The 72089-nt window shown below is 39.9% G+C and overlaps 1 protein-coding gene across 4 annotated transcripts; it reads right to left on the bottom strand.

The window, feature by feature from the left end:
* Window positions 1-33864: 33864 nt before the first annotated feature.
* Window positions 33865-53119, bottom strand: NSH3 (inosine-uridine preferring nucleoside hydrolase family protein). Of its 4 annotated transcripts, XM_086788264.1 has the most exons (11): window positions 52825-53114; window positions 44682-44861; window positions 44426-44536; window positions 40204-40716; window positions 39821-40102; window positions 39611-39730; window positions 39184-39381; window positions 38858-39111; window positions 38569-38773; window positions 38176-38487; window positions 33865-34378 (listed from the first exon to the last, which is right to left on the bottom strand). In XM_086788264.1, the coding sequence occupies exons 1-11, from the start codon at window positions 53014-53016 to the stop codon at window positions 34091-34093; spliced, it is 2655 nt and encodes an 884-aa protein (XP_086644390.1). In that variant the 5' UTR covers window positions 53017-53114; the 3' UTR covers window positions 33865-34090. The 4 variants fall into 4 exon arrangements, with proteins under 4 accessions (XP_086644390.1, XP_086644389.1, XP_086644391.1 ...); XM_086788263.1 differs by having other exon boundaries at window positions 38858-39381; window positions 52825-53116; XM_086788265.1 differs by lacking the exon at window positions 52825-53114 and adding an exon at window positions 49404-49478 and having other exon boundaries at window positions 38858-39381.
* Between the last annotated feature and the right edge of the window lie 18970 nt (window positions 53120-72089).

Genomic DNA, 72089 nt, shown 5'->3' with positions numbered 1-72089 from the left:
AAAAATTTTGCTCAAAGTGACACACAAAGAGACATTATAGAAGGGAACATGAGTAAGAAAACTTAAACATTGTATAAGGAATCTTTGTAGTAGTGGAACATGAAGCTACACTTTTATCTCCTTGAATCTTCTTTGTTAAAATCTAAGATTGATCCTAGGCACACTCTCTTAATTAATGAGAAGATATCTTTGTGAGAAGATTGACCATATACACTTGAAATAAGGGAAAATAGTGGTGTCAGCCACCACTGCTAACCCTCTGTTGTACGAAGATAGTGAGAGTGAGGTTGCCTCACATGCTCCTTACGGTGGTAAGTAGTGGGATAGAAATTAAGTAATTTTTAATTCTACATCTCCTCAGAAACCCTTGCCTTGACCTTGATAGTTTATCATCAGCAAGTGAGGATTTCACAGAGCCTCTAATGGCTATGAATTGGCCTATCTTGATGATTTCTACTTAGCCAACACTGGTCTAGACTTATCCCCTGCATCTAGAGGAACAAACCCACTCTCAAGTGAAAAAACGGTGACCTTTAACGTAGATGTCATCCCTCCTACTCGATCAGAAGAATCTCACAGAACCTCAATGTCCATTGATGGGTGGTGTATTGGCATGCTTAAACACATGGTCAATCTAATCACACATAAAGTGAAATACTAGATGGCCACCATCAAATCTATGAGATGGTGCAACCTGAAGGGGTAAACCAAGAAAATGTAGTTAAACCTTTGAACCCTAAGGTTTGGATATTCACAAACAAGGAAGGGTGTAGAGTGTACATAGACACCTTTGGAAACATCTGCTACCCTAAGATTCTCATAGGAGAAACACCTATTGATCACACAAACGCTCACTTAGAAAGAGGGTCTCCTTCGATGTCAACAGGCGGGTTACCAAATTCTTTTGAGAAAACTCTATTAGAAAAGCTTGATTCTACCCTTGGTCGAAGATTACTCGTGTGTGGAAGCTCCAACTATTCACACCACACTACCACACTTGATTCTACCATTGGTTGAAGATTACTCGTGTGTGGAAGCTCCAACTATTCACACCATACTACCAAAGCATACAACCATTGCATCTAGTATGGGATTGCCTCAAACATCTCAACCGAATAGTTATCCTCTGGACTTCTTGAGAAAATTTGTTAAGGCTTCATCACATCAAGATCCCATTTGTAAGTACCAAAATTTTGAGATTATTGTTGGGCACTCATCCTCTGGATGGACTTAAGGGAGACCTGCAATATCGCCATCCAGAGGATGGACTTAAGAGAGACCTGCAATATCGCCATTTATGCCAAGAAGTAGCATGATTGTCCATTTCCCAAGGAGGGTTGTCATGCCTCAATCAAGGCCACCACTTGGTATGCCATTCATACCTTTGGTAGTATCGACACCTCTAGGTCCACAAGGACCATTAATGGCTCCTCTTGGGGCAGTGGTGTTATATGTACATTATGTGTGCTATGTTATATGCACATTATGTGTGCATATACTAGGAGGCTAACCCACATTAGGCTTTTGAGCATGGGAGCATGGGAATAAGCTCTAGTGGAGCATGGGTTAGGACTAATCTTAAGGGTTAAGGTTAGGGTCAGACATCCAAGGATCACACATGGGAAATGGAGAGTCAAGAGTCACTTGAGGGCCCTTAGGGACATGGGGCACAGTTAAGGGAGGCTTGGAGGCTTGGGGGCTTGGAGGCTTAGGCTATGGTCTCTTGTGTAGAGGATCATATCTACTCACCTACCATTTCACACTATAGCTACATGCTATTGGATTGGAGTTATACCTCTTGATGGTATGGGATATCAAGGTAAAGGTATGATGTATCTCATTATTATTCATGTGTGTATCCCTTGGGCGCTCAGGGATGGTCAGGTGGATGAGTTTATGTCTGATTTATGCATGTTTTTGCATAACAATTATCTAGAGAGATCTTAGGGTTTTAACAATGGTATTAGAGCAATCTCTAGTTAATTGTTGTTGATTTTTCTTTTTTATTATAATTTTTGGTATTTTTTGAAGTAAATTTTAATATTTACTAAATAAAAAATATTATTTTATTGATTTATGTTGATGATTTGCACGTGGATCGTCGATATGGCGAATGGAATGTGTGTTACTACTATTCAATGGACAAATCGACGTTGCGGGGGAATTTCGTGAGTTTAATGCTATTTTTTCCTATTTTTTATGGTTTAAAATAAGTATTAATGGAAATTTTTACAAAAATACCACATATTTTATTGTGGATATTTTTTAAAGAATGGATTTCCTAAATTTCTAGAATTTTTAGGGATTTTTTTCCTAATTTTTTGAGCATTTTTATGGTTAAAAATGTATTTTTTATACATTTTTGTGGGTTTTTCCGCAAGTATGCAATCAAATTTCTACCGATTTTCTGGTGAAATGCAGTAGGGGGCAGCATGTTGATGCATTGAATGCTCTCCCATGTGCATGGGACTCTCTTTGTCTCTCAATTCTGAATTTTTCTTCTATTTTCCTCTCGCGTGTATAAACACCTCTTAAAAAAACACATTTTTTTAAATAATGTTATCATAATTAGGATTAATTATGATTAAAGAGATATCTAATTAACAGAGAGAGAAGAGATGGGGTGGTGAGAGAGGAGTTGATTTGGAGAAGAAGGAGGGAGGAGAGTGGAGAGGGAGGCCTCCCTCCTCTCTCTCCCACACTATTGCGCACGCTTTTGGGAGGGGTCATTGGCAAGCGGTGAAAAAAATCGCCCCCTCCCCCCCAAAATTTTTTGATTATATAAGCTTTAAAGCTTATTAGTTTTTTTTAATTTTCATTAAAAAAATGAGTTTTTAAATTCCAATAAAAAAAGCTTTTGAAATCTATTCAAAGAAGCTTGGAAAAAAGCCTGAAAAAGATGAGAAAATATGAGAATTGAGGAAAAAAACTCTAGAATTTTCTGAAAATTTTTTCTTGGAATCTTTTGGCTTTTTATCTTCCGGGAAACCTTTTGGCTTTCTGCATTCTCGGGAAACCTTTTGGCTTTTTGAATTCCGGAAAACCTTTTGACCTTTCGGATTCCGGAAACTTTTGACCTTTCACATTTAGATTTTTTTTTGTTCTTTCATTTTCTCGAAACTGTTGGCTTTCCATATTCTGGGAAAACTGTTGGGATTCCAAAATTTTTTGACCGTTCGTATTCTAAATGCGTTCAGGGTTAATTAAAAATTTTAAAAAATTCTTGAAAATCAGTGAAAATTTGACAAAGGTTATTTTAAATTTTGAGAAAATGTGGGATTGGTGTTTGGCATGAGGTGTGTCTATTCGGGCACCCGTGACCATTCAAAGTCCTTTAAAAATATATTTTTTGACCCAAAAATTTAGAAAAACCATTAAAATTATAAATTTTCATTGGATTTGAGAATTGTCTGTCGGAATTGGAAATTTCATGAATGATGAGATTCTCAGAAAAAATTAGGAATTTTCTAGAAATTATTTTTAGAAATCCCTAAAAATTGATATTTTTAAAATATCAATGGTATTTTGGCAAATCTAAATTGCTAAAAAATTTCTAGAAAAATATAGGTTTGGAATGCCATAAGATAGGTTTGGTGGAATTCAAAATTATCATATTTTGAGGCCCTATAAAATTAGAGAAAATCTTTAAAAAATCATGATAATTCTTTTTCTCGAGAATTTAATATTTTTGAAGGTTATTTAATGTTGAAGTATGTTTTCTTGTGCTGACATTAGATTGATGCAGGTTATTCGTATATTATTAATACGATTGTACCTCGTATTAGTAGATATTTTTGTTTGGATTAATTCTAAATGATATTTTCATGATTTTTTTCCATTGTTTAGCCATTCTTTTTGGCCTTGTTCCATACTTTTGATGGCTATAATCTGTGTTCAAAGTGTGTCTCACCTTTGACACTTTTCCATGATAATTTATTTTGCACTTGTTTAAGTGTGGTTTGTATTTTTAATTTCTTAACCCCGAGACAAATTCTATCATGGGTTAGTTGATCGGTTTATTTTGGTGGATTTTATTGGATGTTTTCCAAGTTTTATATGGACTCATCAGGTTTTGCCTAGATCACTTGTGTTGTCTAGGGGTTTTTTATTGAGTGTTACACATATGTGTTTCACTTGCTTACTTTAGAGTTTTGCTTGAACAACACCATTTCATATACTCCGGATTGATGAGTTGGCCACCAATTTTAATGCTTCTTTTGGCATGATTAATGACCATTAGATAGCATGCATTAATTTTTATGATCAACTATGGTTTTCATGGATTTGAGGAGCTTCTATGCTTTTATCCATGGTTTTATAAGGATCTTTTTATATTTTGGATAATTTTATGTGCATTGAAGGTAGCATTTACCTTTGTTTTTTGCACGTAATTTTTGACTACCTTGTACTCTTGTACATATTCCAACTCGGATACCTAGTTGCTTATATATCTAGGTGAAATGTTATTTTTCTACCCTAACTTTATTGAGTTTATTGGGTAGTTATCATTAAAAAGGTGCCAATAATTCAAAATTCTTTTCTAATGATGTACTCGAAAATAGTTATTCCTTGATGTAGTCTCAGGTACATAGAGACAGGTTTTAGTATCTGAAAGTTTGGGATAAGGCCATCTTATTCCTTTTATACAGGATTTTATTCATATTTCCTAGACGGCATACTAGGGAGTTTCAAATTGGTAAGGTATGTATGGGTGGTATCATGGTGATATGGGACGCTAGCGATCCCTCACATATATTATCTTATGAGATAATTTTGGCTCAAGGTTGTTGCTTTGCTTACATCACTTAGCATATTGACCTCAACATTCAAAGACAATCTCATTTTTTAAATTCACTAGAAGTTATAGTGTGGGCATTCTCTAGATAAACTTCTTTTATCTATAGCCTGCATGTTTTGATGAGTGTAATCTCATCAGTATTTTCATTTGTTAGAATCTCTTTCTTTAGAGTTCAATAAGTTTATCTTGTTGTGTTCCGATTAAGGAAATTTGGATTTTTCCTTTGTTGGTATTTCTTTCTCTAGTTCCGTACTTGAGGTGATTTATATAGTCAACCTGATGGTTTACAGATGCACATATGTGACTCATCGAGACGTTGATGACTCTCTATGTTGATATGGGTAACTCGAGACACCGATAATTCCATGAGCAAATGTGCGGTACATCGAGCTGCCGATGGATACCTGGTTCCTGCTGTTATAATGCCATGTTTTCCTACTTTATTCCGAATGGTTTACAACGAGGAAATTACTTTGAGTATGAATTCTTATGATCATCCGCAATATGATGGGCAAACAGGGCATATGAATCAGATTGTAGAGGATATGCTCCAGGCATATGTCTCTCGAAAAGCATCAAATTGGGAAAAATATCTTCTAATGATGGAATTTGCCTATAATAGTTTTAAACATATGGCTATTGGTTTTAGTCCGTTCATGCTTATGTATGGATATCAACCTAGGGCACCCATTGATGTCGATCTTAAGGACATCGAGCTTGATTGATCGAGGGATTTCTTGCGTGATATGCAGGAAATGCTGACCGAAGCTCTGGATTCTATCAAGAGGAGTGCTCAGGATAGGGCACGGTTCTATACTGATAGAGGACACTCAATTCGATCTTTTGAACTAGGAGCGTTGGTTTATTTTAATGTTCCTAAATATTCTCAGACGTTGCTTGAATTTATCTCCTAGATATTGTGGTTCATTTCGATTTATACATTGGATTGGCATGGTTGCATATGAACTTAAACTACCTCCACATGTTAGAGTTCATCCAGTCTTTCATATCAATAGATTGAAAGGGAAACTGGGAGGTGAGGATAACATAGTTACTCCTCAAGAACTCATTGAAGTCAAAGAATTATCCTATGTTCCATGTGAACCTGATAAGGTGCTTGAAGTCAGGGAAAGGAAACTTTGTAGTTGACTAATCCTTGAGGTTAAAATTAGGTGAAAAGATAGGGAAATAGAGGATTCGACTTGGGAGTCGGTTGAGATTGTTCAGCGCAATTCTCCTTCTTTTCATTACAAGAGTGCAATGTTTTGAGAGAGGGGAAGTATGTTATATGTACATTATGCGTGCTATGTTATATGCACATTATGTGTGCATATACTAGGAGGCTAACCCACATTAGGCTTGTGAGCATGGGAGCATGGGAACAAGCTCTAGTGGTGCATGGGTTAGGACTAACCTTAAGGGTTAAGGTTAGGGTCAGGCATCCAAGGGTCACACATAGGAAATGGAGAGTCAAGAATCACTTGAGGGCCCTCCTATATAATAGGGGCATGGGGGCACACTCAAGGGAGGCTTAGAGGCTTGGGGGCTTGGAGGCTTATATGGTCTCTTTGTGTAGAGGATCATATCTACTCACCTACAATTTCACACTATATCTACATGCTATTGGATTGGAGTTATACCTCTTGATGGTATGGGACATCAAGGTAAAGGTATGACGTATTTCATTATTATTCATGTGTGCATCCCTTGGGCTCGGGGGTGGTCGGGTGGATGAGTTTATGCCTGATTTATGCATGTTTTTGCATAACAATTATCTAGAGAGATCTTAGGGTTTTAACAAGTGGGGATATCTCCGGAGATGTTGGGCTTTGCTGAAGCTATGGGAAGTGGGTTAAGGATGGGAATGAAACTTGTTGTTTCTAAAGAACCTCGGAAACAATTTCGATCTAAAGCCTAGAAAGTTCACAGACTCATGAATAAGTATGACGAAAAATATGATGGTACATAGGATGCTCTAGATCTTTTAGAGGTCTATGAGCAAATGTGTGAGGGAGTAGGTGTCAATGATGAGCATACTCAGCTTTTGGACTGACTCTAGATGGAGCAGTTGGATAGTGGTTATGAACCCTAGAACCTCCCTATAAGGCCACTTATGTTTCCTTAAAGAATGCTTTTAGGGTAGAGTTATCAAAGAGAGACTGGACCCAAATGGAGTCATGTACACCAGTTAAATAATGTCAAGCAACAAGAGAATGAATCAGTATTATGGGAATACATTAGATGCATTAGATATTATCATTTCTGCAGCTTAATTGATGAGAAACCAAGTCAACCAAGATTGATTTCGTTGTTTCTCAAAGGCTTGAAAGATCAGAACTTGCAGAATTACCCTTATCTACAAAGGTGGACAACCTTTAATGAGGGTTGCATTGATGCTCGCTCTACTACTTTGACGATAACATGTTTGGCACAAAAGGGTATGACAAATCTAGTACACCATCAAAATCTCCCCATAGCATAATCTCCAGTAGCAAAAAGTCAGATCAAATGAGTGTCAAGGACATGGCTACTACTGTGTTAAAGAAAATGGAGGAGAATTAGAAAGTATTTCCTAGAGATTCTGGAGCATACCCAAGGAGAGAGAGGACACATGGTGTTCTTATTGTCGAGGCAATCACACTGGTAATAATGAGTGTCCATTCAATAGGGGATGGATAGGCTCGTGGTGTGGTTATTGTAAGAGATACACTAATCACAATACCCGCAATTGTAGGTACACTCTAGTAAATCATGGTATGGCTATCCCAGCTCTTTCTACTACCACCAAACCTTTAGCACTCCCTGCGCACCACACACTGTGGGTAGTGGAAATGTAACTAATCCCTTGCCCCCTTCTGTAACTAGAGGAATTATTAAGTTGCCTAAGACACCTTCCCCTATTCTAGGACCTCAGCCTATAGCTCTCGGATGAGATACATCAAGGTAGGACCACTCATGTGATTAAGGATGTCATCGACACTTATATGCCAAAACCAAATCTTGCACAAGGACTAATGGCATACAACTCATACCAATGTCGAGTGTAGACTCTGATGTAGAGTTTGTAAGGATACCTCGCAACAATAACTTAGCTCCCATTTACAGGATGTCAACGTTTGGCACTTATGGGGCCATCGGCAACCAATGGGTTATAAGGCACGAGAGCTGAATTCTATGACCTCAGCCAACCTTTAGCTTGCTATACTTGTAGGGGTGCTCACCTCAAAAGGGAATGTCCTTATTGAGTCTCAGCAGAAGCCGCCCAAAAGCATCTCAGCACTGTCATAATGGTGCCTAACTTGCGGCATAACACATCATACATGATTGCCCCAACAAACCTCCCCCAAGAAGTGATCAAGGGCCCACAACTAAATTAAACATGCTAAATGAACTAAGAGCAAACATCTTTTCGGTGATCACTGATGTGAAGGTCCTCATAGAGACCAGGTGAAGACCACAACCCTTCATAGCTTAGAAGACAAGGAGAGTTGATACCAACATTACACATTACATGGTAAACATGTAGAGTTTCCTTCTACTCATCAATTTGAAATGATTATGAATAATAGCTTCTGAATTGGTCTTGTTTTCTTATGCAACACATTTTGTATGCTCATGGTGTATACTTCATGAATGAATATGGTTCTCTTGACATGTGGATCACCCAAGAAATGGAAAAATCTCACTACCAAGCTAGAGGAATATATTTCAAAAACACCCAACATGGAGGTGGAAAGACTCGTACAAATTACCTCAAAGAAATGTTCAATTGGTTTTACAGATATACTTTTGGGTGAAAATTATCAATGGAAAAGACCCGTACGAGTGATTTAGCAAAGGCAGCACGAAATCAAGCCAAAATAAGGAGATCATTGAAGTGGAAAGCTGGCACAACACGTCACGCGGCATGGAGATCATCAAGAAGACGAGAAGGAAGAAATTGGATTTAGTGTAACAAAATTTTGTATACAAAATTTACAACATTTTGAAGAGTGTTATAAACATTTTTGCTTAATACAGACTTTAATCGCATCATTTCATTACATAAAAGATATAACAAAATATTTACAATAAGATAATTAATTGCTCTCGAGTCTCTTCTCTACTTGCTCTTCCTCTTCACTAGGCATTTTTCCTTTAGAGTGCAAAAACTTTTGCGACTATAACCCTTGAGTGTATTTACATCTTCTAGTCTAGCACCTAGAGAATAGCTAGCATAACAAAGGAAGTATATGGTTCTGGAAGGCCAAAATCTTGTATCATATCCAAAGATATGAATACCAGCACACTTCTCTATAAGCATGACCTTATGTGTATTATAAGGAATAAAAGAATAGCCCATATATCTAGATAGTGCCTTGAGTGTGAGAAGTGGAATTTCAACATCACTAGAATATTTGTTGTGGCCCATGTATCGACCATGGCTTTTGCAAAATTTTGAAGCTCTTCTTGAAATTTTTGGTGCTCCTCTACAGTCATCGTGCTTTTGGTCATTAATTTAACCATCTTATTGAAGTCTGACCAAACCTTCGCACGTAGAACTACAAGGCTTGGATTGGTGTAGTCAAATGTTGTACATTACACAAATCCTTCCACAAGTCCCAGGACTTTGAGTTCTTTACTTTTTCTAGTCTCTCTAGAAAATGTCTTGCCTTATATCCACTCATAGGCCCCTTCATGATTTATGCCAGAGGTCTTCTTGTTAATAGTAATCTGGACATTGCCGCTATGGCATCCAATTGAGTTGAGTGGCTCCTCTACTTTTTGAAGAGCGTCATGTTGTCTTTCCTTGCCTTGCATAGTAAATGTATAATCAACGTGACACTTGAGCAAACGATCAAACACACACATGAATGTATGCAAAGTACAAAAGTGGACATTCTTGAGTTTGAATGGAATAATAGGATTCCATTCGGGGTCTCTCAAATGCATGTTTGGCTCAGCTAGCATGTTAGTAGACAAGACACCACCAACCCAGTTGTGCCAGCATCATCATCCACTATGTCATTCTCATCATCTTGATTCTCTAGCTTCCTCTTCCAACTTGCCTTCTTATGTTTCTTTTCTTTCACCATTCTTATGCACCATGGACAAGGATTTGGGGTGTTAGCACCTTTTGTGGACACCCAAGAAGGCACTTTATTATCTTTAAGTCACCTCCTAAATGCCAGTCTACTGTATAAGTGCCCTTACCCTCCACTTCTAATTTTTTCCCCTGAATCTGTGCTTTAATGACATTGGTAATCCATGGTATCCTATCAAACATCCGCACTTCATGTGTCTCCTTTGGTACTTCAAACGCCTCAAGCCACCATATCTCTCTCTAAGATTGGACACTAAAAGAGGAAATACTTGACTTGCAAACCGTCTCCCTATTGCTCGTTTGATTGTCTGGGTTTTCATTAGAACCTTCCAAAGGTAACTTAGTCTCCCCAGTCATGTTGATCTCACTATTTGCATATGCCATTGCCTCATTCATAAGTGTGATACTCATTCGTTCTAACCTCTCATCCACTTTCAACACAAAACTTACCTTGTCACCTTGCATGACAAACAAAAGTAGATAAGTTTTAGTACTTAATGGAACCTCCTATTAGCTCGCACACACAAGGAATGTAAAAAAATACTTACATTGTTTAGGCAGTTTATAGAATAAGATCATAGCTCTCTAAAGATGCTGTAGATCAACAAATATATTGTTGAACTCATTGTGGAGATACATGATCTTACCATTTGTGCCTCACTATTTTTCCCAAGCTCTGATGGTTAATGTATCATTGATGCAATAATATTCTCCAATTTTGCGTTGCACATCATCATTGCATGTCCTCTTTGCTAATCTTATCTTTCTGGAGACAAGAAAAATATTCCTTGTGATGCCTTGTTTGCGGAGTGTATCTTTTAGTAATTTGATGGAGGGCTTGATATCCTTTTGTGCTAATGTCCACCTCATCGCATGCATTCTGAACCTCCTCAATGCTTAGAAGATTGATAATGTCATCCATTATCTCATTTGTGAGTACCTAATGTATCTTCTTGTGGCATGGGTCTCGAATGATGGAAAGAATGTTATGCCACCTCACATAACTATGTAATATTTCTCCAAAATCTTGAGGACCATTATCACCACATGCTTCTTTCAAAAAGTTCCTATCACAAACCAATAAAGATTACCAAAAACACCTTAATCTATCGCTTATAACAACCACAACCACCAAAATACCTTAATCAAAATTACTTGCAACAGTAATAGATAAAGAACAAAAAACAAACCTTGCTGCATGGATTCTTCCCTTAGCACTACCACCAACTACGAGTTTTTGAATGTTATTGATTGTCCTCTTTTTCTCTCTTGCTCCCACGAGGGTGCTCTTCATGCGAGAGATTGTCTTGTAGCTTCATAACGCGAGCCTCTTTCTCTTTGTCTCTTTGTCTCTTTTCTCTAGCTCTACAATATTGTTTTGTGCATTGAGTAGTGCATGTTGCGCACTACTCAAAGTGCTTTGTAAGCTTTGGATTTGTGAGTGGAGGAATTAGACTCTCCAAGCATCACTCATGCTTAACCTTCTGTAGTACCCAAGCAGCCCATTCTCACCCTCTCTAACAAACTGAATAAATGAAGGGAGATCAGTGAAGGGTGGAGGACAATGCGAAGAAGGATCATTAGGATATAAATATCCATCAACCCAAGATCCACATTAGTCCAACCTTGTTGTCTTCTTGCATGCTTCTCTTGTGTATTCAGACATTCTTTCTTGATTGGTGCATACTCATTCAATATGCAAATATGTAAGTCCACCTTCCGCACTCTTGTTGAATTTGGAATTTCTGCCATTCAAAAAATGGAAGAAACTATTCTAAAGTGACTCAGGACTGTCCTATTATATTCACAATAGGGCTATTCTATTGTATCACAATAGGAGCTTGGGGAAGAGGGAGACAGACAGAGAAAGAGAGAGAGAGAGAGAGAGGGAGATAGATTTATTATATTCGCAATAGGAGAAGAGAGCTTGGGGGAGAGAGAGAGAGAGAGAGAGAGAGAGAGAGAGAGAGAGAGAGAGAGAGAGAGAGAGAGAATCTTATTTTACAGAGGTTGGTAGGAAACGTGATGAATAATAGTAATGATTGAAAGAAACGAAATGTGGGTTGAATTTCAAATACGACTATTAAAGTGGAGTATTTAAGATTGAAAGCGTACTTATCAGTGATCCTAGTAGGGGTTTCCATAGCTAGAAAGAGAATTTGGTACTAGGATAAGATCTTAACTGTTAGCCATTGGATTAAAATTAGGATTATTTACTGCATATGATAGAGAAGTGACCATTCTTCTTATAGAAAGAAGAATGTCTTATATGGGATTCTTTATTTTAGTTTTATAAAGATGTTGACAAAACATGGTCTCAAAATGTGAATGATGATGATGGTGAATTTGTGAACTAGGGAACCTTCCCTAGGGTAACCATTCCGATGAGATCAATATGGGAAAACCATTCCAATGTGATTTGTTTAGTGATCGGTCTAGGGCAACCGGGTATTCCCCACTCGGGGAAACCGACTCTAGAAATACTTAGAGAGGTTGGGGCAACCACCTTTGTTAGGTAACCCACCACGGTTACAAGCCTGAGCTGGAAAGGACTTCCATAGCGAGAAGAGGGTGAAGGGGACACTTCTCATTCTACTATGTGAGTGATTTTTCACCATGACGATTTTAAGATCTAGACTGTTTGACTCGATGAGCCAAGGGATTGGAGATAGATATAACTTAACATACCGAGGGTTTGAAATTAGTTCTTATGATGAATTTCTTTCTATATGTGGGAATGACGTGATTGGAAAAGAATGTATTCATTAAGGGATAAAGGAACTTGTGCACAAGAATAAATAAATGAATTATGTTGTAACTTGCATCATGAAAACAATATGCTTAGTAACTTAGGTAAACCTCATAGATGAATGGTTCTAGTCACTAGGAGAAGCACGTGGTCGGGTGGACCTGATAAGTTGGGTTTTCCTTACAAAAGTCTAGGAACGGAAATGAGATCCTTGACATATTAAGTATAACCCCCAACCCTATGGAGATCACTTATAAGTTAGATCGTTTAAAAGAGACACCAATGAGATAGCTTTCACAATGGGTTGGGATTAGAGTGAGGTGCCTCCCTATCCATGGTGATGGGATGGGCGGTATCTTATAGGTGGTATAAAAGCCAAGTTTGTGATACAGTAAGGACTCTTAAATTCATAGTTTTGACTTGACGAGTATGGCCTTATACTAGAGGTGACCACATTGGTCTAGTTTAAAGGGACCTTCGACCATTTGGTAGTCAGACCAATTGTCTAGCAAAAGGCTTGGGCAAAGTAATTCTTGGACCATTACAAACCATCATCAGTGACTAGAATGGAAATTTTATTTTCCCTATCTAATCTTTAATGCAAGTAGAAGTAGAAACCTAGATGCCAAAATATACATGCTCCGAGCTCTAGAAAAGAAATGAGGGTTTTGAAATACTTTATATTTTTGGAGTTCTCGTAGTGGATGAGACCTTAGAGGTAATTGAAAAACCAACCTAGGACTACTTTTCACGTGATGCCATTACGGGTCTATAATGCTAATCTTGGCATAGATTGGGTAGACGTAAATAATGTCAACTTCAATTATGAGACTAGTTAGAGAATCTCTTACTAGAAGATCTTACTTAAATGCCATCCACATAGGGAAATGACCATGAGATGGGACTTATTTAAGGAGTATAACCAATGGGGGCTAATGGACATATAAAATACGAGTTACTGAGTACATATAACTCAAAGAAACAAATCTGACAAATGTTGAAGCAAGGATTCATCAGGTTAAGTATATCACCTCAGGGAATTTCGACCCTATTTTGAAATAAGAAGGATGGAACCTTCTGGTTATGCATTGCCTATAGGGTCTTAATCAAATCAAAGTGAAGAGAACAAGTATCCTATTTCTAGTATTGATGAACTTCTAGACTAATTTCATAGAGCTAAAGTCTTTTCAAAGTTTGTCTTGAAGTCAGGTTATTAGCAGATCATAGTAAAGAAGAGTGATATTCCAAATATGACATTCAATTCCAGGTAGGTACTATCATGCCAATCGTGTTGACTAATGCCCCCCAGCAACTTTCAACAGGCTCATGCAAGACATATTCACAAAGAAGCCAAACAACCATGTCTTAGTGTTCTTTAATGATACTTAATCTACTATAAGGATCGGAAAGAGCATGAAGCCCAAGTTAGAGAAGTTCTAGAAATCCTAAGGAAGCACCAAAAATAATAAGTGTACCTTCTTTACAAACAAAATTGAATATCTCAGACTCATTGTATCCAAAGATGGAATCTCGATAGACCCAGCCAAGGTACAAGATATAGTGAAATGGCCTCAACTATCCAACATCAAGAAAATTCAAGGATTTCTTGGTATCACAAGGTGGTACCATATCTCTATTTAGAATTATGCAAAGATAGCCACATCTTTAACCAAGCTACTTAAAAAGAATGAAAAATTAGTTTGAGACTAAGGAGCATCAACAAAGCTTCGAATCAAGGTGGCTCTCACAACTGCACCCATCCTTCAACTACCAAAATTTGATACAAATTTTGAAGTAGCCATTGGTGCTAATGGATTGGCTATTAGCAAAGTACTTATATAAGAAGGGAAACCGATAGCTTACACCTCAAGGAAACTCAAGGATTATCAAAGAAACTATGCTACTAATGATCTAGAACTTTTGGTTATAATTCATGCTCTTAAGCTATGGCAGCACTACTTACTAGGTAGAAACTTCATGCTTATTATAGACCATAAGAGCTTAAAGTGAATTTTTACCCAGCCAGATCTCAACATGAGACAAAGGAAATGGATAGAGGTCTTGTCAAAATTTGATTTTGAAATCAAATATAGAAAGGTCAAAGATAATGTAGTTGCATATGCATTAAGTAGGAACTCCTTTGTGGCTGCAATCTCTATGTTAGGTAACCCTTTTCTTATGGATGTGAAGGACAAAATAGCCTTAGATGAGTTATTGAGCATATTTTTCAACTCATGGCCTATTTTTCAATTCATGGCCCAAACAACTCACTCTGAGAAAGAGAGGAGGATAATAAAAAATTGTACTCTTAGTGATGGATGCTTATAGTGGTCCTCAACATGGAGAAAGGCTTCTTAAACAAAGAAGCAAATTCAAAGGCAAGGTAGTGAAGTGCACCTATTTTATAGAAATCTGGCCATACTGAAGATAAGTGCTTCAAGAAAGAGGCCAAGAAACAAGAAAAGCACCATACAAACCTAGTGGAAGGAGAAAAAGCTTCAGATGCAGATTCAGAGGAGGAAGAACCAGAGAAGTCAGAGACTTCTACAGCAGTACCTAATAAAACCTGAACTGTTGAATCCTCCAACTTTTTTGCTTGATTATCATCTCCCAATTTCCTTTTTAGTCTACTGACATGAAAAATTGGATGAACTTTAGAGCTTTCTAGTAAAGCTAACTTATAAGAAAAACTACCTACTTTTTAAAGTATTATGAATGGACCATAATACCTTAGAGATAGCTTCAGACTTCTCTCCGTTTTCAAATATTCGGAGTGTTCGGGAACCTTTAAAAACACTTTGTCACCTTCTTCAAAGTGATCTTTCTACGATCTTTGTCTGCATAATGTTTAGCACAGTCTTGTGTTCTCTTAACATTATCTTTCGTGATTTTTGTCATCTCCTGGAGATCTTGAAGAAAATCTTTAACCTTTTGTATCTTTTCTTTCTCGAGTCCAACGGCCACTAGGGCTCATGATTGAAAACCATACATCAACATGAATGGACTAAATCCCGTTGTTGAATGTTTGGCACTATTATAAGCAAATTCCACTATGGGTAGATATTCTTCCTAATTAGTTTGCTTTTTGCTTACATATGCTCGTAGCATGTCTTCCAGGACTTGGTTGACTCTCTCGGTTTGACCATCGCTTTGAGGATGATGAGCCATACTCATACTTAGCATGGAGTCCAATCTCTTGAACACAGCATGCCAGAAATGACTATTAAACTTTGTATCTCTATCTAACTATATTGACAGGTAACCCATATAGTCAATAGATATTCTCAATGATCAACCGTGCTAACTCAGGCGTAGTCACTGTCATTTTTGTTGGAATAAACCAACACATTTTTGTCAACCTATCCCAACCACCCAAATCAAATCGTGGCCTCTTCTCGTTTTAGGTAATCCAACTATAAAGTCCATTGAGATACTCTCCCACTTGCCATTGGGATCTCTAGTGGACTTAGTAAACCACCTACCTTTAGGCATTCTATTTTATTGATGACCTAGCACTTTTGAAATTTTAAGATAGTCTTGGACGTCCTTACTTAAGACAGATCAATAAAATTGTCTCTTAAAACTAGTGCATATGTCTTCTGTATTCTAGGATGACCAGCACTCGGACTATCATGACATTCATATAAAATACGGTGCCTAATGTTTGAGTCCGAAGGTATACATACTCTACCTTTGTAAAGTAAGTTATCGTTATTGATGGAAAAATTCTTCCAACGATTTCTTTCATCACTTGTAAGTGACATGTCTCCTTGAGACATTTCTCGAGACTTACCGCTAGTGGAATTGCCTGTCTTGTTAAATGGGGCTATCTTTACTTATACTCAAGGGATCCCTCTTCTCTGTGACACTCCAGATGTGGGCATAATGTGGATTATCAACCCACTTCCTCTTAAGTGATTCCAAAAAATCACTCTTAGTTTGAGTAAAACTCAACTCGTTAACCATGGGCATGCGACTGAGTGAATTAGCTACCACATTGTAACATCCTTTTTTATATCTCAGTTGAAAGTCAAACTCTTGGAGCAACTCTTCCCATCAAGCTTTGTGTCCTTTCAACTCTCTTTGATTAGATATCCATTTGATACTCTCACGATCAAAGGCTATCTCAAATCTGGCACCATATAAATAATGCCTCCACTTCTTTAAGGCATGAATTATAGCATATAACTCCATTTCATAAGCTGAATAATTTTGTTGAGCTTTGTCCAACTTTTTACTTTCAAATGCAATAGGTTTCCCTCCTTGTAAGAGGATTGTGCCTACTGCATCGTTACTAGCATCTGTCTCTACCACAAAGGGTTGATTCGGATCGACAACTTGTGTAACGGGAACCGTAGCTATAGCTACCTTAATTTTTTCAAAACTTCTTTGTTGGGAATCCCTCCAAATGAAGGTATTTTCCTTTCCTTTAAGTTGATCCATCATAGGAACAACTATCTTAAAATAATCTCGAACATACTTTCTATAGAAGCTAGACAAACTAAGAAAAAATTGTGTAATTCTTATAAGTTTGTGGGATGCGGCCATTTCAATACGGCTTCAACTTTTGTTGGATCCATACGAATGCCATCTTCCAAGATTATGTGGCCCAAGTATAGGATTTAATTTATAAAGAATTCACATTTTCTCTCTTTGGCATAAAGTGAATGCTTCTTGAGTAACTCAAATACTTGCCGTAAGTCTTTGAGATGTTCTTTCTTAGTGTGGCTATAGATTAGGATATCGTCTAGAAAAACCACAAATTTTTTTCCTAAATAAGATTTCAAGACACTATCCATGAGTGTCATGAATGTGGCCGGAGCATTAGTCAAACCAAAGGGCATGACTAAATACTCATTAGTGACCAAACTTAGTTCAAAAAGCAATCTTTTGGATATCCACTTGATATCTGGATTGTAAATCGATTTTCGTAAAGTACTTTGCCCCTTGGAGTTGATCAAACAACTCATTCATTCGTGTAAAGGGTACTTATTCTTAATTGTGATTGTATTCAAACCACGGTAGACCCATCTTTTTTCTTCACCAATAGAATCGGTGAAGCCCCATGTGAAGTGCTTGGTTGAATGAATCCACTTTTAAGGTATTCCATTAACTGTCATTCTACTTCTTGTGCTTCCTTAAAACTAAGCCGATAAGGAGGCTTACTAACTGGCTTTAAGCCAGGTATTACTTCAATTGGATGCTTAACATCGCGCGGACAAGAGGTAGTCCTTCCGGTAATTTATTTGGAAACACATCTTTAAATTATTGTAACAGTTGCTTTAAGGATTCATTTACTTTTTTATTGTTAACATGCTTTGGTTGAAAAGAAGTCATGTAAACACTGTGCTCACTCAAACCACTTATGTTTTCACATGTGGAAAAAGAAATGACATCATCAAGAATCATGTAACATAAAAATATGTTTTCTACTTCATTAGCTTATACAAGGCGATTGAGTTCCATAAAGCATATGAGAGGTGACGAGGGTACATCATGTTCACCTTGCAAACGCACTTTCTTACCATCTACTTCAAACTCAAAAGAATTATGCAAAGAACTTCTAGACAAAGATGGACCAATGTTATATAACCACTCGCGACCTAGAATAACATCTACTCGAGTGATATACATAACTTGAAAATCCAAATGTATCTCATGACCTTGAATGACTAATGGGACATCATGAACTATTGTATCCCATACATCTTTATCATAATCGTTAATCAAGGAAACCACATACTTATGGTCACTTAAACTTTCTAAAAACTTTAATTTCTTGACTAAAGTATAGTTCAAGAAATTGTGTAGCACTATCATCAATCATAACCCGTACCTTGTGACCCTTAACGTGACCATACATTCGAACCAACTCATGTGGTCCAAATGTTGGCACCCACATCGATGACGTGACACAACACTCATGAGTAGAATCAGCATGGTAGGCTTGAACCTCTTTAAACTTATGAGAAGTCTCTAGAGGGAGCACTTGAATAGTGTGTACTTGCTTTTCTTTACTTTGATCACCCTGATTCTTTTCATTTTTTTTAATTTTAAGACATTGTAGTTTACTATGACTCTTTCCCATGCAGTGAAAATTTCTTTTTTAGCTCTTTCAAAATCCTCATGCTTCAGAAATATTTGTGGTCCCGTAGACTTCTTAGATTGGTCATTCTTTAGGTTAGGTCCGTTCCTCTTATTTTGACCTTGATGCTTGGAACCCTCGAACACACTAGGTGTCCATTGTGCAGTCTGCACACACGCCAATGGTGTCGTTAAGAATATGAGCAAACTTAATTTCTTCTTCTAAAGTTTTCGACTCATTTTGCTTAACTTTATTCTTATAGTCCGAGTCTAGTCCACAAATAAATTCACGAATACTTTGAAAGTCGTCCATTCCTTTCAACTTAAGAATGATTTCTCTGTAAGTGCAGATGTACTGAGTCAATGTGAGATTTCTCATCTCACAATTATCCCATGCTTCCCAATTACGATCCATCTCATTCTCATGAGAAATTCCTTTATAAACGCACTTTCAAATTCAACCGACGTAATAGGTTGAGTTCCGAACTCCAAGCTCATCCACCACTTGTATGCTTTACCTCCTAGAGTTAAGCTCATCCACCACTTGTATGTTTTACCTCTTAGAGTTAAGCTCGCTTTAAGCACGCGTATCTCCTTTGGAGTTTAGCACAATTGATGCAAATCCTGTCACTTTTGTAAAAAGGTGTTGAACGCATTCTTATTGCGTTCCTTCTCCTCCCCAATAAAAGTCAGAGGTTTCAGATCTTTTAGAATAGCAATAGTATCTCTAGGGTGAGATGTACCGACATTCATATTTTCTCCTTGGGCGGCGGGAGGTATTGGCATCCCCTCCCAGAGAGGCACTTACAGTGGTAGAAGTTTGCATATTACCCTTTAACTCCTGAAGAAAGAGAAGTATCTTATCGTACTTGGCCTCAATGTCCAAAGTATGGGACTCTAAAGCCTTAAACTATTTAGTACTTACCAAATTATCATCAAGAAGGTCATCGTTTGTCATTGTGACATCAAGATCGGCCATTGCCTTTTCTGTGTCCGACAAACGACTGGGATCTCCACTTCCAGACTCATTAGGGTTATTAGATTCCATATGGACCTATAAATGCAATGCAAGAGAATGAACACAAGAACCAACCTCAAGTCCAAGCTCTTGGAAAACGATCGCAAGTATTAGCTCGAAGTGAATTTGTTAGTGCGATGCTAGAATTTGAAAGTCGTTGAAAAGCAACTTCAAAACTTCATAAGATCCCAAAGCTTCACCGCACAAGAACAACCGCTTAGTTGCAAAGGTGTAAACCTTTGTAAACCATCTTTAAACGTTTGAAATTTTTGGAAGGATTTTAAAAAAAGAAATATAAACTCTTCCACGCGGTGTCTACAACCCGACGTCTACAACCCGGTGATGGCTGAGTGAAGCTAACGCGAACTCGTCGACTATGACGGACTGTTGGCGGCAGACTGTATTGGAGTCCGAGGCGATGATTTGACGGCTCCAGACTACTGTCGGTTGCTTCATCTATGGCACTGTAGAGATACTGGCCACAACACCAGTAATATAGCAAGGAGATACAGTGGCTCTGGTGCAAGGAGATATAGTGGCTCTGGTTGCGCTGTAAAGCACCGTTGCGCTGGCCTAGCAGCGGGCTTAATCATGGGCGTGCTGGCCGACTACTTCACAGGTTGCAGCGCTCGGATGATTAGGACTCTGTAGCACTGCATAAGATCTATTACGTGCTCTGATACCAGTATAAGGACAGCCATAGCCAGACGACCTCCATCCTAAACAAAGGGACTGAGAGCTCTCTATTTCTCCCCCCAATCATTGCCATCTACACGACTCTTCCAGCTGTCTTTAGACACCTACTTTTTTTACTATTCTAGGCTTTTGGCCAATATAAGGACAGCCATAGCCAGCAGGCAACCTAAACAAAAGGCAACTTACATCCTAAACAAAAGGACTGAGAGCTCTATTTCTCCACCCAACCATTGCCATCTACACGACTCTTCGAGTTATCTCTTGACACCTAGTTTTTTACTATTCTAGGCTTTTGGCCACACTTAGCCAACACCTCTTTAAATGTATGTGAACACTTCCTTAGTGCGCACCACCACGTGTCCTCTAGCTTGGCCATGCTGGCTCTCACTGAACCTCGCCCGTACCTTGTCCGGATGGTTGAGCTCTCTAGCCTCCCATAACTACTGTTGTCTCATGACAGCTCTCTATGGCAAAGTACTCATCCAAGTCACAAGATTTCCTTAGCCTTGTTGAAGCATGTGTCGTTTGGGTCTTGCCTTAGAGTCACAAACTATAACTTCCCTATGTGGGTGTACTAGGTCGTCTATTATGTCCTCACTTCGTTGTCACATCAGAATACTCCTATGCCAAAGGGGTGCAGGGAGAGCTCTCTATACCTAGATGGAGACAAGAAGAGATGGTCCTTTGTGAGTGATGGTTCTCTCTTACAATAAGGGAAGCTAATGCAAGAAGACAACCTACAATCAAACCCTATCTAGCATGTATCCATCAAGTACGCAAGATTATAAGCAAGCAAGAAGAAGGAAGAGGAGAGCTCATGAATAAAATACTTACTGCAAAGGAATGATTATGATTGTAAAAAATTACTTATATACAAAAGACTAGTTTTCACACTAGGTCGGCCAAACTTAAAAATGGTATGGCCTCTATTACTAGTCTTAAGCACCTATATACACGAAGTTTGTAGAATTTTTCCATTTCACAGTAAACACATGGTGAGGCTCTGGTGAGGTCACTTTATATGTTCCACTGCCGTCTTATAAAAGATAAGTGTCTGCTTGCACGAGTAAGATGGAAAACCGCCTTACGGTAGGTCGGTTGGGTGAAACCATGTTAGCCTACAGTGTGGTTAACATAACCCCCCTTCTTAATAGTGCCTACATCCTCATGTCCCATCAACTCGGTGGTGAACTTACTATTAGGGTGGAAGGTGTGCGAGGGTCTAGGACATGCCATAAAGTTGGCGGGCAGAGATTAAGTGAAATAGTTCGGGATTGATCCACCACCATTAGAAGTAAGGCAAAGTAGTGGAAAGCTTTGGGGAGCCCTGATGAAATGTAGCTTATTTAGGGGGCATGGAAAGTGATAAGTGAGGTAAAGGTTCTTTATGCCCAGCCTTTGTTGGTTATGGAATTGGTGTGGACCCCTCAACATGAGGTGGTTTGGCAGTGATTGGCCAGATGAGCATGCCAGGACCACCATGGAATGATTGGCATGGGGAGATGGAGGTCTGGATCTTCATGGTGCAACATGAGAGTGTGGCCAAATATCACAACGTGATACTGAGGGATGAGGCTTCTTTGTTGAAAATACATGAGGTTGTGGTGGTGGTCGATTGGTTGGTGAATTGGTGTCAAAGTGGAGGTTGCATGCATGAAAGCTCTTTGTAGGTACGTGTAAGGTTGAGGGTTCTCTAGGCGATGGATCTAGGTGGGTTGTACCGTGGGCCAAGCTTGTGCTCGTCATGGTCTCCATATTCAGAGATGTACTTGGAGGGTTGGCATTGACAAGTTAGTTGTAAGTGCATGTGTTTGGGTGTGCCATGAGATGCGAGAAGGAAAAAAATTGCGATTCCCATAGTGAAATATGCAAGTGAGGTACATGGGGCAATGGACAAAAGGTGTGCCCATGTGGGTGCACTTCTCCAACACTCAACTACTCTCTTCAAATCTCTTTGCTTCTTTCTTTGACATCTCTTTTCTTGGCAAGTCAAGTATTACATTGTGTGAGGTATGGTAGCGCACTTTGCGCATGGCTTTGTCCACATCTACAATGGAGCTAGGCATAGGCTTGATGGATTTGAGGACTTGGGATAGAGGTAGTGTGGATTCAATGAATGGTGTGGGTGAAGACAAGACTAGGGAAGGTTCTTACAGATTGTAGGGAGGTCTAGGCAAAATAGATTGTGCTTGTGCTTAGGCCATGGTCCCCACCATCCATAAATGTACCTAGAGGGTTATATATGTAAAGCCCGTGTATATATTGCAAATGGCATGCGTGGACATTGGTCAAAAGGTATGCTTCTGTAGAAGCTCCTTCCTATGAAAACTCTATTACTTTGCTTTCTTTGACACTTTTTATTATACTTTCTTCAATGCTTACACATGACATAAGATATTGGTTGTTGTTGATATGTAATGAGGCTAGTTGATAAGGCAGGTGGTTTTGCTATGGTAGTATCGGCTTTAGGGTTGTGTGTGCCAAGGTCACAATCTTATTATCGGGGGGCTTGTAGCTTTTGTTGGTGCTGGCAAATAGCAAAGCAGATGTGCCAATGTTGGCAGATGCGCCGGTGCCTTGAAGTTGTCAGGTTGTTGTTGTGGAAGCCAGAGGTTCTTGTTATGGGAGAGGCCAAGGTTGGCTTGGTGTGGCCAATGATGATGGCATGTGTTGATGGAGGGGTGTGACCGAGAGTTATGTTGTTGGAGAAGCCAGGTGTTGGTGGAGCTCTCAAAGGTTAGGGGACCACTCTCACTATCACACTCACATAGGCTCTCAATGTCTCTTTCAAAGCCTCTCTCACATCACATACACATACACATACACATGCATGTAGATAAAATAGGGTCAAAGGAAGAGCCTTGCACTTTGTTAAAGCATTAGAAGAAAAGAGCTCACTCTCTCTCTCTCTCTCTCTCTCTCTCTCTCTCTCTCTCTCTCTCTCTCTCTCTCTCTCTCTCTCTCAAATGCTCTCTCTTACATTCATTCTAACCCCGATGCACAAGCATAAACACCAAGGAGCCAAACTTTTAAATGTTCTAACATCAACCTACATGGTTGCTACACGTGCATACATACAAAGATAAAAATAACATCTAGCATCGATTTGTGGGGTATGTAGAGGTGCCTAAAGCACAAGGTATAGCAAGTCCTATAAATGTGTTGAATAAGCTATGTAAAAGCCATGAAGCTCTTAATCATACGTCTCTTCCTCTCACTCTCTTTCATGAAGGATTAAGTCTTGCTCTCGCTCTCTCTCTTACTCTTAAGCTCTCCGGCCCTCTTGCCTCAAGCTCTCTTTTCTCTTTGACAACCTCTCAAGATCACTCTCCCCTTCTCTCTTGCAAGTTCCCTCAAGAGCTCTCTCTCTCTCACAAGCCTTTCTACCACACCCACACACTCTTCCCCTCTTGCCACACATATGCTAGCACTCTCACTCACTCTTGCTACACCCAACTTTGAGAATCAACCTCTCCCTCTCTCAAAAATATAGAGTGCTAGACTAAATTAAAAAATTATGTAAAGAGATTTGCAGTATAATAAGTATGTACTCACGTGTCTAGGCTTACGTGTGTAGGCTCACGTGTCTATACGTATGTCATTTTGTGCAAGACTGTGTGCTTGTGTCCCCTACCCAAGAGCTAGTTTGGCCTGGTTTTTGGTATTTTTGGAGATTTTTTAAACTTGATGAAGGTATGATTAATGGTTCTAATCTTAATTAATGGTTGTGATACAAGTAATAATTATTTTTTGATGGATTTGCATCTACAAGTTCAATAGATGAAAAATCGAACAAAATTGACAATCCCACTCTAATTCATCCAAATGGAGCTCAATGCTTATGTTTTCAAAGTGGATTTCATTCCTAGTGACAATTGCTAATCTAATCCTTGGATTAAATAATTAAAATCTAGGCTTATTTTTAGCTCTAATTTCATGCAAATCACCAATGAATCATAGTTTACTCTACTAATAGTAGATAAAAATAGAATGTCCTTATGCAAGTGAACTTCAAATCAAAATCAAACACACAACTAAACACATTCAATAGCTTCAAAATGTATGATTTTTGGAGTGACCTCCTAACCAATATATGGGGAAATATTGGGTGGTCCCAATATTGCTCCATGTATTGGATGGTCCTAATATACGTCCATCCCATTAGCTTGGAATGGATAGATAAACAGAGCTAAGCCCTAAGTCCTAGGCTTATCCTAAGCAGCGGTGCAAAATATGTTCAAGGGAACTTATCTTAGCCTTGCTGAAGCATGTGTCATTGGATCTTTCCTTAGAGCCACACACTACAACTTCCCTATGTGGGTACACTAGGTTGTCTCATCACATCCGCACTCCGTTGTTGTCACACTAGAAATGCTCCTATGCCTAGATAAAGGCAAGAAGAGATGCTTGTCTCATCGCATCCGCACACTCTTGTTGTTGTCACACTAGAATGCTCCAATGCCTAGATAAAGGCAAGAAGAGATGGTCTTTCATTGTGATAGTTCTCTCTCATAATAGGCAAGAAATGAAGAAGAAGTTAATGCAAGAAGACAACTTACAATCAAACCTATCTATCATGCATCCATTAAAAGCAAGCAAGATTCGATCAAGATTCAATGGCATACAAGAAAGCAAGAAAAAGGAAGAGGAGAGCTCACAAAAACTATTGTAAGGAAATGATTATATATTTAAAAAATTACTTATATATAAATGACTAGTTTTCACACTAGGCCAGCCAAGCTTAAACTGAATGGTTCGGTCTCTATAACTAGTCTTAATAAGCAACTATATACATGAAGTCTGTAGACTTTCCTTATTTGATATTAAGCACAAGATAAGGTCACTTTATATGTTCCAACGCTATCTTACAAAATATAAGTTGGTGGAAAAGCACCTTATGTTTGGTTGGACGGGTAAAAGCATGTAAACTTATGAAGTGGTTATGAACATTACCAAACAATACTTGATTCGAAAATGCTAATGTAAGCTCCTGACTTGAACATATTTCGCATGATAGGGAAAAGCCTAGGGCTTAGCTTTGTGCTTCCATCCATTCCAAGCCGTTGGGATCACCTAATAGTACTCGGTGTTGATTAGAAGGTCATACTCCAAAAAACATATGGTTTTGGAGCTTTGGATGTGTTTAGTTTGTTGTTTTTTATTTTATTTTAAAGCTTGTTTGCATTAGGGCGTTCTAGTTGCATAGCTTGGAAGAAGAAATTTAATTAGTGTTTTTGTATCATTTTGAAGGCCACAAGGCTTAGATTTCATTGCATTGAATCAAGAAATAGCTTAGTATTTGTGATGAGGAGTGATCTTGAGCTCCATTAGATGTGGATTAGACCAGGAGTTATTTTTTGTTCATAAATTTTATATTTTTCAGGCAGTATTGAAATTTGTAGCTTAGAAGCATAAAAAATAAAAAATACTTAATAACATATAAAAACATCATTAATTCTAAAACTCCAAAAACCAAGCCAAACCACCTCTCTAGGTAGGAGACATGAGTCCACAATCACACACAAAAAATCCATGAGCCTAAGCTATAATAAACGCGAGATGTGAGCGTCAGGTATAGGACAAATGTGAGCCTGTACTATAATTCACATGAGATGTGAGTTAACCAAGATGTGAGTATGAGTCAAAGGTTCTTGAATCTAATATTGTACCAGCCAATTAAACAAAATCCTTGTCCTTTATAATTATTAAAGCATTAAGTATAATTATTGTTTAATATAATTTTTGGGCCCTACATAGTACTTAGATTATGTCTCCAATAGTGTGCCTATTTTAGAAAAGAAAAACACTTGGTGGGCCTATTTCATTAAAAAAATCCATAAGTCCACCAACTAGATGTGAGCCATAATTGTTGTGAGCCACAAGCCGTGTTAGTCCACAAAGCGTGAGTCAACCACTAGGTGTAAGAGATGAGATGTGAGCCATGACTCTAGGTCATCAGACCAGCACCACCATCAAGTATGAGACATGAGACAATGTGAGCCATGAGTCTAGCTCACCAAACTAGTGTGAGACATAAGTCATGAGTCTAGCTTACTATATCAATATGAGTCTCACGTCATGAGACGTGAGTCTAGCTTACTATATCAGCATGAGTCTCACGTCTCCACCAAGTCATCGACAGCAGACCAGAATGATACCAATAGGCATGAGATGTGAGACAATGGGAGCCATGAGTCTAGCTCACCAAACCACTGAGATGTGAGGCATGAGTCTAGCTTACTAGACCAGTGTGTTACCCCTCCCCCAGTCACATGAGACACGCGTTTAGCTTACTAGACTAACATGAGGAGCCATGTCATTAAAATCCATGAGATGTGAGCCTAGCTATTCATAAAAGACGTGAGCCCAGCTAGCCATAAAAATCCATGAGACATGAGCCCAACTAGCCATAAAAATCCATGAGACATGAGCCCAACTAGCCATAAAAATCCATGAGACGTCAACTAGGCTAGCCATAAAAATCTATGAGATGTGAGCCGTAAGCCCAAATAGCCATGAAACATGAGACATGAGACATGAGCTGTAAGCCTAGCTAACCATGAAACATAAGACATGAGTCGTAAGCCTAGCTAGCCATGAAACATGAGATGCAAGTTGTGAGTCTAGCTCACCAGACCTGAGATTTGAGATGATGTTAGTTAGACATGAGTCATTCTATACAAAAACCCATCATGTGAACCAGCTAGTCTCGTGAGACATGAGCCCACATCTTTGCATGAGCCAAGTTGCTCTAGATTCATAGGAGCCCACTAGACATTAGCCGCCGTGAGACCTGAGGGGCGTGAACCAAGCATGATGTGAATCAACCTAGCCCCCCCAAAAAAACTCAAACTAAAAAAGATTTTTTTTTTCAACTTGGGTAAAACACACACGTCTGAATACATTTCAACCTTCTTTAGGAAGCGTTAGAGACTAACCCACCTCTAATGTGAACTCGATTTGGACTAATTGTTAGAAACAATGACAATCCGGTTGTTGAAGGGTTTCTCCCCTCGAAACCCACCCAGTCTTCGGACCCATATCAAACAAGTAGCACCAATAATATTCTCTTCCCATGTTAAGAAGACAAGACTCCAATGGATTTATCTCAAATGAGGAGATCTAGGATGAGATAAGAGAATCAAACGAGGAGCTTTGGGATCTATCTGAAAAATGAGGAGGTTTGGGACGAGGCGATCTAATTAAATGCAGACATGGATAGATGCCATAATGTTTTAAACATTTAGTGTCGATCCTTAGCTTGGTTTGTCCCAAGTTGGCCATGGCCAAGTATCCCAATAACCACAAATACAATAATCAAGACATGTTTCTTTTGATTTACCATTAGGTATGAGCATTCCACAAAACGCCCAACACATACAGTGCAAGTAGGAGTCCCACCTTCTCAAGGAGCCCATTATAGAAGCTTCTTCACCCGTGGAACCTCTTAGTTTAGGCAAGGACGCTCAAACGAGGAACATGTAATATAGGAAAAGGTAAAGAGCCAATGACAAAGACTACCTCAAACCTAAGGGATCCCATAAGAGTAATCACATGATGCATATTTAGATGTAAGCCAAGCCGCAAAAGTGTCATTGGAAACAACATATCCCAACCCCATAAGGCAAGAAACACTAAACCCTAAGAAAGAGGATTTTGCACAACCATTCCCTTACATTCCACCACCACACAAAAATATGTTAATAGGGATGGAATTTGAAATGGGAAGGGGGATTGCCACAAAGATAGCACCTAGAGGCAAAACAAAGCCAATCCACATCTCAAGGAGGATGAAGACCAAATTGATGGAACTGGAGATCCTATTCAAAACCTAGAAAATTTGATCAAGTTTGCGAATCCATAGGAAGGATTGATGATACCACCAAGATTGTTGCCTTGAGGACAAAGCATGGTAGTGGTTTAGGGCACTTAATCCACTTGAAAAGGCTTGCTATGAGGTCTTAAGAAACACCTTCACTGTGGGATTCCCAGTAAGTGGAGCTAAATGGAGCCCCATAGGACAAAACCACAACCTTAAGGAAGAGAAAAGAGAGACAATGTATGACTACATAGTTGGAGTCAAGTATCTCAGTGTGAGCTCGGTGAAAGACTGGATGATATATCACTCATTTCTCGATTTATGATCGGTCTCGAGAGCAAGAGGCTTCACAATCATCTCTATAGGTCTAGACACTACATCTTAAATGAGTGTTGCCATGAGGCAATAGACCTAGTAGACAATCTACAAGATAGGGATGTAGAAGTTGTGCACCCAATCCACCACGAGATAGGAGACACATCATCTCCAAGAGATAGGGGTTTTGATAGGGATTTTGATGTAAGTCCTATCACTAACAACAAGAGTCCTAGTTCAGGGCATAATCCTGGAGGACGAGTTGGCAAACAATATGATCAATAAAATACGCTAGGCCCATGGATAAGCTCCTTCCTCAAATTGGGCACCCACACTTATTTCCATGGAGAGATATACAATTTATTATTGAAACCATACAAGCATGGAGCATCTGTTGGCTGCCAAGTCCTAGAGAGCAAACAATATTGTACTCATTGTTGCCACTGCCCACACGAGAACCATGATTTCCTTGTTGGTACCAAGGAAACCCTATAGGATGGACTAAGGTACCACAACAGATGCCTCGTGCCAAGATAACCATTAGTACCTTGCCACTTCTCAACCAGCACAAAGTTTAGTGCCTGCCTACCAAAACCCCTTACCGAGAGGTATGTATAGACCGCCCCCATTGCTATATCCAGCTCTAGTGTTTACCATCTCAACTAGTTCCTCCAAGAACCACACCAGAACAATAGTACTTAGTGACACCACCTCTAGATATAAAACCCAAGAACAAGAGGGCTATGAGTCTTACAAACAACAAGACCAATGGGTTTACCATATTAGCTTCAGCCATAGACTATACCTATGTGTTTGAGGCCATGGTTGATACCAAAAGGAGAAACCTTGCAAGGTGGACTATGGAATCATAACAGATGCTCCACGTTCCAAAGTAACCACTAGTAGCTTGCCAACCACTCCTAGCACTAGCTCTAGTGCATATATAGCAAAACCCCTTATTAGGAGGTATGTATAGACCACCATAGATACCATATCCACCTTTGGTATTTACCATTTCATTCGGTTCCTCCAAGAATCGCACTAGTATAACAATACTTGGTGACTCTGCTTGAGAGATGAAAACCCACGAACAAGAGAGCTATGTGTCTTTTGAACGACAAGACCAATTGGTATCCCAAATAAGTGCCTCTCTATTTGAAGCCATGGTGCAATAAAGAACAACAGCCTTGAGCATATCCCCTCAGACCCTATACCTAGTTCAATCTTAGAACCTATAAGGGAATCTCAAAGCATGCCAAAGGCCTTAATCAAACCTGTGATGCAGAAAGAGCCAGTTTCAGAGCTGGGACCTCTGAAACCAATTCAACGAAGCCCCACATTGCTAGATGTAGTGACGAAGGACTTAATGGGAGAGGTAAAAGTTAGTATTCCATGGACCTCATCATATTCATCACAACATTTTCTCTGAGGTGATTGGTGATGTAGCATCACCTCCTAGGGGAGGATCAATGCACATCCCTTACACATTGGCATGTATGATCCCACCTCTCAGTGGGTTCAAACTAAGTGAGTACAAATACCACTTGTGGGACATCGTAGGCCTCACAACTTTCTTGTCCTCTTAGAAGTTCGAGTCCTAATAAGTTCTCTTTTGCAAGGAAATTCTCAACTTTGGAGAGACTTATTTGACTAGATGAATTAGGATCTAAGAGCCCATATAGCAAAAATTAAAGAGCAAGAGGATAAGTCGTGCCACATTGAGCACTCTGCCTCCAATTAATACCAACTCTAATACCAAAGGATAGCCAAAAGTGCCCATGAACAAGCTGGGACACTACTTTGAAAGGATAGCCACCAAAAGTGCCCATGAACAAGTTGGGACACTACTATGAAAGCAATGAAATAAATGCCATGCTACCTTTTGTTTATAAAGGAATGATGGTCTCCACAATTTCGGATGGTGATGTTGGTCTCTTTGCAATTTTGGATGGTGATTATATTGGTGTTAGCATAATCACGGATTAGTAGGAGACCTAGGGAATCCCACCATGTGTAGCTTGCTGAGACGGGAACATAACCAAACTATTAGGTGTCCTGCAAAATACAAAAATGAAGATCTTTGAACTAAGTTTACACCACTCATTCGTGGTGATAAATTTTCAAAGAAGAGAATCATCATACACTATGATCCTCGGAAGGCCTTACATGAGAGACACAATGCTGGTTCACGATTGGGAAACCGTTCACATTTACATAAAATTGACTTGAAAATAGGCAATACACATCCCATGGGTCAAGGCATTCTCATCAATGAGTCCAACACAACGGTATAACATATAAATGTTCCAATAAGTTAGTTGGTAGTAAAGATGAGAACCAGGACTATGAGCCGGCCTAAGTACTCTGAGGATTGGATTCATGTCTTAAAAACCATGGTCACAGACTGGTGGATGGGACAAAGATAACCTCCATGTTGCAACATCCCTTTTGGGAGAAAATAGTGACTTTGAAATAGGAGTAACTAGTGAGTCCGAGCAAGCCAAGCGTTGTCAAGCGACACTAGCAAATGCAAGCTCAATAAGTCAAGGTTGAGGCAAAAAACTCAAAGACCTCACCAAGCCTTAAGAGGAAGAAATGAGGCAAGTGCTTTAATACTATAAAGTCCTACAACATTGGAAACACAATAAGAAGGCTCAAAGAAGCTTGTGTAAAGAGCATTGTGCTTCATGTGATGGCCCCATCGAGGTTAAAGCCTTGGTGAAGAACCTAAGCTAGTATTTATTACCAAAGGCCTAACCCTTGAGCAAGAAGAGAATTGGTAGCTTTGCTTTAAGAATTTTAAGATGTTTTTCCCTTAAAGTACATTGACCTAAAGAAAATTCATCCAAGCCCATCACATGAATCCCAAGTATGGACAAATGATGGTCAAAGAAGAGCAAGACAAGCACAATGACATGGGATTTGAGTGTAGTCAAACAGTCAAAAAAGAGCTAGACGAGCTCACCAACACGAGATTTGTGTATGAGACACACTGAGTAGTTACCGATGGTGAATGGAAATCTTAGAGTGTGCGTTAACTTCAAAAAGGTTTATGTTGCCATAGTTCACGATCATTATCCTTTGACTTACACAACCCACATGTTGGAAAGAGTCACCAAAGTAAAGGATTAAAACTTCTTGGATGGCTTCTCATGCTATAACTGAGTAATGATCAACCCACCTAATTAATATAAGACAGCACTTGCGGAGTGGAAAACTTATGCTTATAATCATGTCATGCCATTTGACTTGATCAATCACCCCACCACTTTCCAACACTTGATTTGTATAGCCTTCAAGGATCTTGGAAAGATCTTGGAGATATTCACTGATGTCCTTTGTGAACACTCAAAGTGGAAGTGGCATCTTACTCATCTTAGATTAGTTTTTGAGGAATGCAAACTCTATGGCATCTTATTGAGCCCACTCAAATGCAAATTCTAGGTTAAACATGATGTCATTCTTGGACACATTATCTTCAAAAATGGCATCTCCATAAACGAGAGCAAGGTCTGTGTGATCTTGGAGCTAACACCACCCGTAGGGTATTATAAAAGATGCATCTTCTTGCATGCCATATATATATATATCAGACCCTTGTATATAAGCTATTGTTTGTCACTGAATGGAAAGACGACTACCAATGGGCATACGAAAACCTAAGGCATTAGCAAGCACACCCATCTTGAGAACTCCCAATTATCCATATATATATCAATGCACATTGGGATAGCCAAGGGAACACAACATGGACTTCCCTGTGACTTTTGCTAGGTGCCAACTCAATAACACTATCAAGATTTTTGGTGAGAAGGCCTATAGAGGGAAGGAGTTGCACCACGTACGAGAGATAATGGGAGTACAAGGAGGTTGAAACAATGTGCCATTGCTACATAATATAGCAAGGGAGATGCCATTGACCATTTACTCGTCTCAATAATTTGCATCGTAGGAAGAATGCAGGTAATTTGGAACTATCCTCCTTAGAATGTTTCAAGAATGCATGCCAGCATGTGTAGAATGCAAGCCCTTAGAATGTTTCAAGAATGCATGCCAACATGTGTAGAATGCAAGCCCTTGATTTCTATGGTTTGGTAGCAGGGTTAAAAGTTAATTTTGCTAAATCAAAACTCATGTCTTTGAATGAGCGGGATTGGCATCATTTGTTGTGGCCCAAATTATTGCTCCCTCCTGATCATATCGTGCGACATTTGGGGTACCCCATTGGTTGGAATATTTCAATGGCACAAGAAAGGCGATGGGTATTGCACAAAATTTTCTATAAGATGGACTATTGGAAGCTTTCCATGTGGCCACTTCATGTTCGCTTGTGGATTGTGCAGTCCATCATTATGGCCTATGCGCAGTTTCATTTGATGTTGATCCCTTGGTCTTCTTCAGACATTGATCAATTCATGTCTAGGGCAATGGAATGTCTATGGCGTACAAAAACTGACCATAAGGCGGTTCGTCTTCTCAAATGCAATTATGTTTGTGCACCAAAGATGCATGGTGGTTTGAACATCCTTAACATTCATGTTCATCTACTTGCTCGTAAGGCTATGCTTTTGCCTACTTTCTTAGAGCAGCATCAACCTTGGGCTATATGCTTCTCTTAGAATGGATGCTTTTGGCCACTAGCTACCCAATATTCCGAATGTCATATTTGCGAGTTTTCATGGCATTATCCTAGGTTGTCCATTTTCCACCCGTCTGCTTTCAAAAAGCTTACTGTCTTCTTCTTCCACAGCCATGGATTCAAGAGCACGGTAATCACTTTTGGCATTTGGATAAGTCACTATCTTGGTGGAAAACCTGTCTTCGGTGAATTTGAAAAAGCAAGCTTCCTCTCAAGCAACGAGTCTTTCCCTAGTGGTCTAGTCGGAGTCCTCCCTCTAGCTGCCAGACACATTGCATCATCGACTTGCCCTACCTGCTCGCATTCGAGAGAGACGATCCTGCATCTTCTATGGGATTGCCCTACTACTCGTGAATTTCCAACCCGCCTGACACTGCCCGATTTTCTAGTATTTCCTTTGGCAGACATTTTTGGCTCTTTGGCAAAGATATGCCCCTACACTTAATTATGATCTCTTTTTTTCATGGTGCTGTTGTTGGGCTTTGTGGACATTATACCATGCCCGCAACACTATGTTGTTTGTGCAGACTTAGATAGATCTGTTTCTAGTTTTTTTGTAGTAGCTGTCCAATGTTGGGGCAGCTATGAACGTACATTGCACTTTTAATGAAATAGTGGTTTTCAAAAAAAAAAGTGTAGATGCAAGCAACATCATGGAGTATCGGCATATAGCAAGGAGAGAAGCTCCATTGGATCGATTTGAGGCATTGTCGTCACAAAATACTGAAATGTGGGCACTAGTTAGATATTGCCTAACATCATGTGTGCAAAGATTTTTCAGTTGAATTTATTGACATTCAGAAGCAGGACTGGTTTCCTTTGGGTAGCGTAATATTGAGGAGATCATGAATGGATGGAAAGCAATGGGTTGTGTTGGTGCGAGATTTTGCTAGTTGCATGTAGTCCAGGATCTTGCTTGGTCAGCAAAACTCGCGACGACAGCAGACTGAGAATGGCTGTTCAAAGCCTTGGCTATACTCATGGCGATGGGATGTGGGTTCACTTTGCTGCCTAAATAATGGACAGTTTTCCCCTTTCCATGGTCCACCTTGGTCCATCCATCCGTGGAAACATCACCACTTGACACTACCACCACAGGCTGTTGTTTGAAATAGCCTTGAAACTTCGGTTTCTGAACCAAGACAACGGCTGCAAGCACCTCTTCTAGGAGCTTTGCCTACATCAAAAAACACACAAAAATGAAGGTTAGTGATGTATCACATCTGCATCCTGCACCCCACCACAGATTTTTCCTATACAAACATTGCTCCTTATCAAGGATGAAAGTACCATGCAGATTATTAGTATTAATAGAAGTTAATGGCATGCATTATGACATGTTCGTGTCAGAATACGCACTGGAGATGATGACTAGATATGGGAACACAAGAGCAAAACGCAATGCAGAAAAATAACAGCACAAGAGATAGAGTGGTAGAGGCGTGTAACTCTGCTCTATATACTCAAGAAGATCCCGGGAATGATACAAAAATGACAAGGGGGCTGGGGGCCATAGCAGTCGGCCTGCTGTAGGGCAGCCGACAGGACACACAAAATCCCCACGACTGAAAATACTCAGTCGGCCAGCAGCAAAGGGAGTCGGCAAGCATGAGGGAAGTCCACGACCCATGCAAATCAGTCAGCCAATTCCAGAGACTCCACAGATGCAGTCGGCCAGGTTCAAGGTCCTCCTGCCACTACAGGACGGCCTCCCATGCCACATAAAAATAGGGAAAAATGGGGGAAAAATACGGAGAGTGGGGAAAAATGAGAAAACACCTCATAAGGGCGGGCACACCCACAACAAAGGCCCTGGTGTGTAAAAATAGATAGGAGATGACTTCTAACACCCCCTCTCAGCTCCTGGATGTGAAACCAACCACAGGGAGCTGGCCGCCTGAGCAAATCTTGAGATAGCGACTTCGTGAAGAGGTCCACCGTACTGTCCTCCGTCGAACAGAACTCTAGCAAGATGTCATCAGCAACGGTCTGTTCAGGAACAAAGTGCCTCTGGATGACCATGGGTTCCTCTAGTGGAAGCCCAAACCTGCAATGCAACCTCTGCATCCTCACCACCTCACAAGCAGCATCACAAGTAGCCCGGTACTCTGCCTCTGTCCTCGACAAGGCAAAAGATGACTGCCTCTTACTGCTCCGTAAAATTGCTCCTGGGCCTGAAGTAGATCTCCTTGTGTCCGGATCTCCTTCCCAAACTGAGTCACTCCAACCGTGGAGTCGGACTCCAATCAATCCCCCTCCTGTGTAAAAGAGTCCATGATTCTTCGCATGCCGCAGAAACCACAGGAAACGCAATCCTGCCTCCCAAAGAGTCATCTACAACCATGAGCTCAACTGCCTCACCAAGAAGCTCCCGTCCAATCTGGTGTCCATCAACCAAATCAATGAACTATTCTGCTTCTGAGCCAAAGAGGCATCACACTGCTCACAAGGATCAACACCTGTTACGGTGCAAAAACAAGTCTTGGAAACCTGTTGAAGACCACGCAAGGCCTTTGGAAACCTGTCAACCACCCCCTCTGAATCCGGAACCACAAAGCCTAGAGTATGCACCTCCTTCTACAAGTAATCAACTGCCACCTGCCTAGCTTTCCGAAAGGTCCCCGTGGAAAGAACATCCTCATCTACAAGAGGTTCTTTGTCCCGAATACTACGAGACATCAGAGCATAAGTTACCTGTTCAGTTTCCTCTAACTGACGAACACAAGAACTACCAACATCAGTACTAGAGAGTTCCTGCCAACTGCTGCCATCTACTGGCAAGCTATCCACCATCTGGTCCCGGAAAGCTTGCACCTGCAGCGTATCCACACTTAAGTGGCCATTACCAGACTGCCACTCATCACAAACCTGAGGACATGGGAGAGAGAGTGCTGAAAGTTTGTAAACTCCATTCTCCACTCCGCCTTCCCAAACTACATGGCCTGTTGCTTTGTCCCGGAGAGCAACAAAGTGCTCATCAAACTCCACCCATACGCCAGTCTTGCAAACCTGATGCACTGACAACAGATGAAAACCAAGTGACGGAACATACAACACCTGGGAGGAATGCTTCCCCCTCTGCCATCGGGAACTATCTCCATCCTACTCTCACTGTGAACTGCGATAGTGGACGTATCCCCAGTAAAAATGTGACCAGAAAACCTGCAAAGATCTTGTAAACCGGAACGGGAAGGAGTCATGTACCTGGAAGCACCACTATCTAGAATCCGCTCCCGAGTATCCGTTGCGGAGAGTCCTCCAATCTCCTCCCTACCTGAAGAAAATGAAACATCGCTGTCCCACCACCTCCAGGTGCACAAAAGCCGGAGTCTTCATGATTGCTGCTGAGGAATCTTCACCCTTCTCGGTCTTCCGCTTGGGACACTACCTCCAGTAGTGGCCTTTCTCGCCACAATCATTACAGGTCCTCTCTGTCTTTAGTTTCTCGAGATCAGTAAACGGACTTCTTCTCAGAAGACTTCTCCGACAAAGCCTTCCCTTTGTCTGTGTTACGGCCTTTCAACCGTTGGCCAGTTAAGGCCTCCGAACCTCCACCCTGAGGTTCGTGAATCGTTCCTCCTGGTCCAAGACCATGGGCCAAGCTCCTCCCACGTGATGGTACTAAGCCTGTCACACACTGGTAATCAAAGACGAGTAAAATGCTGAGTACTGAGAGGGCAAGTGTGACAGCAACGTCATGCCATGTCCTCTGACGATATCTCCTTCCCAGTCTGAAGAACTTCCTGCTGAAGAGCCTGCAGCTTGTTAATATGCTCCCACATCGTCAACGACTTTGCAGGCCTCTTCCAAGGAAATCCTCTTCATGGGCGATACCCTATTGTAAAGAGAAGCCAAATGCTGCCATATACCTTTGGCCAACGTCATATGCTTTACATGATTGATTACCTGCGGTGTGCAGTTGAGAAAGATAAACGAACGGACCCTGGCGTTGACACGATCCCACATCTGTGTCTGTGCCTCCCGGTCCTTTTGGATCGACGATAACTCCCCTTCCTCTACTTCCGGCCGTGGAACCCCAACAACGACGAAATCAGCGAGGTCGTGAGACTCCAGAACAGATTCCATCATAACCTTCCATATGCCGTAGCTGTTCCCGTCCAACTGACGGTCCACCGGGAACGTGGGGAGTGTCGGGATCTTCACATGCCTCTCGGCCATCTCAAACAGATCTGCCATTGCGGGGATGTACTCTGAAAAGGGTGGGTGGTTGGGAACAAAGAAGAACTAACACTTGCAAGTGGCTGTCCAGCAAATCAGCCCGCCGTCCTCTTGCTGCTCCTCTTCCCGAACAGTCCCGAACAGTCCACCAATCAGTAACACAACAGTCCCCCTCTTGCTCACACAAATCCCAAGAACTATCTAAAGCCTAGGCTCTGATACCATGTCAGAATACGCAGCGGAGATGATGACCAGATCTGGGAACACGAGAAAAACGCAATGCAGAAAAATAACAGCACAAGAGATAGAGTGGTAGAGGCGTGTAACTCTGCTCTATATACACAAGAAGATCCCGGGAATGATACAAAAATGACAAGGGGGCTGGGGGCCATTTTATATGGCCCCCCATCAGCAGTCGGCCTGCTTTAGGGCAGCCGACAGGACACACAAAATCCCCACGACTGAAAATACTCAGTCGGCCAGCAGCAAAGGGGGTCGGCCAGCATCAGGGAAGTCCACGACCCATGCAAATCAGTCGGCCACCTCCGGAGACTCCACAGATGCAGTCGGCCAGGTTCAAGGTCCTCCTGCCACTACAAGACTGCCTCCCATGCCATGGAAAAATAGGGAAAAATACGGAGAGTGGGGAAAAATGAGAAAACACCTCATAAGGGCGGGCACACCCACAACAAAGGCCTTGGTGTATAAAAATAGACAAGAGATGACTTCTAACAGTTCGTGATGGACGGTAGCAGGACTTATGGCATATGGCATGCATCATGACAAGCACCGTACCGTATGGGCATATGCACCGCTTTGCAGCTCGAGTTGGTGAACTGTGAGCAGCAATTTGTGCACAAACCTTGCTTCTGGGGTCTCCCTTCTGGCATCCAAGGTGTCAAGGATACTCATAACAAGGCTAGTTCCATGAAGAGCATCAAGAGGAACAAGGGATATTTTCAAGTCTGATTCAAGGGTTTTTTGGGCGGCTTGTGGATCCAAGAAGAAATTGAATTCAGACCTCATGTTTTCAGGTAAAGTAAAGATGTTGCCTAGATGTTCGGATTTATTTGAGTGACCAATAGATCCACCTGCAATAAATATTTCCTGTAGAAATCACAAAGGAAAGCTGTTAAAGAGTGTGCATGGAGTGACTTGTTTGAAGAGGACAATGTGAGTAAGCTTTACCTTAAGCAGAAATTTAAGGGTTGAGTTCGAAGTAAGAAATGTTGCTACGTTTGTAAGAGGACCGCCCGTGAGAAAAGCAACCTTTTCTTTCTTGTGATGCTGCTTCAATACATCCTCAATGACCTCTTGTGCTTTTGGCTGTCGTAGTTCTGGATGGTCCGTGTTCCTTGGTGCACCAAATTGAACTGAATTTTCAGCAGTGTATCTGAAAGAGAGGACTTGATCAGTCAAGTGCCTTATGATAAACAAGTGCTTTCTCACATTTCAAAGCAAAAAGAAGCTTTTGAACCTTCTTGGACTCCGGGGTAGTTCCCTTGCCAAACCAAACAGTGTGTCCGAATCAATGAATCCGCCTGCACCATTGGGAATCCATTGCCTATATTTGCAATCTCCTGTACTCTCTGACGGTAGATAGGCTTGGCCTACAGCAAAAAACTCCCCTAATCCAACAGGGATGTCATCGCGCCCCATCATATGGAGTATGTCATAGACAATGTCAATGGTAGCAGCATTTGACCACCCAGTTGCAGACACCGTGATCGCCTGGAAAAAAACACAAGGTAATGTCAGCAAAAACAAACAGTCACCAAGTAATACATCGATAGAAAGTCTAACCTTCAAATCTATGATTTTCCTGGGTAGCTTGAGTAGGTACAAAAGGGTAATGATGTCTCCGGGGCTTATGTCCATGTCAAAAATAACCGATTTTCCAATACTCCTATTGAGCCCTTCAGCTTTGTAAAGTACTTCCTTGTAGCATGGAAATTGTGTCTCAAAATTATACAGGGCTGCATGTTTTTTAGCATTCAATCTCTGCATCATGGATCAAAGCAGTTGAGAAGAAAAAGTCTCAATATTACTAGGGTAACCTCCAACTATATATACGTGCATGCATTCACCATACATACTCACACCTCGAGGGTTATGATTTTCCAGTTTTGACATTTTTCTGGAGGGGACATTCATACTCCTGTTTTTTTTCCATCTACATCATCTAGGCATGAGCTTTTCTGGTGGATCAGTGAAGAGTTAAAGCACTCACTTCAATAAAATTTGTTTGGAAAGAGAACTCAAGCTCTTTATGAGTATTTGAGTTTGGTTTAGCACTTGCTCCAACTTGCATCTTAGCACCTTCTGCAGAGCTCTCCATGGTATACCCATCCTGTTATAAGCCATAATTTTTATATCAACGAGAGGGCTTGCAAACTTCCCCCATCACGTTAAGGTATCATGATCCTAACAACACACATACCTCACATTTACCCTTTTTCCCTGACACTAAGCAGAATGAATCCTGCAGCCCTGTCTGGACATGCCCACTATGTATGCCGCCTTTCTGCAAATGGAACCTTGGCACAGTCCGATTATCAAAAAATGGATTGCTGCCATCTTGGGCTCCATATGGTCTATTAGAGGTTACCACAGTAACATTCCTATAGTGCAAAACACAGTACTTGTTCTTCTTGATGCTATGGTTGGTGAGAATGCCTGAAACTGCCACACCAGAGGTAAATGAGTCCCAGAGAAAGTATTCCTGTAAAATAATAACTCAATTGTATGAGGCATGCTGTCGTAACTGTCCTTGGGTACTGAGACGATTAGAAAGAAAGAACAATACTAATCCACCAAACTTACCTTATTGAAGTTGTTATTATCCCAAGTCTCTTTGGTTATCTTCAATACTAGATACACCCACTGGGCTTCATAAGTGTGCTGATTTTCTTCCAATGCAGAGAAGAACCTCTTGGATATGGGGATCGTGTTGGTGGCATCCAGCGGGACAAGTGTTATAGGGATTCCTGAATGGAAAACCTCATATGCTGCAAAGGGATCAGAAAACATGTTGAACTCTGCCCAAGGATTGGTATCAGTTGCATCAAAGAGGTTACCGCGATCACCGCATTGAGAAGGCACACAAGAAGGAGCAGATCCTTTTGGACAACACCCTGTGGGATTATGTGACTTAACCCCTCCACCCATGACATATATTCTCTCAACATTTTTTTTGACTTCTGGATGTGTCATCAAAACTGTAGCGAAGTTTGTATGAGATCCAATGAGAATGACGACAGTGGGGCCTTCTGAAAGGACTTCCAACATAACATTCTGTACTGTGGGCTGTCTCAGAGGCTCATAATGTCTTTTCCCCTGCACTCAGAGAAATATGAATCGGAGTGAAGCTTAAATCTCTCTCTCGCTCTCTCTCCACCCACACACACACACATATATATATATATGGAAATGAGGAAAGGTACTTAGATAAACTGTGTTCACGATCGATTTGGATTTAGTATTGGCCAAGGTTTCATGACGTGGTAATCATGCTTTAATCATTTCCCGTTTCAAAGCCAATAAATTTGGGGTTCCAAATAGTCAAACAAACTTAGCATGCAAATATGGATTGCAAAGGAATTTTGTCCACACTGTAAAATAAGGATATTAGAGAAAGGGAATCACCATTTCTTTATTTCATGAGGATATCATTGCTTCCTCACAGCAAAGGCACACCATCACACTTGGTGATGCTTTTAATCTATTGTTTGTGAAATTGAACTCGGTAATTTCAAAGACAGGACTGCAAACCGGCAGGTCAAGTTTATCGATTTCTATCTGGATTCCATTGTGCTCATCACTAATAGAACTAGACATCGAATAAACAGAGACAGCAAGAGTCTCAGAGAGCCACAGAAGAGTGTTACTGCATATGGCCAGCATCTACTGTATGTTATTGAATTGAATAGATTTTACAAGGAATCCTGCTTGATATGCTGAAAACTGAACTGCTCTTAGGAAGTTCTCTATGAACAAACCAAGAAAACATCCTCTAGTCCTCACTTTATAAGTTCTGGAAATGGATTGAGCTGTCTCATTTTTCAACAAAAATGCACTTGTAGAAGGACCATTTCTTATACATTACCACCGACGGTTCTGTACACAGACCAAGGTGTTTACAGAGGCACATGTCACAGCCTATTTTATTTTTCTGCGACCTCAATTATTTGAGTTGGTGTCAAGGGGTGGGGCAAAAAGGAATCAGTTTCGACAAAAGGGGATAAGCAGCTTGCCAAGGGAGATGTAGCCCAGTGGTTAGGTGCACTTACTCAAGACCGAGAGGTCCTGGTTCAAATTCCCAGCTGGTGCTCCCCACGATGGCACCCCAAATCGCCTTCAATCTACCACCCAGAAAAAAGAAGAAGGAGATAAGCAACTTGCTAATGTTTCTATTCAATAGGAGAGTTTCCGTTGGTCATATCAGGGTCCCCTTACATAGTTATGAAACGTGAGACAAAGCTTTAGGGGGTTGCCCAGTCACCAAGTGCCACTAGCATCTGCCAGCTATGGGAAATGTGGGAGATTGAGATGGAGGAGCATCATCTTGTGAAATGCTCTCACTACTATGAGATCTTGCGTAGATATTGCTTATCCCAAGAAGGTTTTGGCCCATTATCATATAGCTCATTCAGTTCTTCAATCAGAGATGCATGGGCCTCTTCCTTCTCGAGATGAAGGAGCTTTGAGAGGAATTGATGACTTCCAAAGAGACCACTCATCAGACAAAGACAGTTACGATCTCTTTCTTTGAAAACAACAAGCTAAATTTGAGAGAATGGACACATCAGGGTTTCCTAGGATATATGCCCCTTAGAGACTCTTTTCACATCAGCTCCAAAGTCACCTACGTGAGTAAGGATAGAGGATGGCACTCAAGTAAAAGTCACTAGATGCCCTACACCCAAAACCATGCATCCACCCACTCTCGCGCAAAGACAGTTACATGACCAAAGGATACCTGGTTATATCTAGGAAACATGCTACTGTGTGTATCCTTGATCCAAAGGTACTTATTGATGAGGCTCATAACCACATGCACACATTCTTTTTTTTTTTCAGAAAAGAGACTTCTATTATGTAAAATAAAGTCATACAAAGGGAGATCTCAACCAGCCCGGGGGCAATATGCTGCCATAAAAGTCCCATAGGAGTGGAGGAGAAGAAAATACCATGATTCCACTCTCAAATTTGCTGTGTTTTGTTTGCGTAGATCAAGAAGATCCTTGTATGCGGGCCTAGGTGGCCAAAAGAGAGTGAATGATGTCACTCCTTATGCTGCAAATACAGTGGGTGTCATATACCTGAATACCCTTGAAGCCTCTGATCAGATACGCTATGCCGTGATACTAGCAATAATCTCCCAGGTGGTGTCAACACTGAGCAAAGATGGTGTGTATCGAAACTGGGGGATACCCTGAAGCAAACATCTCTGAGCTATGCCCCCCTGGACAAGTATATCAAGATCTGCTCCCTTGCCCTCAAAAAGAAGATGTGGGCCAGATTGAGTTAACCATACGATGTAATATATATAGGATCACTCCTCAATCTGCCCAAGAGCCGCGGGCTATAGATACCCTGATTCTCACTCTCATAAACAATGATACATTGTCTGAGATGGAGTTTGGCATCTAGGACAATAGGGGTTCATGTCAAACCCTGATTCTCACTCTCATAAACAATGATACATTGTCTCAGATGGAGTTGGGCATCTAGGACAATAGGGGTCCATGTCAAAAATAGATCTCCACTGGTTGGTGAGCAACCCACCATCATGTAAAAACAGCCAGAAGTAGGACACATGGCTCCTCCTGTACGAGTGCTAGAATCTCTGCCTCTGAATGGGGGCTGTAATGTCATACATCTCCCTGTGAGGCCTAAGAGTGGGAACTCTTTGGGTTTGTCCAAGCATGAGCAACCTGGTGTACCTGAAGAAAGGTATGCTTCTCATGGGGTTAGTCCATTCCCACTCACCAGGGTCCCAATGTAGATATCTGCTAGGGCATCCACCATATAGCCATAGGCACCAAGAAGCATAAGTAACCATCGTTGGGGAAGGGTCAGTATACCAACACTTCCCAGAGTAAACCCACTACGCTCACTGGACTAATCACAGAGCCAGGTGTGCTCACCTATGCATCACATCTCTCCATCCGCCATCCAAACTAAATGGAATAAAAGGCAACAGCCTCTTCCTCCTCTGGTTTCGAGAATGCCATCTCCTAAAGGGGCACGCTTGTCCTAGAAAAAACCGCAAACCACAAGTGGTGATACTCATCTAAGAATGTACTAGTGATCCAGTGGTTAGGTATAGCTAAATCAATCTATGTAATCCGTCTAGATGCCTCTCTATGATCATCTAGAAGATTTTTAAAGTTCTTCTTGTCAGCCTCATCTACTGAGCTTGGGGGCCTGTGATATGAAAATATCTGCACACTACTCCAAGCCCGGATGATGGAGGAAACACATGGACACGTTCTAGTCCTATAGTGGTGCTTTGTGTGGCCATGCTTTTACCCCTCTTCGACACATTGGATTCATGAAATTTTACCCCTTGTTTAACTACTCTGAACTTTTAAGTACGCAGTTGTCAATTTTTTGGTTTTGATTTTTTGTTACATGCCATTATGAATAATGAATGTATATGGATGGAATACCATTGTCTCATGGACCCTTTGACATTAATAACATTTGCATTCTCTCTCTCAATATACTGAAGCAGGGAGCTGGTTGAGAAAATGCACTGTTAATTAAATGGAAATACTAACCAGACTGAGCTACCATGATGTAGATGAGTACATCAACAAAACCAATCAAGTAAACAATATTAGTATGAAGATGCATGACATTTTAGATTTGCAACTTTCAAGTTCATAAGAGTGAGCTTAAACCCAACTTCAACATGCTGAATATGGCATCTAGACCACCTGCTTTAGTATTCCAACTTACGTAGTTTCATCATGACTAGGACATTCATAAAGTGAAATGGAGTCCAAGGAGAACAAAGAAATATGCGTGGATTGTTTACCTGTGGAAGGAATTGCTTCCGGATGCCATACATAGTGTCAACATCTAAGAGCCCCCCTGATCCTGGGGGAATTGCTTGCCTATATCGACACCCGCCCCATGTTGAAAGCCCCTAAAACATCATAAGAGAGGAATTGAAACTGCTTAAGCATAATATTTCATGTAAATAATCTTCTTTTTAAGACATTGATTGGTTCTTGAGTCCATGCTATTTAAACCTTTTGCTGTGTAAAAGTTTCAGCAATATTGTTGCATACCTGCTCAATTAGAGGCAAATATCCTCCAACATTTGAGGAGAACTTCCCTGCATATGTAATGCCTCCTTCACCTCCTACACCGACTTGAATGTCATCTCGTCCCATCATATGAAGCAAGTCATAAACAAGGTTGACAGCATGGCCAGCATCAGACCAAGCATTTGCACTGATAGTAATGGCCTAGAGATCAGACAAGCATACAAGCATATGAAATGCAACTCCAGAAGTGTTGACAACTCAATATATAATAAGGCAAAAGACACAAAAATCTATAGCTCTTTTCTCTCTCTCTCTCTCTCTCTCTCTCTCTCTCTCTCTCTCTCTCTTCCCTTTTTTTTGCAAAAAAGAGGCCCTTCTATTACTTTTTAAGGAACCTGCCTAGAAGGCAGAATACAAAACACTGCAACAGCAGTAAAAGATACACAACAGGGGTGTTTCCTCCATGGCTGGCCACTTTCGGGATGACACTAAGTTGGTAAGCAGGTATCGCCACTCAGACCCCAATCTATAGCTCTTCTTAATGTAACAAGGTGAACAATGTGCTGCCAAGAGATCACGACAAAGATTTCTTTCTCAAAAGCAGATGGCTTTCTTGAAGAAGTATGTGGAATACTCGCTCATTGTTTTTTCTCAGTAATAATTCTAGCACCTGTTCCAGAGGATCCTTGCTAACAGGCCTCTCCCTGGTTCACCCATCCCGAACCCCATGTATGGAATTGTACCCACTCCTTGAGGTCCTCAACCAGCCCTTACTAGATCTTTCACACATCCCCAGACCTGCTACATTTTCTTTGTTCACTATCGGTGCCCAGGCAGTTATAGAGCCAGACTATAACTAACGTCTATGCCTCAGCACTCAAATCCATAGAGATCTCTTTTGCAGAAAGCCCGAGGCTGAGGACCAAAAAGCAAGCTGGTTTAAGATGTGATTGCTCCACTTTGAATCACATTTTCACTTTGAGAGCAGGCACATGCTAGGTCCATTGTTGTTTTGTCGATTTTCATACTATTTCAAAATGCTGAATGCAACTCATTCCCTTCAAGTCGCAAGCAGAACCCAGATCGTATCGTGCTCGTTTCCCCTTCAAGTAGAAAGATCTGGAGGTAACTCTTAACGCGATCAAAGGCGATTATCTTTCATACTGTAAGGGTGGGATTGAACAGGACTCCGCATATCTCCGGGTAGTTTTTTACAGTGCACGCTTCATCATGATTCATAAGCAAGGCTGGGTGGAATGTATCCTAGCTTGCACCATAGCATACATTCTTGGGCTTGGCAAAAAAAATCAGCACATGGTATGTGTGTGCTTGCCTTTGATGTTGCCAATGCTAGCCAGCCACCTCCGGCCGGTTTCAGATTTCTTCCCCGAAAAAGCTATATAGCTTTGGGTTGATGCTCTGCTCCTTAAAAAGTTCAAGCATTGAAAAGGTATGCTTCTAACTTTTAAAGTTCAAACTTATCATTTGCACATTCCCTTAACGATTTAAGATCGGATCCTTAATTGTATACAAATAGAAGATTGCCCAACTAATACACAAGAAGTGGTAACCATGGTGTGATTTAAACAAAAGTACACAACTTTGTGGGAGCAACATATCGTTTTGACTTGTTACTCTCCAACAAAACGAAGAGAGAAGTACTCTCACACTGTGTCTCCACATCAAGTATAATGGTCGTCTTTGAAAAAACACATCTTCTAAATATACTAAGATAGCCTTTAAAAAACTTTAATGAAAACAGTAGTTTTTTAGATTAACATCACAACAAAAAGAAACTAAAAATTAAATATTGGAAAACAAGGAGGTTGATTATTTTATTGAAAAAAAAAATGCATGAGCTTTAGCTAGAAAAAGTTATAAATTAAATCCCATTGCTTGGAGAGAGATAGAGAGAGAAAGAAAGAAAGAAAGAAAGATATATTAACGTCTCCTAAAGGCCAAAATGGCCCATGAGACCAAAACAAGGTACAACTGATGATGATGATGTCTCATCATAGCAAATCTGAAAGAAAGAATGAAAATAGTAACATCCTAAAAGAGCTAAGAGCTGAAAGCTGAACCGCTAAATCGTCGCAGTAAACTCCTTCGGTGGCGGGCAATGATGGCTCGAATTTGCCGATGGTGAGGAAGTCATGGGCGCGATCCTCGTGGTCGTGGGTGTCTCGCTCTAAAAATGGAGGGTGGTCGGGGAGTAGAGGCTGGTAGGGTTACAGTGCTGGCTCTGAAAAAATCTGTGAGGGCTCTCTGTCTAGGCAGCTCTGGTCCCATTGCCCTCTTGTCCCTCAATAGGCTCTCTCTGTGGCGTCTAAGCTCAAGTATGAAGAGCCCTAAGCACCTTTGGTCCTTAAAGTCCATGATCCGACGCAAAGGTTCAAAGCCTTCATGGAACCTAGCCAAAGCCCGTTAGTGCCTTGTAGAACAAGTCATATGTATACTTTGTGAAAAAGAACTACTAAGTTTGTGGTCGGTGTAGGCAGGTCCAAGATGGCTCAAACCACATGCAGAAGCACCGGGAGGCCTTCTTGAGGATCTAGTAGCATGGTCCCTTTCTTTACAGATAGTGGTGACGAGCCCACTTGGCATTAGACTACCTCTGTGGTTGTTCCTCCCTCCCCTCATTGTATGAGATAACCCTTCTACTCCTAGAGCAGCCAGTCGAAGGAGAAGAGCATCCTCCACTTTTATACATCTTGACTCTCGTCGTTTCCCATTTGGGGGCAGGTTTCTACTTAGCCATTTTGGTTGTTTTTCTTCATAACTAATAGAAAGATCTTTTTCCTGGAAAAAAAAAGAACTACCTAGTTCATCTTGTATTTCTTTGTTATTAATGCTCTTAAGGGTGTTGAAGCTATGCATTTCTTGTTACTGATTGTTTACAAATTGTAGCTTCTTGGTTTTGCATGCCATTTTGGCCTCTTTTAGATGATGATATTTCATTCTTTGTTTCTCTCCCTATATAGACCTATTAGGTCTCATTCTTTACGTTTACGAAATAATTGCCAATGTGCGTGAAACACATCTTCTTGTGAATCACTCAACAAATCTCTCTCTCTCTCTCTCTCTCTCTCTCTCTCTCTCTCTCTCTCCCAAAAAAAAAACTCATTTTCATGAGTACCACCACTTGCATACTAGGGAAACACTACAACACATTGGTGTGCAATCCACAAGCCCCTGACTTAACTTGGGTAGCTAGCTAGGCTATACAGATCCATCAATTGATCAATCATAGAGCGTCACCAAATCTGTAGGGTCCCATATCACCATGATCCATCATCCAGGTCTTGACCTAGGCCTAACGAGGTCCTAATTTTCTAAGAGTGATCCCAACTAGAGACCCCTTGATTATGAACAGTCCACTCACTTTCATAGGCATTGAGCAATCCACTCAGTAACATAGGCATTGAACTACTAGAAGCAATACACTTGGCATCAAGAAAAGCCAAATTTGCCTAACCTTAATAATGAAGCCAGCTTTTTATGGCTTTTTGAGCCCATAACTCTCTCTCTCTCTACAGACAATGCACAAAGGAGGTGCTAGGTTTATCCCACATGTAGGAGCCCAAGAGTGTCATGGCATCTCACAATGCAAGAGATGCACACATCTATATGTGAACTACAACAAGGGTTGGCATGCATAAGCAGGACCCCACTCTATATAACCAGCCCTCTCGAAATAAAAAAGCTGGGGGGAGGGTACATGTGAGATACCACATGGCTATTTATGCCATCACTCGTTGCACATGGGAGGCACATATAGGAAAAACCTAGCACCTCACCTCCTTCATACACAAGCAACCCCACTCCATTCATGCAAGAATTTCACCTCCTCCAAGATGGTTTTAGAGCTCGGTTATAGCTTCCTTGGGAAGCTCTTTCTCTACAGATAAAAGTTGTTCTTTGGAGAAATACTGGTATGTAAGTGTGTAAGACATAAATATCTAAACCAAATCAAAGGAAACGTTGCTTGGGTTAAAGACGTGACATAAGTCCAGAAATTGAAGTCGTTTAGAGTCCAAAACTCTTCCAAAGTGGAATGAACTAAAATTAGAAAGTCTAATAGCAGAGTTCAGGCTTGGAAGCAGGAATTAGCAGGCCGCAGGTGTTGCCGCAACTAGAAAGCATAATCCTATGGAAGCTGTTCCAGCTTCTGATGCAAATGCGTCCATTGAATCAAGCTCGAAATAGCAGATTGAATCTCAAGAGCTTATGCCTTCAAATCAAACGAAACGTTGCTTGGGCTAAAGACGTGACAAGAAATTGAAGTCATTTAGAGTCCAAAACTCTTTCAAAGTGGAATAAACTAAAATTAGAAGGTCTAATAGCAGAGTTCAGGCTTGGAAGCAGGAATTAGCAGCCTGCAACTTGCAGGTGTTGCCGCAACTAGAAAGCATAATCCTATGGAAGCTGTTCCAGCTTTGAATGTAAATGCGTCCATTGCATCAAGCTCGAAATAGCAGATTGAATCTCAAGAGCTTATGCCTTCAAAAATATCCAAGGTTTTAATTATTCACCGCTAAGCCACGATAAAAACAAATAGGAAAATAATCCTACTAATTCCATAAAAACTTTTTATAGCGGCCCAAGATACAAACAAATAGTTAAAAGGAAAAGCAAGTACCAAGAAGCGCTTCTAGTTAGGGTGCTGAGTAAATGATGTTCCAGTAGACTATGATATAATCTGTATTATTGACAGATTATCCGCTAATTAAGACGATTGCGTACCTTCAAGCTGAAGAGGGCGGGGTCTTTGTTTCTCTCCCTATACATACCATTTAGCTCTCATTCTTTATGTTTAGGGAATAATTACCAATGTGCGTCAAAACGATCTTCTTGTGACTCACTCAACAATATTATCTTTGGCATTTTCTTAGATTGAAATCTCTCTCTCTCCACTCTCTCTCTCCAAGATAATTGACTCCCTAGACTAGCGTTGCCTAAAGCTCTTCTTGCTCGAGCTCCGCAAACACAAGGACACTTTCTTTTGAGAAAGCTTCGGCCCTAGCCACCTTGACCCTCCCTCATCATCCAACCATCTGGACCTAGGAGGAGGACACCCATATAGTGGATCGTGTGGAACCACCTCGGGCTCCTCTAGACCCACCTCGCCCAAGAGGAGTTACCTCAGACTGGACCTCCACATTCCAGTCCAGTCCCCCGACACCACCCCCCTCCAAACATCGATCGTGATCCAATCATCATCTCCAAATCTAAGACATGCTCCATCACCATCAAGCTGCCTTTCCACATGACGAAGCTATGAGGGAGACCTCTCGGCCATACTCGTTAGCCCCATGCTTGATATTTTGGACAGTACCATCTATTGGGGGGCTGATGCTCCTCTCATGTTTCATGTTCTTGGTATTCCATGATAGATTTCCATGGACATTTTTGGTATCACTCTAGTGCGATAGTTGGTTTTATTTCTATTTCATTTTTCATTCTATGATGAGCTATGCCATGGACATTATTGTATCACTTTGGTCTCATATGCCCATTGGGTCTTTAGTAGACGTTTTAATTTCTCTCTCTCTCTCTCTCTCTCTCTCTCTCTCTCTCTCTCTCTCAATTTACATGCTCGAGGGGTGCACTACTAAAGAAAGCTATGTATCACGTGCATTTAAGGGGTATTTAAAAACCCTTTACCCAAACTGAGTGAATTTTTCATGAATAAAATGACCCCTTTTTCTTTATGGACTTACGGGTTTTTTTTTTAAAATGATTTAAAAAACCCTTCTGTAAATGTATTTCTATAAATTTACCTTAAAATTTTGAATTGAAAAACCTTCATTTGAACTCACGTGCTATACTGACATATTTTTAGGTGAACCCCCGAGTTTACGTACCACCACTTGCATACCACGTAAACACTACAACACATTGGTGTGCAATCCACAAGCCCCTCGACTTAAACTTGGGTAGATAGCTAGAGTACCACCTAGGCTATACACATGCATCAACTGATCAATCATAGAGTATCACCAAATCCCTAGGGTTGCATATAATCGTGATACATCATCCAAAAGCAAGCTAGGTCTTGACCTAAGCCTAACAAGATCCTCATTTTCTAAGAGTTATCCCAACTAGAGACCCCTTGATTATGAGCAATCCACTCACTATCATAGGCATTGAGTAATTCATTCATTGACATAGGCATTGAGTTACTAAGCACTATACTTGGCATCCAAGAAAGCCAAATTTTGGCTAACCTTAATAATAGAGCCAGCTCTTTATGGCCTTTTGAGCCTCTCTCTCTCTCTCTCTCTCTCTCTCTCTCTCTCGGGAGAGGTAATGGACAGTGCACACATAACACTTGTAAATTGAGATCGTACATGACCCCATTCTAAGGTACTAAAATGTGAGATATTGCTTGAAGGTACAAATCTCACTTGAATGGAGGGGAGTTTCTTGTGTATAAAGGAGGTGCTAGGTTTATCCCATATGCACCTCCCATGTAGGTGCTCAAGAGTGTCATGGTGTCTCACAATCCAAGAGATGCACACATCTGTACGTGAACTACAATAAGGGTTGGCATGATAAGTAGGGCCCCACTCTATCTAACCAACCCTTTCGAAATTAAAAAGCTTGGGAGGGGGGGTGTGGGGGGGCGAGTGTACATGTGAGGCACCACACGGCTATTTATGTCATTGCTTGTTCCACATGGGAGGCACATGTAGGAAAAACCTAGCACTTCCTTCATACGCAAGCAACCCCACTCTATGCATGCAAGAATTACACCTCCTTTCCAAGATGGTTTTAGAGCTTGGTTCATCTAATCTCAAGTCGCTCCTCTCCATGATCAATTGGAGAGGTGGAAGGTGCAAATCATGTGTTGGTGCCTCTCATATCTCTACTTCCCTAGAGCTAGATCTTCTGGGTGTGGAGGGCTAATCAGGCAAAGTAGAGCCTTGCTCTCCCTCTTGCAAGCTCACATATGTGTGCTTATCACTGGCCCCATGAACGGTGCTCGTGTTTCTTGACTCCTAAGTAACTCACTACAGATAAAAATCTCACAATTTAACAACTTTGTAAAAATAAAGGCTAGTGTTCAAGAAATCCATGCCATTGAGTTTCATATGAGTATACCCCAATAATTTGCAAACAATTTTCCAAAATGTTAACATTCAGCATGCAATTTTTTTTCACTAACTTAAGCTCTTTATTGGAAATTTCTCAAATTATCGTTTATTGTTGTGATTCATCCTCACACCATCTTCTTTGAAAGTTTGACATAAATTTTTACTCTTCATTCAATCATGTGCTTTACAAATGTAACTAGTTACTTTCCAGGCATGCTTACTCATAGATAAGGATTGTTAAATTCTAAATATTAACCTCAAAGGTTTCACTATGTAGAAACCATGTAAAGCAAGTACATTCAAGGGGTATTTAGAATACGTTTTTTCAATGGAATAATTTAATATTTTAAAGACAGTCTTTTCATGAATTTATTGCTAAATAAATTATCACTTGTGCATGAACTTTCCTTGCTTTTAAATAAAAGAAAACACTTTTTTTTATGTATATGCATAAATTTTGTAGCTCCATGAAAAAGTGAAACCCCTTGATTGAAGTATCATTCTATCTTACAAGTTTTCATCCTTGGTAGTGTTCATTACACATGCAAAAATTAAGTGTGTAAGACATAAATATCTAAACCAGAAGTGACGAGTCCACAAATTAAAATGATTTAGACTCCAAAACTCGTCCAAAAATCGAAAGCGGGCCAATGGGTTTACGTTCACTAAGCAGAGTTCAGGCTTGGAAGCAGGGCAAGCGAATTAGCAGGCTGCAACTTGCAGGTGTTTCCGCAACTAGAAAGCATAATCCTGTGGGAGCTGTTCCAACTTCGAATGTAAATGCGGCCATTGCATCAAGCTCGAATAGCAGATTGAATCTCAAGAGCTTATGCTTTTTAAAATTATCCTACTAATTGCAGAACGCTTTTATTATAGTAAATAAAAGCTTTGAACTCTAAGCCACGTTAAAACCAAATAGGGAATAGCAGCCCACGATACAAACAAGGGAAAACAAGTACCAAGAATTAGGGTGTTGGGTAAATGTTGCAATAACGCATCAGACTATGATATAGTCTGTATTATTCACAGATTATCCACTAATTAAGATGATTGCGGTTGGGGCGTACCTTCAAGCTGAAGAGGGCAGGGTCTTGCTTGAGGAGGTAGAGGATGGCAAACACGTCGTCTGAGTCCACGTCGGTGTCCAGCAGGATGTGTGTCGGCACTGACTCAGCGCCGCTGCAAGAGCAGCGCCAGGCCAGCATCCACACCAGCACTAAGACCAAGTTAGCTGCTACAACGCGAGCTCGAGCAAGCATTGTGTGTGTGTGTGTGTGTGTGTTACTCAGAATGAACAGAAGGGAAAGCAAGAGCAAAGTAGCCTATCATAGCGCTGGTGTGGTTGACGTGTCGTTCAGGAGAACCCCCCCTTTTAAGATCTCCCCTGGTCCCAACTCCCGACTCCGAAGCCTTAAAAGCTGCGTCGGGAAAGGCGATGCTCAAGGCTTGACCAGTGCAGGGTGGTAAAATGATACAAGTATCTTGTAAGCATCCGCCCACGTGGCAGGCCCTTGCGAAATCCCTCGATAAACTTCTCTTTTTTTCAAGCGTTCACACGAAACTGTACGATATGCCCTTGTTCTCTCTGCATTGTCCATGCTTCAGAGTCTACACTTTAGACGAAAAGCCATTGGCTATGGGCCCAAGGGGTGCGGGAGTTCCGAGGGATGAGGTTTCCGTGTAAAAACCAAGCCCCGCTTGAGTCGGCTTTAGCTTTTGTAGGGGATTGATGTGAGATATATTCTTGACTTCTAGGCAAAGTTGTGAAATGAGATGGGAGCCTCCACGGACTAGGAGGGATGAAATTTGAATTGTCAAAACGCACACGTATGATAAGCCCCACACCCAAGCTAATAGGGGATTGATGTGATATATCCTTGACTTATAGGCAAGGTTGTAGCCTTGTTGTAGGGAATATATTCTTGACTACAAGTTGCACGTGTAAATTGCATAATAGATACATATATAGAGAGAGACGTATAAATTGCATTATTTATATAGAGAGAGAAAATAAAGTCACCAACTCAACTGCAAAGTATAAATTTCTTGATAAATACATAGAGAGAGAGAGAGATAGAGAGAGAGAGAGAGCGTGAGAAAATAAAGTCACCAATGCAACTGTAAAGCCTATCATGGCCGCTTATTGGGGATGGATCCATAATTTCGTACATTTAAGTCCTTTCACATCCCATGGTTGGGCAATTGTCTTATATAGCCTTAGCCAAGCTATGAGACCTAAAGACTTGAAGCTGCCTCTATTAACTCCCCTTCAACTAACCCACACATCCCCTTACCCCTCCAAAAGAAGTGGCACCCCATCTACCCTTTTTGAATCCCTCCGCACTAAAGTCTTATCATCACAAGGGTCAATTGTCCTGGGTGCACAAGAGCATCCTATAGGCGCAAGGATTTTATGAGAGTAACGAGTTGTTTTAGGACTAGATATTGATCTTGAGATATCTTGATCAAGAACTGGATGTGTAAATATATAGCACACACACAAGCGTGACACAGATTAATGAAACTCGCATCCTTACTTAGGTGTGAGGTTCGACATCCCAGGCCACTCACCTGTGTTTGTTTAGCCTCTCACTTTAATGTGTGATTTTTTTCTCAACCATGATAGGATGTGTTCCAACTTCATGCACACGCTAATGAGCCTTGAAAGGATCTTCAAGTCATGCTCCAAGTTAGTGCCCAAGTTTATAGGGAACCATGTACAATCTTCTTTATATTATATAAAGGAAGAGTTTCACAAAGCTGCCACGTGGCAAGAATTGGAGGTTCGGGAAGAGAAGGAGGAGGTTTGAGGAGGTTAGGGTATTTGAATTTGGAGGTTTGAGGAGACGTGCAAAGCACAGGTAAGCCCACTAGTCCAAATAAAAAGGGAAGGATGTTTGTTTAATAATGGCTATCACTCTTGATTGTTTCTTCCATGTCATTTCATCAAGGTTACTAGGCAAAAGGGAAGCATGTTTGTTTAATAATGGCTATCACTCTTGATTGTTTCTTCCATGTCATTTCATTAAGGTTACTAGGCATACACTCATCAATGATGACCAACACAATATGTTTCTTCAAAAAGGCATTACATACATAAAGATTACACAAAATCTATATGCTCTCGACATCAAATTATGAGTTACAACTAGAACGATGTTTTTTTCTATCTCAGAGTTAACCTTTTTATAAGTGGTGTCATCATGGAATAGATGTTTATTTGGTAACTTTGAGCAAACACAATATAGTTGTCCAATTACTTTATAATTACTCCACTATCACTAAATGTATGGGTACACTTTATGGACAAGCTACATGGTAGTAATATAGATGCCCTTTAAAGAAATCTTTATTATAAGTACCTTTGTTGGTGTTCAATTTAAGAAGTCAACTTGATACAACAAATTAAATGATAATTATCAAAGTATTAAGACAAATAATGTTACCTCTTTAGCTATATAGCTCAACACTAGCACCAATGCCTCCCAAGTTGGAAGTTTAAAGTTTGAAGTTTGAACCTACCCTAGTGGCATCTAATTTAACTCTTGTTTAAACAAAAAAACACTCATAATGTTTCATACATGCTTTATTTTAAGTCATGGCTCATTTAATATGATGGGTGAACATGCTAACTTTTTTTAAATAAAAGGAGTTGAAAAGTAGAATCCGTTAATTTTTACGTGTTAATATGAGACCTTAGTCTTCAACATTATGTGCATTTGCATAGCAATATTATGCTTAGGCACTAGCCTTCTTTGACCTTGAATACAAACATTAGCACAATTTGAACAATGCATATGTCATGCAAATGACTCCATGAATAAATCGACATGTATAAATTTAATAATTACGGTTATAGAATCAAATTATCTTCAATATTTCAAAAACAATGTTTAATTGAAAGTAAGAACTCTCTCTCTCTCTCTCTCTCTCTCTCTCTCTCTCTCTCTCTCTCTCTCTTTTCGCAATAGAAGATATATTACCAAAATTACTTTACAAATGGCCACATAGTCACCATGTGATGTACTAGTGTTCCCTCACTAATTACTCTGAACCACAAGTGTAGCTCTCTCTCTCTCTCTCTCTCTCTCTCTCTCTCTCTCTCTCTCTCACACACACACACACACACACCACAAGTGTAGCTCTCTCTCTCTCTCTCTCTCTCTCTCTCTCTCTCTCTCACACACACACACACACACACACCACAAGTGTAGCTCTCTCTCTCTCTCTCTCTCTCTCTCTCTCTCACACACACACACACACACACACACACATAGAGGCATTTTTAAAAAACATGCTCAATGGCCCTTTCTACATGGCACATCGTTAAAAAAAAAGAATCATCCATGTTTATAATTAAATGAAAAGTTTAAAATTTCAAAAAAGAAAATTGTAGTTATGTAATAGCTTTCTTTTATTACTCTCTCTCTTTCTTGTATGCAAGTAGGGCTTGAAAAACAGACCTTGGAGGTGGGCACTCTATAGATGTACATCCAGTCAGGGGGGGCAGGTTCCCTTATGTCTACCTCTTTCATTCTCATCTTAGCTCAAGCTCCCACTACCACTCTATAGATGTACATCCAGTCAGGGGCAGGTTCCCTTATGTCTACCTCTTTCATTCTCATCTTAGCTCAAGCTCCCACTACCACTATAGGTGAAAGCAGATGCTTTCATCGTAAAGGTTTCTTGGATATGAAGGTGTTGGTGTTGGAAAAGTGTGTGAACTTTGAAGGCTTTTCCATTGCCATTCTCTTTGTGTAGGTCTCATGAGGTGCTAGCTTAATCTAGCAATCCAGAAGGGTAGCATAGCAATGATAAAGTACAAGATAGGCTCTATTAAACCCTAATTTGATAGACACATAAGCAAATCTTGTCTTCTCCCCTACATATGTTAATTGCATCATAGTAGAATTATAGCATGGTAAGCTTTGATTTTTTGAGCTCATAGGATGAGCCATAGAAAGCAAGCTTCGAGCAAAGAAATGTGATAGTTTCACCTTGAAGGCATCATAATAGAAAGGCAAATGGATGGATTAGTGTGATAGTTGCAACTTGAAGCTTTGATTTTTCGATCTCATAAGATGAACCATAGAAAGCAAGCTTCGAGTGAAGAAATGTGATAGTTTCCCCTTGAAGGCATCATAATGGAAGGTTTAGTGTGATAGCCTTGAAGGCATCATAATGGAAGGTTTAATGTGATAGCCTTGAAGGCATCATAATGGAAGGTAGATGGATGGTTTAGTGTGATAGTTTCATCATAATGAAAGGTAAATGGAGGGTTTAGTGTGTTCCATGAGAGGATTCTTTTTTGTCTTAGCACATGCATCTATTACCTTACAAAGCTAGAGGTTGTGAACACTTATAAGTAGGGGTTCTTATTTATAACAAAAGCAAAAGAGCCACCATGAAAGCCAAGGATTTAAAAGTTCATGAGGTTTGTTTCGAGGGCTCTATAGTTTTTTTTTCTCATAGAGATTTGAATTTTTGAAATTGAAGGACCGAGTGTCCATGGTTCTTTATGCCATCGAAAGTGGTTGGATTGTGATCGTGCATTTGGTTTTTTACAAGATATGGCAGGGGAGGAAGAGGGGGAAGGGTTTGGCAATGGTTGAGGAGAAGCAAGTGAGCATGCATGAGCTGTGTAGAGAGGTGTGTGTAGAGGAGAACCTTTGAGCCTTTCTTTCAATTTTTCAGCATGGTGTGCCTCTACACTTAAAAACATTACATAGCCACATCTAATATAATGTTTTCTATAGTCTGATCCATCTACTCTCTTGAAATTCCTAGCATAAACACCTAACATATAAGCGACATTATCATCCCTTCTATTAACTTTCAAACAAATAATGTGGACTAATTAGATATGTTTGTGGAGAACTTCTGCTTGATATGTGTGAATTGTACTCCTTTGGTTCTCCTTCAATTGTGTGATATGTTTGCTTTTTTATGTACTCCTTTGGTTCTCCTTCAATTATTTATCATGCACCCTTCCAATCTCTCTTAGCAAGGGCAACTCTAAAATCTAGCCAATTTTGATATCCTCATGTAAGATGCCCTACTTTACCAAAATACAATGAATAACTAATCAGCAGCAGCTGGAAAGATTTGCTTAGAGTTGTTGTTTTAGCTATCAAGCTTTTGAAGCTTGAGTGTTTGGCCTGTGATGTGATAAGATCTACTAGAGGAGAATGATGATGCCCCAGACATAAAACTAGTGAGAGATAAAATTAGATGGCAGATGATTTGAGATTCATGTCCAGATAAATGTTGGCTGGCCTAGCCATTTCTCTCGATTCAAAAAGCTTGATTCTCTCAAAGTCTTTTTGCACGTCCTAATCTTGTTATGGCTTTCTAGTTATTCTAAAACTCGACCTCTGATATTGCTTGTTGAAAAGTACCTTTTTTTTGGGGGGGGGGGGGGTGTGAAAGTGTCATCCCCAACGCATAGGTACCTAAAATGGCTACATATATACTAGATTGGCGCAAGCCCAAAAGCCTGTTGTTCGTAGTTTTTGGCTCCTTGATATCTCGAGTCTTGTATACTAATGATGGGAGGTTTACATCACGCCATTCACGACCTTGGATGATGGGAGGTTTATATTAAAAAAGCACAAAGTTTCAAGACAAAGAAGGTTTAAGAAGGAACTCTTTTTTCTTTCTCGCATGCAAACGGCCACGGTGGTCTTCAAAGCTTCGACCTTATTTGTTGCGCTCTTTTCATGGACCGCCCCTTTCTACGCCTTCGTGCTAGTCTTTTGTGCTGATCTTGCTTTTAAAAACCCGCAACTGAGCGCTTCAGGCTGTAGAGCAAAGAGAGGAGGAGGCTCGGGGCTTCTAATTGTAGGTTTGTCTTTCATGCAGAATATGGGTGTTTTAGGTCCTAATTGTATAGCTTATAAGCATATAACAAGGAGTACCATGGCTCGATGTATCTAGTGATTTCTAAGCCAAGAAACTTGTGTATGTTGATGCTATTTTAGTTCACATGAATTGTTGCTTTCATTTGAATATATGAGCTATTCTAGTTCACATCATGAATTGTTGCTTTCCCCCTAACTTATGATCATGCTCATATATTCAATTTGAAATTGCTTGGAACTTTGATTCTATGTTGCTGTATACTCAAAATCAAGATCTAGTTCACATTAGGAGAAATTCAGTTTGAAATTGGTTGGAACTTTGATTCCATGTTCAAAATCAAGATGCTTGGATCTTTGATATGTTACATATAATTGAACTACTCAAACCAAATTGAGAACCATACAAACAGACAAATAGAGATGTTAGTCCAAATGCATATTGCAAGTGCCAAAGGACCCTACCACATGCTATAGATATCACTCAAAAATAACGTTTATCATCTTTGAGAGGTTTAAAAAATCATTTAATCCAAAAAACATCGATGTAAGTATGCAGTTCTATTCCAAGCATTGAGCTTAGCCAACTAGCCCTTAAAGAGCTTCTAACAGATTATGTTCTATGGTTATAAAACCATAGTTTATAAACATCTGTACAAAGAGCTGAATAGGAGGCAACCCTTACAGAGCCATAGAAAGACATAATTATGTCTTCCAAAACTGAGAGATAAAATCAGGGCTAAGGGAATAGAAAAATGCTCATTTTTCTACAGGGTTCAGACCCAAAAACCTATAGTAAGTTAGAGGTCACGTAAAGAATGCTTATAACAGAGTTGTGTAAATAACGAAGCCAACCCTTCAGCAAATCCCCCAAAAAAAACCTTATTTTCAACTGCCAAAATTGAGGTATACAATCTGAACAAAAACATTATCATAAAATGCAAGTCAAACCAAAGGAAAAAAATCTATTATGCCTTCATATTCTAAATCCAAGCAGCAAATTTAAGTCCTTGAATATCAAATAGAGGTATAGTAAACCATTCTAAGCTATGTGATAATTGCAAGGTATATGCCTCAAAATATTATCACAGAGTTGCATATGAGATAAGGGTATTTTTGAAACTGGTTATGTAACAAGTTGTGAAAGGAAAAAATCAAAACCCAGCATATCATATCACTAAAGAGAGACAAGAACCATATATTGAAATAAAAAACCAGCATATCTTATCACTATAGAGAGACTAAAACCTGATCTTAGAAGTTCTCATGCAATCCCTATGTAAACCATACAGAAACATACTCAGATGTTTATGCTTTCTACCAGCATTCCAACAGATGTAAATGACCAAATTTTATATGGCCAGAATAGCCATTTCTTAAAGCATATCTCTAAAGAGGCTGCCCCAACTATGATCAAGCCAAGACATCATAAGCCATCATATAACCAGTATACCATGTAGAAAAACATTCATTATCAAAGCCTAGTCATATATAGACCTCAACCATAATCATATTTTAGGGTGGATTCCACTACAGAAAGAACATAGTTTATTAAATCATCAAGAGTAGTTCTATCACAACCACGAGTAGTACCATCAAGAGCAATGCAGGTTAATGATAATCAATCCCAACCTTATTGACAAACCAGACGATCAACTGCTAACACCAGATGACCATTATTATTTCTGATATTCAGGTATTTCACCAGTAGGTAAAAGTAGAGCAGGCAACAAATTAGATATTGTTATGTGAGCCCTGCACCATAGCATGAAAAGCCCCAAAATAGTGAAGCATACCACAGTCAGAAACCTACACACAAGATAACTGGTGTACCAAAGAATTGTGGTGGGAAAGCCTAGGTACAATAACCATAGGCAACATGAAAGTATTTAGAGGAATGTTTTTATATAGTTAAAGACACAACAGTCAAGTATGCAAGAGATGTGATTAATCAATTGTTTTAGTCACAAATTTACCACATGCAAGCATAAACATTCGTATGAAAATAGCAATCGAGTGTACCTGTGTAGAAGGAACCCCAAAAGAAGCAAGGAGTAGAGAAATAAGCACCAAGCAATAAGAGTTTGGGCTAAGTGAGATGTTGTTTTTATGCGCAAATGTGATGAAAGTCAAAAAGTACTAAATTAACTACCTTAGTGATAATAGATGTGATGTCAGTAAAAATGCATTTTGATGCATTTGAAATCTAACGGAATTTGTTTTTATGTATTTTGAAGGTGGGAAACAGGACGGGAAGAGTGGAATTACCACAACTTGTACCTTTTTGGACCAATTTGTTATGTAGGAGGATGACTGTGTTAAATGGATTTTGTGATAGCTTGTAGAACTCATCACCTTCTAGTCTCTTCTAGGCTACCAAAAAGGCTAACTTTTTACATATAAATGTAGCATCACTAGTGATCCATGAGTTAGGAGTAGATAGCCGTCTCTTAGGGATGCCATCAATTAATCTAGAAAAGACAAATGGAATTTTAGATGCTATAGCCTGATGATACGCCCCCTCAAGTTTGAACGAGTTTGCAATGTTTTCCAAACATTCAAGGATGGCATAGAAGGCCATGTGTGGGTTAAGTGGTTTCGAAGGAATGTGATTTAGTCCATTCTTAATTAATTTCTTCAATGTGGTACTCTAAATAATGTCAAGATTAGTATTACATACATGCATACCGAAATCATCAAATTTTTGTGTATACTTTTCAAATTGATCACCAAAACAAGTGGGAATTTCTTCTCCTCGAAGAAATTCAGTGCGGCAAAAGATGTGCTTTAGTGATGCAGTATATTTCCATCAAATTTGGATATTTTCAATGCATGTATGATTACCAAGAACTTCATCAAAACAAGCAAAGATTACCCCTTTTAGAGAGACAAATTCCAACAATTTATTTGCGAAGAGACAATGATAATAGAACTTATCTTTTGATTTATCCGGGATAGTACATAGCGTCCATTTTCCCATAGGACTTTTGTGGACATGTCATAAAAAGGTACATTGTAAATCTAGGAGATTACGGACTGGGAAACTTTGTCCCCTCCCCCTAGTAGTAAAAGATTTTGTCCTACCCATGTTAGCGTTATTACTAGAAGAGGGTCAAAGGAAAGAAGTAAAGGTGCTAGGAGTGCCTAGAGAAGTTTTTCTTTTGGTTGGAGAAGAAGAAGAGAGATCTGCTTTAATACATGGATTGAGGAGATAGTTGATGAGTTTTATACCTTTAAATTGACCATAGTTAATCAGGATAGTTCCAGGCTCGTTACCTTTTAATTCCTTGAGTGTTTCAAGGATGAAATTTTAAAAATGGATTTGATGCAATTTGAGCCAAGACAAGGTTTCTAGCTTGGCCACCAAGCTAGGAGCAAAGCAAGGAAAGGTGAAAATTACATCTTTATTGGGAAAAAGTTCATCTAAATGGTTAAGCATATACCAAATTGCATGGTCAAACCAAATAATAGTAGAGTCACAAGGGAGCCCCTGGATCTAGAAACTTGCAAGCACATTTTAAATATGGTCTATAAATATTCCATATGGTCTGTATAGTAATCAGCACTAGGCTTAGAGAAATTCATATTACCCTTTGTGCGGCCATATATCCCAATTGGATAAGAACACTTAGAGGGGTCAAGAAAGTGCATAGAGAAAGGAGATTTTAATAACTCTACCCTCTCCAGATAATGAATACCCTTGATAGAATTATTCTTGCAATCATCCAAAACAGAAGCAGGAAGATTCGCCAAAAATATCCACATCTCTGCTTGGATTGGTGCCAATAAGCCTTTGTTGGATAGTGTCCAAAGGCGATGTGATACCCAGTAGATTCAACCTTGATTTGTCTCAGAGGTAAGAAAGGATATACCTTTGAAACTTTGGGTACCAACTCCAGAATCCCAGAGTCCGTCATGGTACACATGTCATTTTGGAATGACTTAACAACCTTAAATGCCACAAGATCTCTACTGAAAATACTCCTAGCATCAAGCACTATCGGAGTAAGCAGCGCAGCCCAATAGGCAATAGCCTGATCTGATGTGCAAGGTTGGACAGCAGACAGCGGGCAGCAGCTTGGGCAGTAAAGGAGCAGCCAGAAAAGATGGTTCCAAACCGCATTGTTTCCTGAGAAAGTTGGAAACTTCTGCACCAGTGGTAGTAAAACAAGTGAGATCTAAGTGATAAGTTTTAGTTAATCGAGGAATTTGGCTGGTTAACTCCCTAATAGCAATTAAGCCTTCACCCTTATCTTTGTCAAGGGTAGCCAAAAGTTTAACCCATTCGTTAAAGAATAATAGTTGCAATAAAGAGCCCAACTATGTTGGTTCTGAATTCACGAAGGCCATGATGTTGTCCTGAGCATCTTCATCTTTGATACATGCCAGAACATGTTGGCATGCTTTTGAAGGTGTATGGTCCACAAGGATTTCTAAACCTCAAAAAAAGGTAGAATCTATGGCAAAAAACCATAACATTAGTGAAAGGTCCTATGAAAAGAGTATTAGGAATGTAACTACCTAAAACCAGCAAGCCAAAGCATAATAGTTGTGAGTTACATTCCCAGACCCTAGCAAACATAGCATTCTGTCTTTAAGACTATCAGCTAAGGCATAATGATAGCAGGAATAGATGGTCTTAGGAGTAACAGTATCAGGTGGAGGATCTAGAATACCCAAATAGGTATCCCCTGTAGCTAGGTGTGTGTTTTTTTATAATTACAATAACTATCTACAATCAAACATTAACAATGTTCATAACTCTAACCATACCCAATTAATTAGTAACAACAAGCTACATTACATTATATTAGATCTTGTTGGAAATACTGAGACAATGTCTTAAATTATAATACAATGGTTTTATAAAAGGTAAAAGAACATAACAACATTCGTTTTGAGTAGGCAAGTCCTGTTACCCGCATCCATACAAACAGACAAATAGAGATGTTAGTCCAAATGCCTTTTGCAGGTGTTAAAGGACCCTACCACATGCTATAGATGTCACTCAAAAAGAATGTTTATCATCTTTGAGAGGTTTAAAAAATCATTTAATCCAGAAAACATCTTTGCAAGTATGCAGTTATATTCCAAGCATTGAGCTTAGCCAACCAGCCCTTAAAGAGATTCTTCTATATATAAGTAGATTGTGTTCTATGGTTATAAAACCATAGTTTATAAACATCTGTACAAAGAGCTGAACAGGAGGAAGCCCTTATAGAGCCATAGAAATACATATATTTATGTCTTCCAAAACTGAGATATAAAATCAAGGCTAAGGGAACAGAAAAATGCTCATTTTTCTACAGGGTTCATACCCAAAAACCTATAGTAAGTTAGAGGTCAGGTAAGGAATGCTTATAAGAGAGTTGTGTAAACAGCTAAAAGCCAACTGATGAGAAGCCAGCCCTTCAGTAAATCCCAAAAAAAACCTTGTTTTCAACTACCAAAATTGAGGTATACAATCTGAGCAAAAACATCATCATATAATGCAAGTCAAACCAAAGGAAAAAATCGGTTTTTATGCCTTTATATTCCAGGTCCAAGCAGCAAATTTAAGTCCTTTAATATCAAATAGAGGTATAGTAAACCATTCCAAGCTATGTGATAACTGCAAGGTATATGCCTCAAAATATTATCACAGAGTTGCATATGAGATAAGGGTATTTTTGAAACTGGTTATGTAACAAGTTGTCAAACCAAAGGAAAAAATCTGTTATGCATTCATATTCCAGGTCCAAGTAGCAAATTTAAGTCCTTTAATATCAAATAGAGGTATAGTAAACGATTCCAAGCTATGTGATAACTGCAAGGTATATGCCTCAAAATATTATCACAGAGTTGTATATGAGATAACGGTATTTTAAAACTGGTTATGTAACAAGTTGTGAAAGAAAAAAATAAAAAACCAGCATATCATATCACTAAAGAGAGACAAGAACCATATATTGAAATAAAAAATCAGCATACCATATCACTATAGAGAGACTAAAACCTGATCTTAGAAGTTTTCATGCAATCCCTATGTAAACCATACAGAAACATACTAAGATGTTTATGCTTTCTACAAGCATTCCAAAAGATATAAATGACCAAATTTTATATAGTCAAAATAGCCATTTCTTAAAGCATATCTCTAAAGAGTCTGCCCCGACTATGATCAAGCCAAGACATCCTAAGCCATCATATAACTAGTATACCATGTAGAGAAACATTTAGTGTCAAAGCCATTCATATATAGACCTTAGCCATAATCATATTTTAGGGTAGATTCATTGCAAAAAGAACATAGTTTATTAAAGCATCCAGAGTAGTTCTATCATAACCATGAGCAGTGCCATCAAGAGCAGTGCAGGTTACGGTCAAACATACCATGATAATTAATCCATGCAATCAACTACTAACACCAGATTACCATTATTATTTCTGATATTGAAGTATTTCACCACTATGTCAAAGCAGAGTCAGACAGCAAATTAGATATTGTTATGTGAGCCCTACACCATAGCATGCAAAAGCCCCAAAATAGTGAAGCTTACCACAGTTAGAAACCTACATAGGATAACCGGTGTACCAAAGAACTGTGGTGGGAAAGCCTAGGTACAATAACCATAGGCAGCATCGAAGTATTTAGAGGAATGTTTTTATACGATTAAAGACACAACAGTCAAGTATGCAAGAGATGTGATTAATCAATTGTTTTAGTCACAAATTTACCACATGCAGGCATAAACATTTGTATGGAAACAGAAACCGAGTGCACCTGTGTAGAAGACGCCCTAGAAGAAGCAAGGAGTAGAGCCATAAGAACCAAGCAATAAGAATTTGGGCTAAGTGAGATGTTACCCTCACCTCAGACTTGCGCCTTTAAATAGGAAACTGTCTCTGAGTGTGGAGTGTGAAGTCACCGTATGAACTTAGTGTGCCCCATCTCCTTCATCTCGCTATAGACGAGCGTCAAGCAACCACCCGAAATAGAAAGGTTGTAGAAGAAGTTGCAAGAGGCAGATAGGGTTGTGGCATGCGGACCCAGTACTCTCATTAAATGAGCGAAAACAAGTATCCAATAAAATCTTGACACAAGGCTTATCCTTAATAATTCTTTATTACAAAGGTTGTTCACACTATGAACAGAGACTCTCAAAGATTGAGTATTTTTTCCTTGTATGTAACTGACAACGATGTAGTTAAATGTGTGTGTGTGTGTGTGTGTGCGTGTGCCTACGTGTGTGTGTGCGTGCGTGTGTCCATGCATGTGTGTGTGTGTGCATGTGTATGTGTGTGAGTAAAAAACATTATCTTATGTGAAAGATAATTATGTGTGTGTGTGTGTGTTAAGTTATTACATATTTACATGGTATTATAGGATGCTATGTACATAATTATGTGTGTGTGTGTGTGTGTTAAGTTATTATATATTTACATGGTATTATAGGATGCTATGTACATATATTTAATTATTATATATTTACACAATAGTGTAGGATGCTACATACATGTGAAAGTGCAATACACTTAGCTTTAATAGGATTATATATCATGGTGCTAGAGTCCACCCTAATGAATTTCCTTGGTACCAACAATGAGTTGTGTCATGATCCATGGCATTGGGCACAAAATTATTATTGTCTAGGCATTGTACAATGCATGTGAAAGAAAAGTTACATACACATATGATAAAAATGCATTTGTACAATTAATTTGATCATTATAAAATGCATGTGAAAGAAAAGTTACATACACATGATAAAAATGAAAAGCAAATTAATTTTTATAAAAATATAAAGCAATTTCCTTGTGCATGTACTTAATTCTTCTAATTTCAAAGTAAGCCTTTTCCATGTTTACAATGGTAACTTATTAAAGAAATAAAAGTTTCTTATAAGTGTAAAAGAGAAAAATAGGTTGAAATAATGTAATTAAAAATTAAAGGTATGCTTTTCATTTCACCATCACACCTTTAAGTTTCCTTACTATTGTTTGTGGAATGTTAAAGTATGCTTTTCATTTCATCATCACCTTTAATTTTTCTTACTTTGGTTAAATAATGCAATTGAGAATAAAAGGTACACTTTTCATTTCATCATCACTTTTTAAGTTTTCTACGATGGTTTTTGGAATATCTGGAGATGCGATCAACACTAAATGAGAAGTTCCTCATAGTACATCGCATTTTAAAGAAAAGTAAAATATTAGTAACATGACAAAAATTAAAAGCAACTTCCTTGTGCATGTATTCAATCCTTAAAAAGTGAAAGTGTATGTGTTGACATGCTCAAAATAGGTAGCTTATTTGTGAACAAACAAAAGTTCCTTTTTAATGTAAATGAAAAAAGAAATTTTAAAATGATGCAATTAAACAAAAAGATACATCATAACCTTTAAGTTTTCTTACCATCGTTTTTGAAAATTTAGAGTTGCGATTGGCAAATGATGCAGATATTCCAAGGTGTTTAGCATGACTTTTAGATGAAAAAGATTGGAAAGGAAGCAAAGCCTTTTAGGAAATTTGAATGTTTTTGTATATGAGTGGACAAGAAGCAACACATATTGCGATGAGAAAATGATGCAAAGTTATTCCAAGGTATTTAGCATGACTTTTAGATGAAAAAGATTGAAAAGGAAGCAAAGCCTTTTAGGAAATTTGAATGTTTTTGTATATGAATAGGACAAGAAGCAACACATATTGTGATGAGAAAATGATGCAAAGTTATTCCAAGGTATTTAGCATGACTTTTAGATGAAAAAGATTAAAAAAGAAGCAAATTATTTCACGTAATTTGAATGGACAAGGAGCAACACTTTTTGTATATGAATGGACAAGAAGCAACACATTTTTGTATATGAATGGACAAGAAGAAACACGTTTTAAGATGAGAACTCTCTCTCTCTCTCTCTCTCTCTATGTGTGTGTGTGCGTGTGTGTGTGTGCACGTGTGCGCATGCAAATGTGCACAGGTGCATGTGAATGTGTTTGCGTGCACATAGGTGCGCACACACACACACACATGCGTTGTGTGGTGGCTGGGTGATGACCTCTATAACACCACCAATAGGCGCCATGCGTCACCTTTGCCACCTTGGATTCATCACACACCAGCTTATGCACATTTCTTCCATCTACACATCAAGTTTAGGATGGGCTTGGGATTCTCCTCACATATAGCCCACCCCCTAAGTGAAACACTTGAATCACTGCATCCTTTCTGCTTCAAATTCTTCTCTCCCACAAACCATTCTATACAGCTCTATATACAGCAACAAAGGCACCTTCTAGCATTTCAATATCCACGTGGATCAAATGGGAACAACATCATTCTCCAAAACCATTTGACTGAACTAATCCATCCACCTAGATCAAACACCTGCAAGCATCATCCAAACACACTTACTCTCCAACCCCCTCCTAATCTCTTCATCCTTGCCAGCTCCCAGCTCTTCATCCAACTCAGAACACTTTGCAACTTTATGTACTCCCAGCAAACCTTCTTGCCAGCCCACCAATACATCCTCACCATCAGAAAAAAAGTCCCAGCAGCAATTTGAACACTATCACCCAAATCAAAGACTTGTTGTTGCAACTCTTCGTCAGCATCCGCAGCTTCCTCATCCTACAACCTTCTCATAGCATCCAATAGCTCATCATCATCAACATACACTCTAGCATTCACACGGGAATCAATCTTCTCACCCGTCAGCTAGATTCATAGATCCTTCAAACAAAGTGAAGACACCCTCCAAGGTGTCATCCAACAAGCCTGCATTATTATCCATGCCACTGACCATATATTCACACACATATGACTACTGAACCATGCTAGCATCATGACCATATATATTCACACACATATGACTACTGAACCATGCTAGCATCATGACCACCTAGGTCACAAAAAGACAATTCTAACAAACCCTCTTCCTCAAACTCTACCTCTTCACCAAACGAACCTATAGTCTCTACACCTGCATCCTCTGATGAAACAAACCTCAATTTAGGTTCCCGTGACACCTCCAGCATACTAGGGATCACCCACCCATCCATAGTAGACTTATCAACCATCAAGAAATCTTCCACCTCCTTTTCAGCACATCTATATCAATAATTTTGGTTCCGCACAGCCACACAATCTGCACTCTTTGAAACTTCACAAGCCCACTGAGCCATTGGCTCTGCATCCTCAAACACATTATTTACACAGTGATCCATCACATACACACTACTTTTAGCAAGACACACATCAAACAAATCAAATCTAGCAACTCTACCATGCACAATGGGTGGCATACACAAACCTGCTTTTCATCTCATCTTCTTCTCCTGATACACAATAGTCTTCACCGCATTAGCAAAAGTGAGTGGGTCTTTCATCTCCACTTTCACCCTGATCCTCTCATATAGCAATTCAATGGACTTGTCCTTCTTTATAAAGTCAGGAGGAACATGATTCTCTCCCAAAGTCTTGAGCATCCTCCTCCAAGCAACTTCAAATCTATCCACAAAATCTGACACTTCTTCATCCTCTCCTTGAGTTAGCCTACCCAACTCTTTCCACAAGTCCTTAGGAATGTCAGCTTTCCTATATTTCCTCTTTAGGGCTTCTCTCAACGATCCCAGCTTCTTATGTCAGCATCTATGGCTTCATACTCAAAACACTCTCTGGGCTACATCCTCTAAAAACAAATCTATCATCCTCAACTTATAGGCATCATCATCCCTGTTATTTCTCAAAGCCATTATTTCAATTCCCCTCAGAATCTGAGTGACATCCTCACCCTTCTCACCTCTAAACACATCATATATCGCAAACAAGCCATTAGTCCTGAGTTAATCAACAAGTGGACTCTAAATTGTTGACCAAATTCCTAAACAAACACCTTCTGATCCTCCGTGGGGGCACCAAAGCATGTGTGGTGGCTGGGTGATGGCCTCTATAACACCACCAATAACAAACACACAAGAAGAAAACACAAAGCAAAATTGGGGGACACTGAAACCCCAGCTCCAAGGGTACCAACAATCAACTCTGTTGTTGTCCTCAGCCCTCTAGCTGACTCCTCCGGACACCAATACACACTCCAAACCTCCTAATTTGATCCAAGTGACACCTTCCGTTGTCCTCTTTGCTGACACCTTTCTGACTGAACTTGACTGAAAACCGACTTAGCAATCAAAAATAGATTTGCCTAACTCAGCTACCTCAACTAAATCATAAACTTCTCTCCCTTGTCCATCGACTCTACATGGCTCTTAGGCTACTTACAATCAAAGAGAAATTACACTATTGGCTCTTTGTTGACTGCACTGACACACACACCTGACTCCAATCTGATAGTATTCGCAAAGTTGACTAACTTGACTCGGGTTTCCTCTTCTCTGTGTCCAATGACACTTCTAAACCCTTAAGCCACTCAGTTCAAACCAAGATCCACCATAATGGACACTCATCTGACAGCAGCAAACTGACACTAAACCACCTTTCAGACCACAAGCCCATTAGATTGCAGACTGTTAACAAACTCAGACTGTCAGACTTGATACAAAAACACTTCCCTTCAACCTAGAAAAACCAATCCAAGCCCTCCACACTTCTAGTTGATCATATCTGACACTCAGTTGACCTTGATTGACTCTGAACCTTCTCGCATCTTATTTTGACTGAGTCAGAACTGACACCACTGAACCACCTTTCAGACCACAAGCCCATTAGATTGCTGACTGTTAACAAACTCAGACTGTCAGACTTGATACAAAAACACTTCCCTTCAACCTAGAAAAACCAATCCAAGCCCTCCACACTTCTAGTTGATCATATCTGACACTCAGTTGACCTTGATTGACTCTGAACCTTCTCTCATCTTATTCTGAATGAGTAGAATCAGTTCCACAATCATCAGATTGACACATAGAGATGATCTATCACCATGAACTCAATCAAACACACTCAATAATCACAACTATAACATCAAAACAAAGATCTTGCATCCATACACAGTTGACACCAACCAAACTCTGAGATTTTCTCAGATATATAAAAACTCACCAATGTCTCAACAGCCCTGAGACATGGGCACAACCATGAGAAGAAAACACCAAAAAAACTCAAGGATCCTCCTCAAGTAGACACTTCATAGTTTAATCTTCAACAGCTATAGTCGAGGATAAATTGATATGAGTCAAGTCTCGGCAGCCAAGGGCTGCAAAGACATGTACCCTTTTTGTACAATAGATATACTGAAATTCCAGCACTTCTCACTCTCTCTCTACCTGCGTTTTTGCATCAGATGGTGCGTTTTGCATCAGAAGGTTTTCAAGAGTGTTTAGGGCTGAAAGAAGACTACCCAGAGCTTCCGCGCGTTACAGTTGGCCTCTTCCGATTGACCATCTGTTTGTGGATGAAATGAAGATGACTAACAGAGGCACTACTTAGAGAGCCTAGGGGACACACCTCCTAGCCTACTCTCCGTTCTTCAGCTCTCTCTCTCTGCTTTGACCCAATCAAGTCTTCTCACACTGCACTAACCTCTTCTCTTCTGCAAACTCCAAAAAATTATAGGAGCTCTAGCCTGCAAACTTCATCAAAGGAATGCTGGCTTACCTGTAGGAACTCTCTCTACTGCAATCGTCCTTACTCTATCTTCTCCCTGGTGGTCTCTCTTTCCACCGCATCCTGGAGAGTCTCTCTTGGAAAGACACACCCACCTCTTCCCCCGAGAGTGTCCTAACCAAAATTTTCCTTCTTCTACTCATCTCGCTGCACTTCCTTCTAGATTATTACATAGCCCGCCTCCTACATTCTCCACATTCTTTCCTTTTTCATTTGCGCACCTGCATTTATCCACCTGGTCATGTGTCACCTTTGCCACCTTGGATTCATCACACACCAGCTTATGTACATTTCTTCCATCTATACAACAAGTTTAGGATGGGCTTGGGATTCTCCTCACAGCGTGCATAGGTGCACACATGCACATGTGCATGTATACACGTACAAACATACACATACATGCATAAAAGCATACAAACATACATACATGCACACATGCATAAAAGCATACAAACATACATACATGCACACATGCACGTATACACACATACACATAGATATATATACATACATACATATACACACACAAACACACACACACACACATACACATACATACATACATACATACATATATACACACACACACACACACACACACACACACATATACACATATGCATACACACACATATACATACATACATACATACATATGTGTATACACACACACACACATAAATACATTTCCTCTTGCATCATCACCCTTAGAATTGCCATGCACAATATTTTGCTAGGCTACAAATGCTACTACATCATTACCACTGCTATTCTCAAGCGTATTTCCACCCTGAGATAACAATCACTCTTCCTATTCATACTTGCTTGTGGTGTAGGTGCTACCACATCATGGCCCTGACTCTTATCTTT

This window comes from Cibotium barometz, chromosome 52 (assembly GCF_041138505.1).
Source record: "Cibotium barometz isolate CiBa-2024 chromosome 52, ASM4113850v1, whole genome shotgun sequence".
NCBI classification, from domain to species: domain Eukaryota; kingdom Viridiplantae; phylum Streptophyta; class Polypodiopsida; order Cyatheales; family Cibotiaceae; genus Cibotium; species Cibotium barometz.
Note: the sequence above shows the minus strand (reverse complement) of the source record. Positions and strands in the feature narration are given on the sequence as shown.

Excerpts from the sequence above, each read along its gene's own strand:
- NSH3 (XM_086788263.1), bottom strand. The coding sequence starts at position 53,016 with ATGCTTGCTCGAGCTCGCGTTGTAGCAGCTAACTTGGTCTTAGTGCTG. Across the intron at positions 44,862-52,824 it reads CTGCCCTCTTCAGCTTGAAG|GCCATTACTATCAGTGCAAA; the intron begins GTACGCCCCAAC and ends TCTGATCTCTAG. Across the intron at positions 39,731-39,820 it reads GGAAAAAGGGTAAATGTGAG|GATGGGTATACCATGGAGAG; the intron begins GTATGTGTGTTG and ends GGCTTATAACAG.